The 71,659-nt window shown below is 47.9% G+C and overlaps 3 protein-coding genes across 3 annotated transcripts; 1 reads left to right on the forward strand and 2 right to left on the reverse strand.

Annotated features, from left to right (window-relative positions):
- Positions 1-1,924: 1,924 nt before the first annotated feature.
- LOC141073781 (peptidoglycan-recognition protein SC2-like) lies at positions 1,925-11,698 on the reverse strand. The gene is made up of 5 exons (XM_073561192.1): positions 11,641-11,698; positions 2,873-2,931; positions 2,534-2,735; positions 2,344-2,462; positions 1,925-2,265 (listed from the first exon to the last, which is right to left on the reverse strand). Exons 2-5 carry the CDS (start codon positions 2,916-2,918, stop codon positions 2,087-2,089), a joined length of 546 nt encoding a protein of 181 aa, XP_073417293.1. The 5' UTR covers positions 2,919-2,931; positions 11,641-11,698; the 3' UTR covers positions 1,925-2,086.
- A 3,496-nt stretch (positions 11,699-15,194) lies between these two features.
- On the forward strand, positions 15,195-37,756 carry LOC141073782 (peptidoglycan-recognition protein SC2-like). The gene is made up of 5 exons (XM_073561195.1): positions 15,195-15,456; positions 15,528-15,588; positions 36,786-36,987; positions 37,164-37,282; positions 37,513-37,756. Exons 2-5 carry the CDS (start codon positions 15,540-15,542, stop codon positions 37,689-37,691), a joined length of 549 nt encoding a protein of 182 aa, XP_073417296.1. The 5' UTR covers positions 15,195-15,456; positions 15,528-15,539; the 3' UTR covers positions 37,692-37,756.
- Positions 37,757-61,406: 23,650 nt separating this feature from the next.
- QPCTL (glutaminyl-peptide cyclotransferase like) lies at positions 61,407-69,020 on the reverse strand. Its single transcript, XM_073561196.1, has 7 exons — positions 68,696-69,020; positions 67,469-67,609; positions 67,104-67,391; positions 63,012-63,167; positions 62,146-62,245; positions 61,954-62,070; positions 61,407-61,884 (listed from the first exon to the last, which is right to left on the reverse strand). The coding sequence occupies exons 1-7, from the start codon at positions 68,996-68,998 to the stop codon at positions 61,739-61,741; spliced, it is 1,251 nt and encodes a 416-aa protein (XP_073417297.1). The 5' UTR covers positions 68,999-69,020; the 3' UTR covers positions 61,407-61,738.
- Between the last annotated feature and the right edge of the window lie 2,639 nt (positions 69,021-71,659).

Raw genomic sequence — 71,659 nt, forward strand, 5'->3', positions numbered from 1 at the left:
AAATATCATTTTTGTGGAAAAAAAATAAGATTTTTTTATTTTTATGGGTCTACGTCAGGGGTGGGGAACCTCAGGCCCCAGGGCCATTTACGGCCCTTAATGACCTTTTATCTGGCCCCCGGGCAGATTCTCAGGGACTGCAGTTCTTTGGCAGGGAGTTGTATTTTGACTGCCACCAGCTCCTTAATTTCTTGCTCTGTGAGCATACACACGCAGTGTTCACTACTGAACACTGAAGGGTATGCAATGAAAGATTACATCCTGGCACCAGTGCCATAGTCAGGATGTACTGTGTGGGCGGAGTTTGTACGGCCCCCGAAGGATGGGATAAATATCCAAACGACCCTTGGCAGAAAAAAGATTCCTCACCCCTGGTCTACGTTATAAACTTCTGTGAAGCACTTGGGGGTTCAAAGTGCTCACCACACATCTAGATAAGTTTCTTGGGGGGTCTAGTTTACAAAATGGGGTCACTTGAGGGGGATTTCAACAGTTTAGGCATATCAGAGACTCTCCAAAGGCAACATGACACTCACAGACCATTCCATCAAAGTCTGCATTCCAAAACGTCACTACTTCCCTTCCGAGCCCCGACGTGTGCCCATACAGTAGTTTTCTCCAACATATGAGATATCAGCGTACTCAGGACAAATTGGACAACAACTTTTGGGGTTAAATTTCTCCTCTGACCCTTGAGAAAATAAAAAAAATTGGGGACTAAAAGATCATGTTTGTGGAAAAAATATGATTTTTTTTATTTTCACGCCCAAGCGTTATAAACTTCTGTGAAGCCAATGGGGGTTTAAAGTGCTCACCACACATCTAGATAAGTTCCTTGGGGGGTCTAGTTTCCAAAATGGGGTCACTTGTGGGGGGTTTCCACTGTTTAGGTACATCAGGGGCTCTCCAAACGTGACATGGCGTCCGATCTGAATTCTAGCCAATTTTGCAGTGAAAAGGTCAAACAGCGCTCCTTCCTTTCTGAGCTCTGTCATGCGCCGAAACAGTGGTTTCCCCCGACATGTCAGGTATCAACGTGCTCAGGACAAATTGCACAATAACTTTTGCAGTCCAATTTCTCCTGTTCCCCTTGGTAAAATAAAAAAAATTGGACCTGAAGTAATTTTTTGTGAAAAAAAGTTAAATGTTCATTTTTTTTTTTAAACATTCCAAAAATTCCTGTGAAGCACCTGAAGGGTTAATAAACTTCTTGAATGTGGTTTTGAGCACCTTGAGGGGTGCAGTTTTTAGAATGGTGTCACTTTTGGGTATTTTCTATCATATAGACCCCTCAAAGTGGCTTCAAATGTGATGTGCCCTGTAAAAATAAAATGGTGTTGCAAAAATTAGAAATCGCTGGTCAACTTTTAACCCTTAACTTCCTAACAGAAAAAAAAAATTTGGTTCCCAAATTGTGCTGATGAAAAGTAAATGTTATTTATTAAGTTTTTTGTGTGCCATATCTCTGATATCTCTGTGATTTAAGGGCATAAAAATTCAAAGTTGAAAAATTGCAAAATTTTCCAAAAAAAATTGCAAAATTTCCGTTTTTTTTTCACAAATAAACGCAAGTTATATCACTTAAATTTTACCACTAACATGAAATACAATATGTCATGAGAAAATAATGTCAGAATGACTGGGATCCATGGAAGCGTTCCAGAGTTATGACCTCATAAAGGGACAGTGGTCAGAATTGTAAAAATTGGTACGGTCATGAACGTGCAAACCACCCTTGGTAAAGGGGTTAATGATCTGTAAGTGAATATAATAATCATTGTTCTCATCGGCACAACACGCTGTGTACAGCATATGTACTCCTGAGTGCAATGTCTGCGCACGCTGTTATGGCTGCGGGCACCCTTCTGCCCAGTCCCAGTCCTACGCTTGTACATTCACTCTCACAGCAGCTCGGAGACAAAGGTTTTATTTCACAGGTGCTTTATTTGTTGCTGTACAGTAACCGTCTCCAACCATTGCACACCCTCCTCTATACTACAGACGTTACTGGTCCATATCACAGATCTCCAGCAATTCCGGGTCCATCCTCACACCGGGCCACAGGACCAAAATCCAGGAATCGGTCTTAGGCCTGGAAGCGGGGCCAAGTCTTTACAGTGTTGTAGAAGGTGTTTCCGGGGCACTCGGTGGCGGTGACGTTGCGATGTCCCTTCAGGATGTAGGCGGACTTGATATATCCCTTGGTGACGCCGCAGCTGATCAGGTTCTTGGCAGCGTTCTGTGCGGCGGTTGTGGGGTTACTACCTGGAATAACACAGTAGAGATTATAATGGTGTCAGTGGGGTTAGATCCATGAGGCCCCCAAGGATCTCCTGGACTTACTGGTGAAGGTTCCGACCAAGCTGATACCAATGGAGTTAGAGTTGTAGTTTGGAGCGTGAGCACCAACAGATGTCCAGCCACGGCCTTCAAATATGGAGCCATCTCCTCCAACCAGGAAACTGCAAAGCCAAAGGCCCAGTAAGAACCAGCGAGATGCGTCTGAATTTATGGGTGTTACGGGGCCACTTACCTGTATCCGATGTCGCACCAGCCATTGGTGTTGATGTGCATGTTCTGGATGTTCTTGGCCTGAGTGATGCAGGCGGATTGGCTGGAGCAGGCAGCGCCAGCGGTATGGTGGATAATTACATAGGTGACTGGAGTGGACATTGCTGTCCTGCAGGTTGGAGCCTTTCCTCCCCACTGGGATTTAGTGAGGATGGTGGGACAACCTGTAGGGTGAAGACAGAAGCTTCGAATGCTGCAGTATTCACCCTCCATCCTACAGACCTCGACACACAAGAGCCCCTCATTGCCCTCGCTTCCATCTACAAACATTGGTAAGTTTTCATAGGGTTTTTGTACTTACATTGTGCAAGAGCACACAAGGCAAGGAAAGAAAAGAAACGCAGCATGATTCACGGGTTCCTGGGTGAGAGAGAAAAGGCAACAAATACAATTAGTGTGATATTCTGATTAAGAGGAGCCTGCAGGATAGAGACACAAGTTTAAGGTACCTGTATATATACATCAGGTGTAGTGTGGGGTATATGGCAGGTATGTGTATAGATCGGGTGCAGTGTGGTGTGTATGGGGGGTATGTGTAAAGATCGGGTGTAGTGTGGGGTATAGATCGGGTGCAGTGTGGGGTATATGGTGGAGTGTGTATAGATCGTGTGTAGTGTGGGGTATATGGAGGGTATGTGTAAAGATCGGGTGTAGTGTGGGGCTTATGGTGTGTATAGATTGGGTGTAGTGGGTATATGGTGGTGTGTATAGATTGGGTGCATTGTGGGGTATATGGAGGTGTGTATAGATTGGGTGCATTGTGGGGTATATGGAGGTGTGTATAGATTGGGTGCATTGTGGGGTATATGGTGGTGTGTATAGATCGGTTGCAGTGTGGGGTATATGGTGGTGTGTATAGATCGGTTGCAGTGTGGGGTATATGGCGGGTGTGTGAATAGATCGGGTGCAGTGTGGGGTATATGGCGGGTGTGAATAGATCGGGTGCAGTGTGGGGTATATGGCGGTGTGTGTAGAGAACGGGTGTTGTGTGGGGTATATGGCGGTGTGTGTATAGATTTGGTGCAGTGTGGGGTATATGGCAGTGTGTATAGATCAGGTGTGTGGAGTATATGGCGGTGTGTGTATAGAACGGGTGTTGTGTGGGGTATATGGCGGTGTGTGTATAGAACGGGTGTTGTGTGGGGTATATGATGGTGTGTGTATAGATTTGGTGCAGTGTGGGGTATATGGCAGTGTGTATAGATCAGGTGTAGTGTGGAGTATATGGCGGTGTATGTATAGATCGGGTGTAGTGTGGGGTATATGGACGGTATGTGTCAAGATCGGGTGTAGTGTTCCGATATAGACTCAGTGCCCACAGTCTGGCCATCGAATCTGGCCGACACAGGCAGAGCTACAAGCCCAGGGAGAAAAGACTGTGCCAACACTGTGACCAGGAGGCCCTGGAGGACGAAACCCACTTCCTGCTACACTGCTCCAAATACTCAGCAGTGAGGGACACTCACTCCAGGAGACTCTCACATCTCTTCCCGGATTTCATCACCATGAAGGAGGAAGAGAAAACATATATCCTGCTGGGGGAAGAAGAGAGAGCAGTGGAGATAGCAGCGCGGTATGTGAGCGAATGTCATAGACTGCGAGAAAGAGAACTATGATATGCCATGGACTGCTATGGCTCCCCACCCTGGATCTGCCCCCATCCACCTTCCCTATGCCATGGACTTCTATAGCCCCATCCTGGATCTGCCCCATCCCCCCATCCACCTTCCCTATGCCATGGACTTCTATGGCTCCATCCTGGATCTGCCCCCATCCACCTTTCCTACAGCCCCTACCCAACATCCCTACAGTCCCTATCCCTATTCCCTTTTGTGCACTTGCTTTGGCAAAACTAATGTGTCTTTAGTACTGCCAATAAAGCTTCTTTGAATTTGTGTGGGGTATATGGTGGTGTGTATAGATTGGGTGTAGTGTGTGGTATATGGAGGGTATGTGTAAAGATTAGGTGCAGTGAGGTATATGGTGGTGTGTGTATAGATCGGGTGTAGTGTGGGGTATATGGAGGTGTGTATAGATCGGTTGCAGTGTGGGGTATATGGCGGTGTGTATAAATTGGGTGCAGTGTGGGGTATATGGCGGTGTGTATAAATTGGGTGCAGTGGGGTATATGGCGGTGTGTGTATAGATCGGGTGCAGTGTGGGATGTATGGCGAGTGTGTGTATAGATCGGGTGCAGTGTGGGGTATATGGAGGTGTGTATAGATCGGGTGTAGTGTGGGGTATATGGTGATGTGTGTATAGATCGGGTGTAGTGTGGGGTACTGTATATGGCGATATGTGTATAGATCGAGTGCAGTGTAGGGTATATGGTGATCTGTGTATAGATCAGGTACAGTGTGGGGTATATGGCGGTATGTGTGTAGATCGGGTGCGGTGTGAGGTATATGGCGGAGTGTTTAAAGATCGGGTGTAGTGTGGGGTATATGGCAGGTATGTGTATAGATCGGGTGCAGTGTGAGGTATATGGCGGGTGTGTGTATAGATTGGGTTTAGTGTGAGGTGTATGACGGTGTGTGTATAGATTGGGTGCAATATGGCATATATGGTGGTCTGCGTATAGATCGGGTGCATTGTGGGGTATATGGCGGTGTGTGTATAGATCAAGTGCAGTGTAGGGTATATGGTGGTCTGTGTATAGATCGGGTGCAGTGTGGGGTATATTGCGGTGTGTGTATAGATTGGGTGTAGTGTGGGGTATATGGCGGATGTGTGTATAGATCGGGTGCAGTGTGGGGTATATGGAGGTGTGTATAGATCGGGTGTAGTGTGGGGTATATGGTGATGTGTGTATAGATCAGGTGCAGTGTGGGGTATATGGAGGTGTGTATAGATCGGTTGTAGTGTGGGGTACTGTATATGGCGATATGTGTATAGATCAAGTGCAGTGTAGGGTATATGGTGATCTGTGTATAGATCGGGTGCAGTGTTAGGAATATGGTGGTGTGTGTATAGATCAGGTGCAGTGTGGGGTATATGGAGGTGTGTATAGATCGGGTGCAGTGTGGGGTATATGGCGGTGTGTGTATAGATCGGGTGCAATGTGGGGAATATGGTGGGTGTGTGTATAGATCGGGTGCAGTGTGGGGTATATGGTGGTGTGTGTATAGATCGGGTGTTTGGGGTATATGGCGGTGTGTATAGATCGGGTGTAGTGTGGGGTATATGGCGGTGTGTGTATAGATCAGGTACAGTGGGGTATATGGCGGTATGTGTGTATAGATCGGATGCAGTGTGGAGTGTATGGTGGTCTGTGTATAGATTGGGTGCAGTGTGAGGTATAAGGCGGTGTGTGTAAAGATCGGGTGCAGTGTAGGGTATATGGTGGTCTGTGTATACATCGGGTGCAGCGTAGGGAATATGGCGAGTGTGGGGTATATGGCGGTGTGTGTATAAATCGGGTACAATGTGGGGAATATGGCAGGTGTGTGTATAGATCGGGTGCAGTGTGGGGTATATGGATGTGCATGTATAGAGCAGGTGCAGTGTGGGGTATATGGCGGGTGTGTGTATAGTTCGGGTGCAGTGTGAGGTGTATGGCGGTTTGTGTTTAGAGTGAGTGCAGTGTGGGTTGTATGGCGGTGTATAGATCTTTTGCAGTGTGGGGTTTATGGCGGGTGTGTGTATAGAGCGGGTGCAGTGTGGGGTTTATGGCGGGTGTGTGCATAGATCGGTTGCAGTGTGGGGTATATTGCGGTGTGTGTATAGATCGGGTGTAGTGTGGGGTATATGGTGGTGTGTGTATAGATCGGGTGTATTGTGGGGTATATGGAGGTGTGTATAGATCGGTTGCAGTGTGGGGTATATGGAGGTGTGTATAGATCAGGTGTAGTGTGGGGTATATGGTGATGTGTGTATAGATCAGGTGCAGTGTGGGGTATATGGTGGTTTGTGTATAGATCGGGTGTAGTGTGAGGTATATGGAGGTGTGTATAGATCAGTTGCAGTGTGGGGTATATTGCGGTGTGTGTATAGATCGGGTGTAGTGTGGGGTATATGGCGATGTGTGTATAAATCGAGTGCAGGTGTAGGGTATATGGTGATCTGTATAGATCGGGTGCAGTGTGGGGTATATGGAGGTGTGTATAGATCGGGTGTAGTGTGGGGTACATGGTGGTGTGTGTATAGATCAGGTGCAGTGTGGGGTATATGGAGGTGTGTATAGATCGGGTGTAGTGTGGGGTACATGGTGGTGTGTGTATAAATTGGGTGTAGTGTGGGGTATATGGAGGTGTGTATAGATCGGGTGCAGTGTGGGGTATATGGCGGTGTGTGTATAGATCGGGTGCAATGTGGGGAATATGGCGGGTGTGTGTATAAATCGGGTGGTGTGGGGTATATGGTGGTGTGTGTATAGATCGGGTGTTGTTTGGGGTATATGGCGGTGTGTATAGATTGGGTGCAGTGTGGGGTATATGGCGGTGTGTATAGATCGGGTGTAGTGGGGTATATGGCGGTGTGCGTATAGATCACGTACAATGGGGTATATGGCGGTATGTGTGTATAGATCAGATGCAGTGTGGAGTGTATGGTGGTCTGTGTATAGACGGGGGCAGTGTGAGGTATAAGGCTGTGTGTTTACAGATCGGGTGTAGTGTGGGGTATATGGCAGGCATGTGTATAGACCGGGTGTAGAGTAGGGTATATGGTGGTCTGTGTATACATCGGGTGCAGTGTAGGGAATATGGCGAGTGTGGGGTATATGGTGGGTGTGTGTAGAAATCGGGTACAATGTGGAGAATATGGCAGGTGTGTGTATAGATCAGGTGCAGTGTGGGGTATATGGCGGGTGTGTGTATAGATCGGGTGCAGTGTGAGGTGTATAGCGGTGTGTGTTTAGAGTGGGTGCAGTGTGGGTTGTATGGCGGTGTATAGATCTTTTGTAGTGTGGGGTGTATGGCGGTGTGTGTATAGAGCGGGTGCAGTGTGGGGTTTATGGCGGGTGTGTGTATAGAGCGGGTGCTGTGTGGGGTTTATGGTGGGTGTGTGTATAGATCGGGTGCAGTGTGGGGTATATGGAGGTGTGTATAGATTGGGTGTAGTGTAGGGTATATGGTAATGTGTGTTTAGATCAGGAGCAGTGTGGGGAATATGGTTGTGTGTATAGATCGGGTGCAGTGTGAGGTGTATGGCGGTGTGTATAGATCTTTTGTAGTGTGGGGTGTATGGCGGTGTGTGTATAGAGCGGGTGAAGTGTGGGGTTTATGGCGGGTGTGTATAGAGTGGGTGCTGTGTGGGGTTTATGGTGGGTGTGTGTATAGATCAGGTGCAGTGTGGGGTATATGGAGGTGTGTATAGATCGGGTGTAGTGTTGGGTATATGGTGGTGTGTGTATAGATCGGGTGTAGTGTAAGGTATATGGTGTGTATAGATCAGTTGCAGTGTGGGGTAAATTGTGGTGTGTGTATAGATAGGGTGCAGTGTGGGGAATATGGCTGTGTGTATAGATCGGGTACAATGTCAGGAATATGGCGAGTGTGGGGTATATGGAGGTGTGTATAGATCGGGTGTAGTGTGGGGTACATGGTGGTGTGTGTATAGATCAGGTGCAGTGTGGGGTATATGGCGGTGTGTGTATAGATCGGGTGCAATGTGGGGAATATGGCGGGTGTGTGTATAGATCGGGTGTTGTTTGGGGTATATGGCGGTGTGTATAGATTGGGTGCAGTGTGGGGTATATGGCGGTGTGTATAGATCGGGTGTAGTGTGGGGTATATGGCGGTGTGTTTAAAGATCGGGTGTAGTGTGGGGTATATGGCAGGCATGTGTATAGACCGGGTGTAGAGTGGCGTATATGGCGGTGTGTGTAAAGATCGGGTGCAGTGTTGGGTATATGGTGGTCTGTGTATACATCGGGTGCAGTGTAGGGAATATGGCGAGTGTGTGTATAAATCGGGTACAATGTGGGGAATATGGCAGGTGTGTGTATAGATTGGGTGCAGTGTGGGGTATATGGATGTGTGTGTATAGATCGGGTGCAGTGTGGGGTGTATGGCGGTGTATGTATAGAGCGGTTGCAGTGGGGTTTATGGCGGGTGTGTGTATAGAGCGGGTGCAGTGTGGGGTTTATGGCGGGTGTGTGTATAGATCGGTTGCAGTGTGGGGTGTATGGCGGTGTGTGTATAGAGCGGTTGCAGTGTGGGGTTTATGGCGGGTGTGTGTATAGAGCGGGTGCAGTGTGGGGTTTATGGCGGGTATGTGTGTAGATCGGATGCAGTGTGGAGTGTATGGTGGTCTGTGTATAGATCGGGTGCAGTGTGAGGTATAAGGCGGTGTGTTTAAAGATCGGGTGTAGTGTGGGGTATATGGCAGGCATGTGTATAGACCGGGTGTAGAGTGGCGTATATGGCGGTGTGTGTAAAGATCGGGTGCAGTGTTGGGTATATGGTGGTCTGTGTATACATCGGGTGTAGTGTAGGGAATATGGCGAGTGTGGGGTATATGGCGGGTGTGTGTATAAATCGGGTACAATGTGGGGAATATGGCAGGTGTGTGTATAGATCGGGTGCAGTGTGGGGTATATGGATGTGTGTGTATAGATCGGGTGCAGTGTGGGGTGTATGGCGGTGTGTGTATAGAGCGGTTGCAGTGTGGGGTTTATGGCGGGTGTGTGTATAGAGCGGGTGCAGTGTGGGGGTTTATGGCAGGTGTGTGTATAGATCGGTTGCAGTGTGGGGTGTATGGCGGTGTGTGTATAGAGCGGTTGCAGTGTGGGGTTTATGGCGGGTGTGTGTATAGAGCGGGTGCAGTGTGGGGTTTATGGCGGGTGTGTGTATAGATCGGTTGCAGTGTGGGGTGTATGGCGGTGTGTATAGAGCGGTTGTAGTGGGTTTATGGCGGGTGTGTGTATAGAGCGGGTGCAGTGTGGGGTTTATGGCGGGTGTGTGTATAGAGCGGGTGCAGTGTGGGGTTTATGGCGGGTGTGTGTATAGAGCGGGTGCAGTGTGGGGTTTATGTATAGATCGGGTGCAGTGTGGGGTTTATGGCAGGTGTGTGTATAGAGCGGGTGCAGTGTGGGGTTTATGGCGGGTGTGTGTATAGATCGGGTGCAGTGTGGGGTTTATGGCGGGTGTGTGTATAAAGCGGGTGCAGTGTGGGGTTTATGGCGGGTGTGTATAGATCGGTTGCAGTGTGGGGTGTATGGCGGTGTGTGTATAGAGCGGGTGCAGTGTGGGGTATATGGCAGGCATGTGTATAGACCGGGTGTAGAGTGGCGTATATGGCGGTGTGTGTAAAGATCGGGTGCAGTGTTGGGTATATGGTGGTCTGTGTATACATCGGGTGCAGTGTAGGGAATATGGCGAGTGTGGGGTATATGGCGGGTGTGTGTATAAATCGGGTACAATGTGGGGAATATGGCAGGTGTGTGTATAGATTGGGTGCAGTGTGGGGTATATGGATGTGTGTGTATAGATCGGGTGCAGTGTGGGGTGTATGGCGGTGTGTGTATAGAGCGGTTGCAGTGGGGTTTATGGCGGGTGTGTGTATAGAGCGGGTGCAGTGTGGGGTTTATGGCGGGTGTGTGTATAGATCGGTTGCAGTGTGGGGTGTATGGCGGTGTGTGTATAGAGCGGTTGCAGTGTGGAGTTTATGGCGGGTGTGTGTATAGAGCGGGTGCAGTGTGGGGTTTATGGCGGGTATGTGTGTAGATCGGATGCAGTGTGGAGTGTATGGTGGTCTGTGTATAGATCTGGTGCAGTGTGAGGTATAAGGCGGTGTGTTTAAAGATCGGGTGTAGTGTGGGGTATATGGCAGGCATGTGTATAGACCGGGTGTAGAGTGGCGTATATGGCGGTGTGTGTAAAGATCGGGTGCAGTGTTGGGTATATGGTGGTCTGTGTATACATTGGGTGTAGTGTAGGGAATATGGCGAGTGTGGGGTATATGGCGGGTGTGTGTATAAATCGGGTACAATGTGGGGAATATGGCAGGTGTGTGTATAGATCGGGTGCAGTGTGGGGTATATGGATGTGTGTGTATAGATCGGGTGCAGTGTGGGGTGTATGGCGGTGTGTGTATAGAGCGGTTGCAGTGTGGGGTTTATGGCGGGTGTGTGTATAGAGCGGGTGCAGTGTGGGGGTTTATGGCAGGTATGTGTATAGATCGGTTGCAGTGTGGGGTGTATGGCGGTGTGTGTATAGAGCGGTTGCAGTGTGGGGTTTATGGCGGGTGTGTGTATAGAGCGGGTGCAGTGTGGGGTTTATGGCGGGTGTGTGTATAGATCGGTTGCAGTGTGGGGTGTATGGCGGTGTGTATAGAGCGGTTGTAGTGGGTTTATGGCGGGTGTGTGTATAGAGCGGGTGCAGTGTGGGGTTTATGGCGGGTGTGTGTATAGAGCGGGTGCAGTGTGGGGTTTATGGCGGGTGTGTGTATAGAGCGGGTGCAGTGTGGGGTTTATGTATAGATCGGGTGCAGTGTGGGGTTTATGGCGGGTGTGTGTATAGAGCGGGTGCAGTGTGGGGTTTATGGCGGGTGTGTGTATAGATCGGGTGCAGTGTGGGGTTTATGGCGGGTGTGTGTATAAAGCGGGTGCAGTGTGGGGTTTATGGCGGGTGTATGTATAGATCGGTTGCAGTGTGGGGTGTATGGCGGTGTGTGTATAGAGCGGGTGCAGTGTGGGGTTTATGGCGGGTGTGTGTATAAAGCGGGTGCAGTGTGGGGTTTATGGCGGGTGTGTGTATAGATCGGGTGCAGTGTGGGGTTTATGGCGGGTGTGTGTATAAAGCGGGTGCAGTGTGGGGTTTATGGCGGGTGTATGTATAGATCGGTTGCAGTGTGGGGTGTATGGCGGGTGTGTGTATAGAGCGTGTGCAGTGGGGTATATGGCGGTCTGTATATAGATTGGGTACAGTGTGGGGTGTATGGCGGTGTGTTTATAGATCAGGTGCAGTGTAGGGTGTATGTATGTTGTGTGGGGTATATGGCGGCTGTGTGTATAGATCAGGTGTAGTGTGGGGTATATGGCAGCTTTGTATAAACCTGGGGCAGTGCTGTATATAGCAGTGGAGCAATTGCAGTGTTTTTGCTGTGGGCGCGATGTGTAGTCCTCACCTGTTTCGGGCGCACCTGGCGTCTGCTCGCTGCTCTCGGTATTTATTCCCTCTCTGATGCTGGTGTTGATCATGGTGACCTTGTACTGAAGGATGGAGGGCGTATATACAAGCCTGGAGTTTCTGTGTAATGATGGGGGGGGGGGGTCATGCTGCATGCTATCACCCCTCTGTGATAATGGAGCTCACACATCAGGTGCACCAGACTTGTTTTCAGACTGGACTGTGTTCCTGGGTCTCCCTATTTCCCGGTCCCCATAGGAGAATGTGATCCTCTATATTAGGTTTTATGCTGAATGTTTGGGTCTGTTTGATCCAGAGACTAAAGCTGGAGCTGCAGACATCTCCTGTCCACATGCTGCATGGTTATGGTGCCTAACACAATGTTCAGTGTTCTAGCAACGTTCACTGGCTCCGTTGAGGTTTATGTCTGAACCTCTGCAAAATGAAATTCAGGCATATGGCCTGCAGACTTCTGGTATCACTTTCACTGGGAACCATAAATATTAATGAGCTGGAGATCTTGTCCCTTCAGGAGGACACCTAAGATAAAAAATGACCGCCACTCCACTATACGGTGCAAAAATGCCCAATCAGAGGGCCCCTCCAGTCATCTCCTGCCTTACACACTACAGATGAATTTGGCAACCTGGTCTCCTGCAAAAATAAAACGTTCTCAACTTGGTGAAAAAAAAAATTAAAAACTAAAAAATCTACCTGTATCTGACTTAATGCTGGAGACGTTACTGGATGCAGCATCAGCAGAGTGAGTGCCGCTCTGTAGAGTGAAGAATCATCCTTCGCTCTCTTATCTCCCATTCCTGTCACCAGAGGAAGAACAAGACAACATCCTCCACAGATTCTGAGCCAGCCAAGCTCTCAAGGAAACCAACTGCCCTGAACTACTGTATGTAACTTGGTGCCATCTGCCCCCTGCCACATTCAGAACTTCGCCTCAGCCTCCTCGTCAGATAAAGATGTTATGGACGGCTTGTAACCTGTTGAGAACGGTGAATCATCGGAGAAGAGGTTCAACCTTCCTTATATCCCAGAGCTAAGGGTAGAAGATCTTTTATCTCTCCTTTTCACATTCTGCTCCTATAGCTCCTAACGTCCTTATCCATACTTTCATAAGGAGAATTTGGCCTTGTCCTCCTTCATTCTCCTGACCCCCTCATTCAAGTACGGCTCCCCCAGGGATTCAGTACAAGCAGTCATCTTTGGAACAGGGCCAAAGTCGACCCAAATTGGTTCCTACTACTCCTTCCATAGTTCTCAGGATGTACTGACTTCGAGTGTGTCTTGTTTTTCCACTTCTTCCTCGGCCGCTCCACTCCTTGTCCATATCCATTGGAAATAACCTGCTGGTCCAGCAACTGAACGGGTGTCCAGGCACTTACACAAGTGACCAAACCCCTCCATGTTACACACACTCCTGCACACAACAGCACTAAATGAGTGGGATCACCACTCTTATGGCAATGTTTCTATTGATCTTGTCCCTTCCCAAAAATGCTGATGAGGGGCTGTGGCAGACAAACCTATCAGAATCTTTTAACATCAAAATGAAGTGCCAGGCCCCCAACCTGATACCTTATCCTGGTTATTTTTTTGGGACCTCCGCTACTTCTCTAGGCCATTTCAAGGCCATTCCTGCATCTTCAACCTCAAAGAGGTTTCCCATGAATCAAAAAGCCAAAGATGATGATTAATTCCCTGAGGCCCCATTTACCCTAGAGTTTCCTTCCATGACCTCTCTGCTTTGCAATCTCAGGAGTGCCATCCATTTCTCCGGATTCTCACATGAAGGCCTTCATGTCTCTCCATAGTGAGCACAGGCGGAGCTGAAGCCAAATTGATGCAACTCCAGCCAAATCTTCACACTCCTGGGCCAGATGGTGCACTCATGGCTAGTTCTTGGCTTCCCCTTCTCCTCTCTGGCCCAGACTGGAGTTCAGGACCCAGGTACTCCATCCTGGTGGAAGCCCAAGACTCCCCTCCCTCTTGAGAAGAAAGGTCTGGGTCAGACAGTTCTCGTTTCTTTAGTCTTGTCTGAAGGAGGAACTGCAGACACCCCTGCTCCAGCGTGTCACAGCCATGATACAAAGGTGTCCAAATAGTCACCACATTGCAGCTTGAACATGAAGTCATTGAACAGTCAGAAAGTCCTTGTGATCCCTGTCAACCTTTGAGTGTCTACAAGGGCATGTGAGCATCAGAGCTGGACCATGGAGTCATGGAAGAAAGTGACCTGATGAGCCTCATTTTCATCATGTAGATGGCCGGGCGCCTGTGCATGAATTATCTGGGGAAGAGATGGCACCTGGATGCAGTGTGGGAAGGAGACAAGGGAGCAGGGGCGGCGTAATATGCAATATTTTGCAATGTGATGGAGCAATCATCCTTCTGCTGGCATCACGTGGCAGTGACGTCGCCCCCTAATCATTGTACAGTCGCCAATTCATGGCAGAGGGGTTCAGAAAGGAGGAACGTGACGAAAGGTCAAAGTAATGAGTTGTCCCCAAATTCCCAGATCTCATTCTGATCAATCATCTGTGGATGTTCTGGAAAAACAAGTGAATGAGGTTGGAGAGAGAGGGACACGGCAGACAAAGATTCTGCTGCATGGACAACAAAATTAGCAAAAGGTCTGCACCCCAGTACGCGTGGTGGCCGCTACGCCTGCACCCTGGGATGATTTATACAGTTTTCTAGATTAAATTCTGTCCTATAATCATTTCTGCCTCCATTTTGGTTTATGAGCAAAATACACCAGTGATTTACCTCCCGACACATAAATGCTGGAGACACAGAGGGAGGATGAGGCCACGTGTCTGCGGGGACTGATGTCCACTCTGCTATTTCTTCCCTGAACCTTCCTTCTCTCTTCACCTTCCTACTTCCGACGTCCCGTTCAGCCATCCTGCCTCTCTCCACGCTCCGGTCCCAGTGATCCTTTGCACGAATGACCGCGAGATGTCACGGTCTCGAGGGATAACAAAGTCTCGCGGTCATTCGTGCAAAGGATCACTGGGACCGGAGCGTGGAGAGAGGCCGGATGGCTGAACGGGACATCGGAAGGTGAGAATTACTATATTTTTTATTTTTTTTTATTATTTTTTTACACCTGATCGCTGGTCTCCCGCCTGTCACACGCAGCGATGCCAAAGAAATGTCCAGAGGTTTCTTGCAGTGATCAGCGATACCGGCAGGGGGGCCGCTCGCTGATCGCTGTCACACACAGCGATCTCGCTGGTGAGATCGCTGTTACGTCATAAAAGTTGTGACTCAGCAGCGATCTCGCTACCGAGATCGCTTAGTGAGACGGGGCCTTTAGTCTTGACTTGGAACCATCCACACCTGGATCACAACCTCCCCCCCATTGTGGGGTGACTGACCGATTCTTACATCAAAGCTTCTGATTTCACTCCTCGTTGCGAACAACTAAACCAAAAATAAAGAGGCGACTATTTCTGCTGCTGCTTATCAGAGATTCAAGGTCACAGGGCCGGGTGCAGATCCAGTGCGGAGTGCAGAGCACAGAGGAATATTCCGTTCTCCATCCTACCCGAGTATGTGATGTGTCAACAGCGCTTGACAGTAATCGCGGGGTGCATATATTGTGGGGTCACTGCGATGGTCGGACCTCCGTAGTGTTATCTGATTGGCCAGATTAGCTGATAATAAAAAAATAACCCCTTTATATACCATCAGCCACATCAGATATCGGCCGTTATCACCTCCCCAGGGACACTCCTCTCCTGAATAAATAGAGGTGGGATGTGGAGCTCCAGGACTCAGATACAACCAAGCAACGGTAAGTGACACGACATCTGCGGCCCCGGCCAGGAGGCCCCTCACCCTAACCCCTCCACTTCTCTCTGCCAGGTCTAAGCAGCCATGTTGCATCTTGTCGGTCTTCTCGTCGCCCTCTGCGCAGTCACTCATGGTGAGTAGAAGACATATGACCTTCTAATAGGGTGAACTGTAGAGGATGCAGTCACACACAGACATTTCTCCCTACAACTAATGGCGCAGGCGCAATATCTGACACATCCACACATAATCTACCACAGACATCCCATCATTGGTGAGCTCCAGCAGTGTAAGGCCTCTTTCACACTTCAGTCTTTTGACGTCAGTCGAAATCCGCCCTTTTTTTAAAAAAACGGATCCGTCGGGTTTTTTTGGCGGAATTCGTTTTTTTCTCAAACTTGCATTAGCGGTGGATTGCGGCCATTGCATGTTTTTTGACGGATCAGTCTGAATTTTGGCATCCGCCGTCTGGAGTAGACGGACTTTGTAACGTTTTTTGCCTGCGTTGAAAAGACGGATTGCGACGGATCCGTCGCAGTCTGCCGTTGTCTAGAATGGAAGCCTATGGACGGCGGATCTGTTGCAATCCGTCAAATGACGAAATCCGGCAACGGATTCCGCTTTTTTAAACTGAGCATACCCGGAAGAATTTCCATTCATTTAATTTAACCCCAAAAGCCGTTCTGGCACAGAAAATATTCTCTCTCTCGCTGCCCCTAGTGGTGACTGCAGACAGGATCTTATGTATCTTTGTATACAGGGAGCTCCCCCTAGTGGTGACTGCAGACTGATTCTTATCATGCATCTCTATACAGGGAGCTCCCCCTAGTGGTGGCTGAAGACAGAATCTTATCATGCATCTCTATACAGGGAGCTCCCCCTAGTGGTGGCTGAAGACAGAATCTTATCATGTATCTCTGTATACAGGGAGCTTCCCCTAGTGGTGACTGCAGACATAATCTTATCATGTATCTCTGTATATAGGGAGCTCCCCATAGTGGTGACTGCAGACAGAATCTTATCATGCATCTTTGTATACAGTGAGCTCCCCCTAGTGGTGTCTGAAGACAGAATCTTATCATGTATCTCTGTATACAGGGAGCTTCCCCTAGTTGTGGCTGAAGACACAATCTTATCATGTATCTCTGTATACAGGGAGCTTCCCCTAGTGGTGACTGCAGACAGAATCTTATCATGTATCTCTGTATATAGGGAGCTCCCCATAGTGGTGACTGCAGACAGAATCTTATCATGCATCTTTGTATACAGTGAGCTCCCCCTAGTGGTGTCTGAAGACAGAATCTTATCATGTATCTCTGTATACAGGGAGCTTCCCCTAGTTGTGGCTGAAGACAGAATCTTATCCTTTATCTCTGTATACAGGGAGCTCCCCCTAGTGGTGACTGCAGACAGAATCTTATCATGTATCTCTGTATACAGGAATCTCCCCCTAGTGGTGGCTGAAGACAGAATCTTATCATGTATCTCTGTATACAGGGAGCTTCCCCTAGTGGTGACTGCAGACAGAATCTTATCATGTATCTCTGTATATAGGGAGCTCCCCCTAGTGGTGTCTGCAGACAGTATCTTATCATGTATCTCTGTATACAGGGAGCTTCCCCTAGTGGTGACTGCAGACAGAATCTTATCATGTATCTCTGTATATAGGGAGCTCCCCATAGTGGTGACTGCAGACAGAATCTTATCATGCATCTTTGTATACAGTGAGCTCCCCCTAGTGGTGTCTGAAGACAGAATCTTATCATGTATCTCTGTATATAGGGAGCTTCCCCTAGTTGTGGCTGAAGACAGAATCTTATCATTTATCTCTGTATACAGGGAGCTCCCTCTAGTGGTGCCTACAGGCTGAATCTTATCACGTATCTCTATACAGGGAGCTCCCAATAGGGGTGGCTACAGACAGATGTTATCATGTATCTCTTTTTTTTTTTGAACCAAAGATTTTTTATTATATTCAAATGCCGTTTACATTACATGCAGGCAAAAGCCTATGCAAAATCCAGAACATATACAAAAAAAAATATACGACATTCGAGTTACCCCCCTCATAAGAAAGCCCCCCTCCTCCCTCGCCCCCCCCAGCATAATTGCCATAAGACATTCTCAATAAGGTTGACTCTACTGCAACCACTTAGACCAAAGTTTTTCAAAATGCACCTCTTTGTGTCGTCGTCTATAAACTCTTTCTTCTAACCGAACTACATTGTTCACTCGTACAATAAATTCCCCAACCGTCGGGGGCTCGGCATCGATCCATTTTTGTGCGATCAGTTTACAGGCAACATATAAAAGTTTTGCTATAATTGGCTTATATGCATTTCCCACAGACACTTCCTCCACATACCCCAACACACACGTTATGGGGTCCCTTCCCACTCCACATTGGTATATCTTCTCAATTTGTTCAATAACCTCCCCCCAATATGAGGAGAGTCTTGGGCAGGACCAGAGCATGTGTAACATTCCCGCGGGCTCAACTCTACATCTTGGACATTCCGCATTGTCCCTCAGGCCCATTTTTTCCATAAGTTCCGGGGTTTTATACGTTCTATGTATGATGTACAGCTGCGATATCCTACCCGGTTCACTCAATGAAAGTTTGGGTATATATTCTAATATAGTGTCCCATATTTCATCTTCTATCTGTCCCACTTCCCTCTCCCATTTAGCTTTTGCCTTTAGGGGAAACCTAATCATGTGGGAGTACAATAGGTCCCGGTAAATGGTGGAAATAACTCCCCTCGTACCCCCAGACGCGCACACATAATCCAACACAACATCTTTTTGTACCGTCATATGTGTCATATGTTTCTGTGCCTGGAATGCATGCCTGAGACCGAGGTATCGAAACTCCCCGCTGCTCGAGAGCCCAAACTCCTCTTTTAATACAGAAAATGGCATGATTTCCGTCCCCTCCAGTAACTGCCACATATATTGCAATCCTTTCCTCTCCCAATCACCAAAATCCTTCAATTTACACAGTTCTGATAGGCTTGCATTATCCCAAATAGGCGTGTATGTCGTCAATTCCCCAATTCCTCTGAGACTCTTAATATTTTGCCATATTTTATGCATTAACCTAAAAGTAGGTAGTCCTTTTCCATGACTCACAAAGCATCCCGCCTCCAGACTCTGTATTAATATTTTTTTATTGGTCAGTTGGGCCAAAATTTTTCCCATAACATTTAAATTTCCCTCCTCTTGCCAACCTCTGAAGTGCTGCCCTTGCGTTGCTATAAAGTATATCCATGGGTTTGGTGCCGCCAGCCCTCCTTCCTCCTTCCCCCTTTGGAGCACTTCCAGTTTAAGTTTTGCTTGTTTTTTCCCCCAAATTAGTTCCCTAAAAATAGTATTAATTTTATAAAATCTTCTCTTTGGGATCCACACTGGGGTATTATGGAGAATATACACCAACTGAGGCATCATTATCATTTTAAGTAGGTTCGTCCTCCCTACTATTGACAATACTAGTTTACACCATGCTGTCATCTTGGCTTTAAGTTTAACTAATAAAGGATCCAGGTTTAATTCGAGAAATCTAGATATAGGCATTGATACCCATATTCCGAGGTATTTAAATTCATTAACTACTTTCAGCTGTCCATCCACCCCACCTATATGTGGACATCCCAATTCCCGGTCAATCCCCATGATACATGATTTGTCCCAATTAATTCTCAATCCGGAAAAGGATCCAAATCTTTCTATAAGGGCCATAACCTTAGTCAACGAATCTCCCCCATCTTGCAGAAAAAGGAGTATGTCATCTGCATATAGGGCAATCTTTTCCTCCAGATTCCCATATCTGAAGCCCTGTATTTCTGTGGAGTTACGAATTTTAATCGCTAATGGCTCCATCGCCACCGCAAATAGCAACGGCGATAAGGGGCATCCCTGACGAGTTCCTCTGAACAACCCAAACGACTCCGAGGTCTCCCCGTTATTCCTAATGTACCCCTTTGGATCCGCGTATAATAATTTAATCCAGGAAATAAATCTATGTCCGAATCCCATTAACTTCAATACTGCCCATAGATAATTCCACTCTACCCTATCAAATGCCTTTCGTGCATCCAGCGAGGCCACCACCCTTTCCCCTACATTATCTGCCGGGAGTTGTATATTAAGAAAGAGTCTACGTAGGTTAATGGCGGTAGATCTATTTTGTAAAAAACCCGATTGGTCTGGATGTATCAATTTTTGAACAACCCCACACATTCTTATCGCCAACATTTTAGCTAATATTTTAATGTCTGACGTCAATAACGAGATGGGTCTATAGGATTCAACGGATGAGGCATCTTTCCCCTCCTTAGGAATAACCACAATTACGGCCTCCCTCATAGACCTCGGCAAATCCCCTCTCTCCGCTGCATCTTCAAATACCTCCTTAAGTTTAGGTGCTACGACCTCTATTAGTTCCTTATATGCTTCTCCCGGGATACCGTCAGAGCCAGGTGACCTATTATTTGCCAATGACAGAATAGCCTTCTCCACTTCCTCTACAGTAAATAATTCTTCCAGATTCTGTTTATCAGTATCATCTAACTTAGGTATCTCTATCTCTTGTAAATATTTATCCATTTCTTGTTCTCTAACCCCCAATTCTGAGGTATATAATTTTACATAGTATTCCCGAAAACATTCCAATATCCCAGAGGTGGCTTTATGAGTTACCCCATCCTCCTTGACAATTTTATATATCTGTGTGGACCCTTTCTGCGCCGCAGATATCACTGACAGTAAGTGTCCCACCTTTTCCCCTTCGTCATAGAACAGTGCTCTCTGGAATGCCCTTTTCTTGTCTATCCCTTGTAAATATAACTTATTTACTTCTTCTTGTGCTTCTTTTAATTCCTTTTTAGTGGCGATACTGGGCCTACGTATCATTTCCTCCTCTGCCCTGCTCAATCTGTCTGTAGTCTCTTGGTTTACCTGTCTCGTTTGTGTCTTACGTCTCGAAATATCTCGTATGAATAGTCCCCTTAAATATGCTTTCATGGTATCCCACACTATAAGTGAGTCAGCAGAACCTTCATTTAATTGGAAGAATTCAATAAGATCTTTTTTAATAATTTCCATATTAAGACATTTGAGCCATTCCGGATGTATTGTCCCCCCTACTCTCCTCCTTTTTCCATCATGTATCTCTTAATACAGCTCCCCCTAGTGGTGACTGCAGACAGGATCTTATTATGTATCTCTGTACACAGGGAGCTCCCCCTAGTGGTGGCAGCAGACAGGATCTTATGTATCTCTGTATTATACAGGGAGCTCCCCCTAGTAGTGGCAGCAGACAGGATCTTATCATGTATCTCTGTATACAGGGAGCTCCCCCCTAGTGGTGACTGCAGACAGAACCTTACTAGGTATCTCTTTATTCAGGGAGCTCCCTCTAGTGGTGGCTGCATGCAGATTCTTATCATGTATCTCTGTATACAGGGAGCTCCTCCTAGTGGTGGCTGCAGACAGGATCTTATCATGTATCTCTATATACAGGGAGCTGCACCTAGTGGTGGCAGCAGACATGATCTTATCATGTATCTATATACAGGGAGCTGCCCCTAGTGGTGGCAGCAGACACGATCTTATTATGTATCTCTGTATACAGGGAGCTCCTCCTAGTGGTGGCTGCAGACAGGATCTTATTTATCGCTGTATACAAGGAGCTCCCCCTAGTGGTGGCTGCAAAAAGGATCTTATCATACATCTCTTTATACAGGGAGCTCCCGCTAGTGGTGGCTGCAGACAGAATCTTATCATGTATCTCTGTGTACAGGGAGCGCCCCCTAGTAGTGGCTGAAGACAGAATCTTATCATGTATCTGTATACAGGGAGCTCCCCCTAGTGGTGGCCAAAGACAGAATCTTATCATGTATCTCTGTGTACAGGGAGCGCCCCCTAGTAGTGGCTGAAGACAGAATCTTATCATGTATCTGTATACAGGGAGCTCTTCCTAGTGGTGGCTGCAGACAGTATCTTATCATGTATCTGTATGCAGGGAGCTCCCCCTAGTGGTGGCTACAGACAGAATCTTATCTTGAATCGCTGCATACAGGGAGCTCCCCCTTGTGGTGGTTGCAGACAATCTTATTTATCTCTGTATAAAGGGAGCTCCCTCTAGTGGTGACTGCAGACAGATATGTATTTCTATATACAAGGAGTTCCTCCATCTTCACAGAAAAAAAGAGGCAGATATCAGCTGTAAAATGAATAGTCTACATCTTGGGAAAATATTGAGAAATATTGACAATATAGACCAATATAGAAAATGGGGATCAGTAGGACCCTCATTAAGAAATTCTTCCACAGACTTTGCAGCTTATATGAGCACTACGTTGCTTAATCTAGAGGTTCAGTGTTCACACTGGTCGTTTGAGTGATACGCACTCCTGCGGTATATACACAAATAAGCCTTTCTGGACAGGATGAAGTTAATGTTTGGTAGTAATAATGTTCTCTTGGAAAATACATTGAGCTGTAGGTTGGATTGCTGCTAAAGGGGAAAAAAACTCTTCTTCCTTAGCGTGTGTGAACGGAGCGTAAGTGCGAACGGAAGTAAGTGTGTGAATTGTGATTCGGTGACTTCGGTTTAAGGGAGTTGACAAGGGAGGAAATTCTGAATTGCTGTTTGTTTTTATTAATACTCTATACTTCTTTTTACTTATCTTTTCTGTCTGGTGCAATCCCCATTAGGATGTGCTCCACTATTGCCAATGCCATCCAGTGCACGTCTTGCCGCATGTATGAAATCCTTGAACAGCCGGTCGAGGGTGCATACTGCTGTGCGAGATGTGAGCACGTTGTGCATTTGGAAGCCCAGATACTGGATCTAAATGTGCAGCTGGCAACACTGAGATCCATAGACAATATGGAAAGGAGTCTTCTGCTCATTGAGCAGACGCTCAATGGGATAGATGAGGGGGGATGCTATGTTGGAGCTGTAGGACAATGAAGCAGCTAGCTGGGTGACAGAAGATGGGGTAGAGGGAAGAGCACCAGGGAGGCTAGTCCTGATCTGGTACACCCCAATAAGTTGATGAGGGGAATGCCAGCGCAGGGGTAGCACTGCTGCAGCAAGGCATGTCCTCTGAAAGCCGGAGGAGTGTGTGCTCCAGTAAGGGGGGAAATAGGAGAGCAGGGCAGGCCAGACAGGTTCTGGTAGTGGGAGACGCAATTATTAGGGGAACAGATAGGGCAATCTGTCACAAAAACAGGGATCGTCGAACGGTGTGCTGCCTACCTGGCGCTCGAGTCCGACACATCACTGATCGGGTTGACAGATTACTGGGAGGGGCTGGTGAGGATCCAGCAGTCATGGTGCACATTGGCACAAATGACAAATTTAGAGGTAGGTAGAAGGTCCTTAAAGATTATTTCAGGGAATTAGGCTGTAAGCTTAAAGCAAGGACCTCCAAAGTGGTATTTTTGGAAATACTTCCTGTACCACGTGCCACGCCAGAGAGGCAACGGGAGATTAGGGGGGTTAATAAGTGGCTCAAGAATTGGTGTAGGAAGGAGGGGTTTGAGTTCATGGAGAACTGTGACGACCTCTCAGTTGGTTACAGGTTCTACGCTAGGTACGGGCTGCACCTCAGTGGGGAGGGTGCAGCTGTGCTGGGGGAGAAAATGGCTAGAAGGATGTAGGAGTGTTTAAACTAGGGATAGGGGGGAGGGTATTCATTTTATCATACCTCCAAACTTTTGAAGAAAGAGAGACAAAGGCTGCTGTGCGCGCAGCGCGCCGTGGCAAATTTTAGGCCACGTCCCCGACCACACCCATTTCACAACTAGTCACACCCAAGTCCATGCTCAACCACACCCATTTAGCACTGCTGATCACACTAACTGGTACTGAGGGCACTGTGGCTGGCATTATGGGCACAGTGGCTGGTACTGTGGGCACACGGACTGGTACTGAGGAAAAGAAAGAACAAAGAAAGAGAAAAATAAAAGGAGAGAGAAAGAACAGAGAGAAAGAGAAAGGAAGAACAGAGTGAAAGAAATGGGAAAGAAAGAACAGAAAGAAAGGGATAGAACAGAGAGAAAGAAAGAACAGAAAAAGGGGACAGAAAAAAAGAACAGAGAGAGAAAGAGAACAGAGAAAGAAGAACAGAGAGAGAAAGAGGGGAAAGAAAGAACAGAGAGAGATAACAGAAAGAGCATAGAGATAGAAAGACCGAGAGAAAGAAAGAAGAGAGAGAAAGAAAGGGGAAAGAACAGAGTGACAGAAAGAGGAGAAAGAAGGAACAGAGAAAAAGAAAGGACAGAGAGAAAAAGAAGGGACAGAAAAAAGAACAGAGAGAGAAAGAGGGGAAAGAAAGAACAGAGTGACAGAAAGAAATGGGAAAGAAAGAACAGAGAGAGAACAGAAAGAAAGAAAGAACAGAGAGAGAAAGAGAAAGGAAGAACAGATAGAGAAAGAAAGGGGAAAGATAGAAAGAACAGAGAGCGAGATAGTGGAAACAAAGAACAGAACAAAAGAGAAAGAACAGAGCGAAAGAAAGGGGACCGAAAAAAGAACAGAGAGCAAAAGAATAGAGGGAAAAGAAAGAAAACAGAGAAAGAAAGGGGAAAGAAAGAACAGAGAGAGAAAGAGAAAGGAAGAACAGAGAAAGAAAGAAAGAACAGAGAGAGAGAAAGGGGATAAAAAAAGAAAGAACAGAAAGAAAGAGAGGAAGAAAGTACAGAGAAAAAGAAAGAGGGGACAGAAAAAAAGAACAGAGAGCGAAAGAAAGAAAGGGGAAAGAGAACAGAGAGAGAGAAAAAAGGAAGAAGGGAAAAAAGAACAGAGAGAAAAAAGGAAAGAAAGAGAGAACAGAGAAAGAGAACAGAGAAAGAAAGAACAGAGAAAGAAAAAAGATTAGAAAGAAGAAAAGAAAGAAACAGCGAGAAAAAGAAAGAACAGAGAGATTCTATAAAAATAATATAGCAGCCAGGCTCCCATTGTAATGCCCACCTGAGCCTCCCGGTGCAGGACATGTCATGATCCACTCACATGGCCGGCTTCCCCGATTCCAAGGCGATCCCGCTGTCCGCCTTGTTGGAGGAGAACATGGTGATGGATCTGAAGCATTCCCTGAAGTGCCTCCATTATTCCATCACAATCTCCTTCCGAAATTACCTAATTTCCGGTCAGCTTCCAGCACATCACTTCCGGTGGACCCTCATGTGCGAGTTTTAAAGTGCTCCTCGGGGCTCTGCCGTGTACTCCTGTGTCCACGGGAAAAGTAAGCTTCCGGCCGGGACAGCGGGGCAGAATCTCAAAATCGGGACTGTCCCGCTGGATCCAGGATGGTTGGGAGGTATGAATGCTCCCCACCATACACCTTGTACACGCACGGCTCCGCACACCTCATACACACATGGTTCCGCTATGTATGCCTCATACACACATGGCTCTGCTCCGTACACTTTGCACACACGGCTCCACTCAGTACACACATGACTCCACTCCGTAAACCTCGTACACACACGGCTCCACTGCATACACCTTACACACACACGGCTCCACTCAGTACACACACGGCTCCACTCAGTACACACATGGCTCCACTCCGTATACCTCGTATACACATGGCTCTGCTCCGCTCCGTACACACACAGCTCAGCTCCATACACTTCGTACACACAGGGCTACATTTTGTACACCCCGTACACACGCGGCTTTGCTCCGTACACCAAGTACACACGGCTCGGCTCCGCACACCCCATACACACGGCTCTGCTCCGTACACCTTGTACACACACAGTTCCACTCCGCACACCCCATACACACGGCTCTGCTCCGCTCCGTACACTTCATACACACAGGGCTCCATTTTGTACACCCTATACACACACGACTTTGCTCCGTACACCAAGTACACACACGGCTCGGCTACGCACACCCCATACACACATGGCTCTGCTCCGCACACCCCATACACACGTTTCCACTCCGCACACCCCATACACACGCGGCTCCGCTCCGCACACCCCATACACACACGGCTCTGCTCCGCTCCGTACACACAGGGCTCCATTTTGTATACCCCGTATACACACGGCTTTGCTCCATACACCAAGCACACACACGGCTCCGCTCCTCACACCCCATACACACATGGCTCCGCTCCTCACACCCCATATACACACGGCTCCGCTCCGCACACTCCGTACACACACGGCTCCGCTCTGTACACCTCGTACACACACGGCTCCGCTCTGTACACCTCGTACACACACGGCTCCTCTTCGTACACCTTGTACACACGGCTCCGCTCCGCACACCCCATACACACATGGCTCCGCTCCGTACATCTTGTACACATACGGCTCCGCACACCCCATACACACATGGCTCCGCTCTGTACACCTTGTACACATACGGCTCCGCTCCACACACCTTGTACAGACAGATCCGCTCTGTACACCTCATACACGCATATCTCTGCTCCGTACACCTCGTACACACATGGCTCTACTCCGTACACGTCGCACACACACGGCTCCACTCAGTACACACATGGCTTCACTCCGTAAACCTTGTACACATATGGCTCCGCTCCGTACACCTCGTACACACACGGCTCCACTCAGTACACACATGGCTCCACTCAGTACACACATGGCTCCACTCCATAAACCTCATATATGGTTCTGCTCCGCTCCGTACACACACAGCTCAGCTCCGTACACACAGGGCTCCATTTTGTACACGCCGTACACACGGCTTCGCTCCGTACATCAAGTACACACATGGTTCCGCTCCATACTCCTTGTACACACATGGCTCCACTCAGTACACACATAATAATAATTTTTATTTATATAGCGCCAACATTTTTCCGCAGCACTTTACAATTAAGCAGGGACTGTTGTGAGTTCATTTTCCCCTTCACTACTGAGGCCCGAGGAACTCCCTCTTCTGGTGAAGAAAGGTAGTGAGCCTGATTGTCAAACACCTGGGGCTGATGATGATGACTGGCTGAGTGGAGTTAATGACTGGATATAAGGCTGCCGACGCCCTTCTGGCCTGCGGGTGATTTCTCTGTGGACTTCTAGGATACCAGTCTGATTCCTGCTCATCTAAAGCTAAGATTTCTGCTTTGCCTTTTTGCATTAGTGTTTTGTTTTCCTTGCTTTTCTGGATTCTGCCATTCCCTGCTGGGGTGAGCTGAATCTCCTTTTGCCTGTTGCTCTGTCTTCAGAATATTCCTGAGTACTGACATAGCTTTTTTGAAGCCTAGCGTCTTCAGGGCCTTTTTTACTGTCAGTTTGTTGGCTCTTATTTTCATAGGGTTTTTCACGGATTGCAGACAGCAGCCTTCCTGTCCTTTCCTATCTAAGCTAGCGTGGGCCCCATCTTTGCTCAGTCTATCTTTCTGTCTGTGTTTTGTTCTTTCTTCTTGCTTCACCGTCATTATATGTGGGGGGCTGCCTTTTGCTTTGGGGTCTGCTCTGGGGCAGTTTAGATTTCCCTTTCTGTCTTTAGGCTATGTAGTCCTCCGGCTGTGATCGAGGGGCCTAGGGCTTCGTAGGAGCCCCCCACGGCTACTGCTAGTTGTGTTGATAGGTTCAGGGGTCTGCAATCCAATAGCTGCCAACTTCTCTGGTTTTCTGGACTTAGCTAGCATTTCTATTTTTGCCTCCTACGGTGACTCAATCATAACAGGGGACATGTACAGACAATAAATTCAATACAAGTTAAGACAATTCAAACAGTGACATTAGGAGTGAGGTCCCTGCTCGCAAGCTTTCAATCTACAAGGAAATGGGGGGAGGGGGGCTCCATACATCGCTCCGTACATCAAGTACGCACATGGTTCCGCTCCGTACACCTTTTACACACACAGCTCCGCTCCGTATACCTTGTATACACACGGCTCCACTCCGCACACCCCATGCACACGCGGCTCCGCTCCGCCCACCCCGTACATACGCAGCTCCGCTCCATACACCTCGTACACACACGGCTCAGCTCCGTACACCAAGCACACACGGCTCTGCTCCGTGAATCTTGTACACACACTTGGCTCCGCTCACCCCATACACACACGGCTCCGTACACCTTGTACAAACACGGCTCCGCTCCGCACACACCATACACACGGCTCCGCTCCACACACCTTGTACACATACGGCTCCACTCTGTACACCTCGTACACACACAGCTCTGTTACATCCACCCTGTAAACCCCTCCTGGCCCTACACATAAACTTATAAACTTCACCTCATCCAGCACCATGACAACCAGCACAGCAGCGTCCTGCATAAACTGAGGCCCCTGATCATGTGACCCCTGACTCCTCTCCTCCTGTGACCTCATCACACACATTGTACACACACGGCTCCGCTCCGTACACATCGTACATACATGGCTCCGCTCCGTACACATTGTACACACGGCTCCGCTCCGTACACCTCGTACACACACGGCTCCGCTCCGTACACCACATACACGCGTGGCTCCGCTCCGTACACCCCAACATGTGGCTCCGCTCTGTACACCTTGTACACACATGGCTCCGCTCCATACACCTTGTACACATACAGCTGTTACATCCACCCTGTAAACCCCTCCTGACCATACATATAAACGTGTAAACTTCACCTCATCCAGCACCATGACAACCAGCACAGCAGCGTCCTGCATACACTGAGGCCCCTGATCATGTGACCCCTGACTCCTCCCCTCCTGTGACATCACAGGTCCTGTGTGCACAGAGCAGCCCAGCGACGTCATTGCTGGCTGTGAGGGGCTGCGGTGGGTCTCTCCGGGAGGGCGAGGATGGGGTCGGTGCATGGGGGGGCTTGGCGGCTCAGTGCAGTGTGGTAAAAATAGACTCCTGGGCGAAACAGCGGGTGGTAAAAATCGGGACGGACCTTCGAGAATCGGGACGGTTGGGAGGTATGATTTTCTAGGAGGGGAAGATAGTGCAGATAATGACCTGGGCACAAATAAAGAAATTGGGGGTGGGGTTAGAACAGTTAAGATTTTAGGGAAGAATAGAGGTAATAAGAGAGACATAAAGTGCATGTATACTAATGCCAAAAGCCTCACCAACAAAATGGAGGAATTGGAGTTAATGTTGTTGGAACATAATTATGACATGGTGGGGATATCTGAGACCTGGCTGGACGAGAGCCATGACTGGGCTGTTAATTTACAGGGCTATAGTCTGTTCAGAAATGACCGAACAAATAAGCGAGGGGGAGGCGTGTGTTTATATGTAAAATCATCCTTAAAACCCATCCTTCGTGCTAATATATATGAATCTAATGAAAATGTAGAGTCCCTGTGGGTAGAGATAAGGGGAGGGGGGAAAAATAATAAATTACTGATAGGGGTTTGTTATAAGTCTCCAAAAATAATGGAAGCAACTGAGAATATCCTCGTAAAGCAAATAGATGAAGCTGTGACTCAAGGAGAAGTCATTATTATGGGGGACTTCAACTACCCTGAAATACATTGGGGAACCGAAACCTGCAGTTCCAGCAAAGGTAATAGGTTTTTGACAACTATGAGAGACAATTACCTTTCACAACTGGCTCAGGACCCAACAAGAGGGGGGGCACTGCTAGACCTAATACTAACCAACAGGCCAGACCGCATATCAAATGTAAGGGTTGAGGGTCACTTGGGTAATAGTGATCACAAAATAATAAGTTTTCATGTATCCTTTAATAAGATGTGTAGTAGAGGGGTTACAAGGACGCTAAACTTCAGGAAGGCAAATTTCCAACGGATGAGAGATGATCTTGGTGCAGTTAACTGGGACGATCTCCTGAGACATAAAAATACACAAAGAAAATGGGAGACGTTTATTAGCATCCTGAATAGGACCTGTGCACAATATATACCGTATGGGAATAAACATGCGAGAAATAGGAGGAAACCACTATGGCTAAATAGAGCTGTAAGGGGAGCAATAACAGATAAAAATAAAGCATTTAGAGAATTAAAGCAAGTAGGTAGTGATGAGGCATTAACCCCTTAACCCCCAAGGGTGGTTTGCATGTTAATGCCCGGGATAATTTTTACAATTCTGACCACTGTCCCTTTATGAGGTAATAACTCTGAAACGCTTCCATGGATCCCGGTGATTCTGACATTGTTTTCTCGTGACATATTGTACTTTATGCTAGTGGTAAAATTTCATTTATATAAGTTGCGTTTATTTGTGAAAATAACGGAAATTTGGTGAAAATTTCGCAATTTTCCAACTTTGAATTTTTATGCTCTTAAATCACAGAGATACGGCACACAAAAAACTTAATAACTAACATTTCCCACATGTTTACTTTACATTAGCACAATTTTGGAACCAAAATTTTTTTTGTTAGGAAGTTATAAGGGTTAAAAGTTGACCAGCGATTTCTCATTTTTACACCATTTTATTTTTAGGACCACATCACATTTGAAGCCACTTTGAGGGGTCTATATGATAGAAAATACCCAAAAGTGACACCATTCTAAAAACTGCACCCCATAAGGTGCTCAAAACCACATTCAAGAAGTTTAATAACCCTTCAGGTGCCTCACAGGAATTTTTTGAGTATTTAAAAAAAAATGAACATTTAACTTTTTTTTCACAAAAAATACTTCAGGTTCAATTTTTTTTATTTTACCAAGGGTAACAGGAGAAATTGGATTGCAAAAGTTATTGTGCAGTTTGTCCTGAGTATGCTGATACCTAATATGTGGGGGGGGAAACCACTGTTTCGGCGCATGGCAGAGCTCAGAAGGGAAGGAGCGCCGTTTGACTTTTTCAATGCAAAATCGCCTGGAATTCAGATCGGACGCCATGTCACGTTTGGAGAGCCCCTGATGCACCTAAACAGTGGAAACCTCCCACAAGTGACCCCATTTTGGAAACTAGACCCCCCCAAGGAACTTATCTAGATATGTGGTGAGAACTTTGAACCCACAAGGGCTTCACAGAAGTTTATAACGTACAGCAGTACAATTAAAAAATCATATTTTTTCCACAAAAATGATCTTTTCACCCCCAATTCTTATTTTTCCAAGGGTAACAGGACCCTAAAAGTTATTGTGCAGTTTGTCCTGAGTACGCTGATACCCCATATGTGGGTGTAAACGACTAATTGGGCATATGGCAGAGCTCGGAAGGGAAGCAGCGCCATTTGACATTTTTGGCTGGAATTGAGATCGGACACCATGTCGCGTTTGGAAAGCCCCTGATATACCAAAACAGTGAAAACCCCCCACAAATGACACCATTTTGGAAACTAGACCCCCCAAGGAACTTATCTAGATGTGTGGTGAGCACTTTGAACCCCCCCCAGTGCTTCACAGAAGTTTATAACGCCCGGGCGTGAAAATAAAAAAATCGTATTTTTTCCACAAACATGATCTTTTAGTCACCAATTTTTTTATTTTCCTAAGGGTAACAGGAGAAATTGGACCCCAAAAGTTGTTGTCCAATTTTTCCTGAGTATGCTGATACCCCATATGTGGGAGAAAACTACTGTATGGGCACACGTCGAGGCTCGGAAGGGAAATAGTGACGTTTTGGAATGCAGACTTTGATGGAATGGTCTGCGGGTGTCATGTGCGTTTGGAGAGCCCCTGATGTACCTAAACTATTGAAACTCCCCACAAGTGACCCCATTTTGGAAACTAGACCCCCCACGGAACTTATCTAGATGTGTGGTGAGCACTTTGAACCCCCAAGTGCTTCACAGAAGTTTAGAACGCCCGGGCGTGAAAATAAAAAAATCATTTTTTTCCACAAAAATGATATTTTTGCCCCCAATTTTTTATTTTCCTAAGGGTAACAGGAGAAATTGGACCCCAAAAGTTGTTTTGCAATTTGTCCTGAGTAGGCTGATACCCTATATGTGGGGGTAAAACACTGTTTGGACGCATGGCAGAGCTTGGAAGGGAAGGAGCACCATTTGACTTTTTTTCAACGCAGAATTGGCTGGAATTGAGATCAGACGCCATGTTGCATTTGGAGAGCACCTGATGTGCCCAAACAGTGGAAACCCCCCAATTATAACTCCAACCCTAACCTCAGCCCTAACCCTAGCCCTAACCCTAATGGTAAAATGGAAATAAATACATTTTCTTTTAATTTTATTATTTTTCCCTAAGTGGGTGATAACGGGGGGTTTGATTTACTATTTATGGCGGGTTTTTATTTTTGGCAGCTGTTGCACGCTAAAAGACGCTTTTTATTGTAAAAATAGTTTTTGCATCACCACATACTGAGAGCTATAATTTTTCCGTATTTTGACCCACCGAGTCATGTGAGGTCTTATTCTTTGCGGGACGAGTTGACGTTTTTATTGATACCATTTTCGGGCACGTGACATCTTTTGATCGCTTTTTATTCCGATTTTTGGGACGCAGAATGAACAAAAACCAGCGTTTCATGAATTTCTTTTGGGGGGGTGCGTTTACACCGATCCGCCTGCGGTAAAATTGATAAAGCGCTTTTATTCCTCGGGTCAGTACGGTTACAGCGGTACCTCATTTAGGTCGTTTTTTTATGTTTTGGCGCTTTTATGCAATGAAAACAATTGTATATAAAAATAATTATTTTTGCATCGCTTTATTCTGCGAGCTATAACTTTATTTTTTGCTGATGATGCTGTGTGGCGGCTATTTTTTTGCGGGACAAAATGAAGTTTTCAGCGATATTTATATGCGTCTTTTTGATCGCGCGTTATTGCACTTTTTGTTCGGCGGTATGATAATAAATCATTATTTTTTGCTTCGTTTTTTATTTTTATTTTTTAAGGGGTTCACTAAAGGGGTTAACTAATGGGACAGTTTTATAGGGCAGGTCGTTACGGACACGGCGATACCAAATATGTGTACTTTTATTGTTTGGGGGTTTTTTTATTTCCAAAAAATGAATTAGGGAATTTTTTTTTTTTTTTTTATTTATTTAGCGATTTTTTTTTAAATTATTTTTACACTCTTTTTTTTTTTAACTTTATTACATTGTCCCAGGGGGGACATAGCTGTCATGTGACAGATCGCTGATCTGTCACATCACAGATCACTGTGACAGATCAGCAATCTGTCACAGGCACTGCTTTGCAGGCATGAAGAAGCCAGTGTTAACGTGTCGGGGCGGTCCGTGACCGCCCCTTCCACATTGTGCCGGGTGTCGGCTGTGATAATCAGCTGACACCCAGCCGCGATCAGCGGCGCTCACCACGTGGGCGCCGCTAATCGCTGTGACATACTATCCCGTCCCTGGGAATTAAGTCCCAGGGCACATGGACGGGATAGTACGTCACATGACAGAAAGGGGTTAAATAAATACAGAAGATTAAATAATTTCTGTAAAAAGCAAATCAAGGCAGCAAATATTGAGACAGAGAGAATCATTGCCAGAGAAAGTAAAAATAATCCCAAAATATTCTTTAACTACATAAATAGTAAGAAGCTAACAAATGATAGTGCTGGCCCCCTTAAAAATAGTCTGGGTGAAATGGTGGATGAGGATGAGCAAAAAGCCAATATGCTAAATGACTTTTTCCCACACAGTATTTACACAAGAAAATTCCATGACGGATAACATGATCAGGGATAAAAAATTCTCCACTAAAGGGAATCTGTCACCCATATTTCGTGATATCATGTAAAGATATCACCCAATTGCGCGTCCCATAATAGCACAGATAACGTTGGTTCCCGCGCTTGCGTACTGTAAAGGCCACTGTGGGCGAAGCATATAATCGCTACTGCGAAAATGCCAGTATTTTCCAGCGCGGTCTATGCCCCGGAAGTCTTCACAGACTGTGCTATTCACAGATGAAGATTACATGAAGCAAGCCAAGGAGGGGGGGAAAGAAGGCGACAAAGCCACGCCCATCAGACCGGACTGCGGCGATTTGCATACATCCCCAACAAGATCAAAAAGGTATTTATGCCTCAAAGGTGCGGGGTCGGGGGAGTCAAAAGCCCTAATAGAATCCTTATGGGACGCACAATTGGGTGATATCTTTACATGATATCATGAAATATGGGTGACAGATTCCCTTTAAATGTCACCTGCTTAACCCCTTAACGACCAGGGGTATTTTTGGTTTTGCATTTTCATTTTTCCCTCCCCTTCTTTCCAGAGCCATAACTTTTTTTATTTTTCCGTTTATATGGCCATGTGAGGGCTTATTTTTTGCGGGACGAGTTGTACTTTTAAATGACACCATTGGTTTTAGCATGTCGTATACTCGAAAACGGGAAAAAAATTCCAAGTGCGGTGAAATTGCCAAAAAAGTGCAATCCCACACTTGTTTTTTGCTTGGCTTTTTTGTTAGGTTCACTAGATGCTAAATCTGACCTGCCATTATGATTCTCCAGGTCATTACGAGTTCATAGACACCAAACATGTCTATGTCCTCTTTTATCTAAGTGGTGAAAAAAAAATCCAAAGTTTGCTAAAAAAAAAAAAAAAAAAAAATAATAATAATTTGCGCAATTTTCCGAGACCCGTAGCGTCTCCATTTTTCGTGATCTGGGGTTGGGTGAGGGCTTATTTTTTCCGTGCCGGACTGATGTTTTTAATGATACCACTTTTGTGCAGATATGTTCTTTTGATCGCCCGTTATTGCATTTTAATGCAATGTCTTGGTGACCAAAAAAAACGTAATTCTGGCGTTTTGAATTTTTTTCTCGCTACGCCGTTTAGCGATTGGGTTAATGCTTCTTTTTATTGATAGATCGGGCGATTCTGAACGCGGCGATACCTAATATGTGTATGTGGGATTTTTTTTTTACTGTTTTATTTTGATTGGGGCGAAAGGGGGGTGATTTGAACTTTTATGTTTTTTTTATTTTTTTATTTTTAAAATTTTTTTTTTTTTTCTTTTGGCATGCTTCAATAGCCTCCATAGGAGGCTAGAAGCTTGCGCAACCCGATCGGCTCTGCTACATATGGGCGATGAGCAGATCGCCCATATGTAGCAGATTTACTGCTGTGCTTTCAGCGCCGACCACCGGGTGGCGCTGAAAGCCTTATGCCTGGAACAACCATAGAGGTCTCATAGAGACCTCTGGTTGTCCAGGCAACGTGACGCCGACCCCCGATCACGTGACGGGGGTCGGCGATGACGTCATTTCCGGCCGGAAATGCTATTGAAATGCCCGCTGTCAGCTTTGACAGCGGCATTTAACTAGTTAATAGGCGCGGGCGGATGGCGATTCCGCTCGCGCCTATTGCAGGCACATGTCAGTTGTTCATAACAGCTGACATGTCCCGGCTTTGATGCGGGCTCAGCGCCGGAGCCCTCATCAAAGCAGGGGAGATGTCTGATAACGGACTGTGTCCGTCATTGGACATTAAGGGGTTAACCCAGCAGGAAGTACGGCAGCATCTGAAAATCACTAAAATTGACAAATCCCTGGGCTCGGATGGGATACATCCCCGAGTACTGCAGGAATTAAGCACAGTCATAGATAGACCATTATTTTTAATCTTTAAAGATTCCATAATAACAGGGTCTGTACCACAGGGCTGGCGTATAGCAAATGTGGTGCCAATATTCAAAAAGGGGACAAAAACTGAACTTGGAAATTATAGGCCAGTAAGTTTAACCTCAACTGTGGGTAAAATCCTGGAGGGTTTTCTAAGAGATACTCTACTGGAGTATCTGGAGAAGAATAACCTCATGACCCAATATCAACATATCAACATGGGTTTACAAGGGACCGTTCCTGTCAGATTAATCTGATAAGCTTTTATGAAGAGGTAAGTTCAGGACTGGACCAAGGGAATGCAGTGGACGTGGTGTACATGGACTTTTCAAAAGCTTTTGATACGGTGCCACACAAAAGGTTGATACATTAAATTAAAACAATTGGGATAGGGGAAAATATGTGTAGTTGGGTTAAGAGCTGGCTCAGGGATAGGAAACAAAGGGTGGTTATTAATAAAACACTCGGACTGGGTCAAGGTTAGCAGTGGGGTACGACAGGGATCGATGATGAGCCCGCTTCTATTTAACATATTAATGACCTTGTAGGGGGCATAGAGAGTACAATTTCAATATTTGCAGATGACACTAAACTCTGCAGGGTAATCAATAAAGAGGAGGACAATTTTATATTACAGGAGGATTTATGTAAACTAGAAGCTTGGGCTGATAAATGGCAAATGAGCTTTAATGGGGATAAATGTAAGGTCATGCACTTGGGTAGAAGAAATAAGATGTATAATTATGTGCTTGATTGTAAAACACTAGGCGAAACTGTCACTGAAAAAGACCTGGGTGTATGGGTGGACGGCAAACTCACATTTTAGTGGCCAGTGTAAGGCAGCTGCTACAAAGGCAAATAAAAAATGGGATGCATTAAAAGAGGCATAGATGCTCATGAGAACAAAATTTTACCTCTATATAAGTCACTAGTACGACCACACTTAGGCCTGGATCACACTTCCGTTTTTTCAAATCCGTCACAATCCGTCGTTTTCCGTTAAAAAATGGTTCCGTCATTTTTTTGGAGGATCCGTTTTTTTGTCCCATAGACTTCCATTAGCGGCTACCGCGGATTCGTTTGCGGCAAAACGGAAACGGATCCGTTTTTTCACACTTTGGCGGATGCAAAAAACGGATGTATGAAACAGGCCTTAGAATACTGCATACAGTTCTGGTCTCCGGTGTATAAGAAAGACATAGCTGAACTGGAATACTACGTACAGTTCTGGTCTCCGGTGTATAAGAAAGACATAGCTGAACTGGAGCGGGTGCAGAGAAGAGCGACCAAGGTTATTAGGGAACTGGGGGGTCTGCAATACCAAGATAGGTTATTACACTTGGGGTTATTTAGTTTGGAAAACGAAGCCTTAGGGGTGATCTTATTACAATGTGTAAATATATGCGGGGGCAGTACAAAGACCTTTCTAAAGATCTTTTTACTCTTAGACCTGTGACGGGGACAAGGGGGCATCCTCTACGTCTGGAGGAAACAAGGTTTAAGCATACTCACAGACGCGGATTCTTTACTGTAAGAGCAGTGAGACTATGGAACTCTCTGCCATATGATGTTGTAATGAGTGATTCACTACTAAAATTTAAGAAGGGACTGGATGCCTTTCTTGAAAAATATAATATTGCAGGTTATATACACTAGATTCCTTGATAGGGCGCTGATCCAGGGAACTATTGTGATTGCCGTATATGGAGTCAGGAAGGAATTTTTTTCCTCAATGTGGAGCTTGGTGTTTGCTGCATGGGTTTTTTTTTGCCTTCCTCTGGATCAAAGTATTAGGCTATGCATTGAACTAGATGGACTTAAAGTCTTCTTTCAACCTTAAAAACTATGTGACTATGTTACTCCATGCCAGGCTGCCCCACCATCCTCAGCAAGTCTCAATGGGGAGGCAAATCTCCCACCTGCAGGACAGCCATGACCACGCCGGTCACATATGTGGTTGTGCATCATACTGAGGGCACCGCATGTTCCAGCCAGTCTGCCTGCATCACCCAAGCCAAGAACATCCAGAACTATCACATGAGCAGCAACGGCTGGTGCGACATCGGATACAAGTAAGAAGCTTGGGGGTATCCAGGGGGCCGGGGGGATGTTTATCACTTGGTGTCATCCTGGGATAGACACATGTACGGCACGGGTCTGTCTCATCCACTCTCACCGGATACAAAACTCATTCTACCATTCTCTGGTATCAGCCAGCATTGTGATCCTCCTTTTATTTCACCTTCAGTTTCCTTGTGGGTGAAGATGGTCAGGCATACGAGGGCCGTGGATGGACATCAGTCGGAGCTCATGCTCCAAATTACAACTCCAACTCTATTGGCATCAGTGTCTTTGGCTCCTTCACCAGTAAGTATGGCAGCTTTTTAGTGAGCTTGACAGGATGATGAGTGTTGTAATATCTTTCCTCAGTCCAGTCAAAGTCGTCCTGCTGAGTCACATACTATTCTAGACATTGGAGACCATGAATCCCCTGAGATCAATAATGTAACTGCGCCCCGCTGGGCCTTGTACCTCCAGAGATGGGGCCGATCTGTAATGTTACAGTACCATCTGTCTCATGGCTCTTTTATTTTCAGGCAAGAACCCAAACTCGGCGGCCCTGAATGCTGTCCAGAGTCTCATCAGCTGCGGCGTCTCCAAAGGATACATCAAGTCTGCCTACATCCTGAAGGGACATCGCAACGTCACCGCCACCGACTGCCCCGGAAACACCTTCTATAACACTGTGACGACCTGGCCCCGCTTCCAGGCATGAGGGGTTAATGTGTCAGGCGGTTCCTGTATGTAACCAAAATAAAAGCAGCATCGACTTGTAGCGGACGAATGTGTAAATGGATAAATGTGCAGCAGGTGGGGGACACACTAAAAGCTCCTGGGACCCCATTATCATGTGTCATTTATAGCGGTGTAGCCCCAATAATCGTCAGAGATCCTGGAGTCCCAGAAGCAGCAGAACCCCCCCCCCCCCCTTCCCTGGTATTCACCTTTCCGCAATAGTCACAAGGTATAAAAGAGGATTTAGGGTGTGGAGTTATTACCAAGCACATCTATACTACTCCCACGTTATATCCTGTATTATACTCCAGGGCTGCACTCACTGTTCTGGTGCAGTCACTGTGTACATACATTACTTTACTGATACTGTACTGATCCTCAGTTACATCCTGTATTATACCCCAGAGCTGCACTCACTATTCTGCTGGTGCAGTCACTGTGTACATACATTACTGATACTGAGTTACATCCTGTATTATACTCCAGAGCTGCACTCACTGTTCTGCTGGTGCAGTCACTGTGTACATACATTACATGACTGATCCTGAGTTACATCCTGTATTATACCCCAGAGCTGCACTCACTATTCTGCTGGTGCAGTCACTGTGTACATACATTACATTAATGATCCTGAGTTACATCTTGTATTATACCCCAGAGCTGCACTCACTATTCTGCTGGTGCAGTCACTGTGTACATACATTACATTACTGATCCTGAGTTACATCCTGTATTACACTCCAGAGCTGCACTCACTGTTCTGCTGGTGCAGTCACTGTGTACATACATTACATGACTGATCCTGAGTTACATCCTGTATTATACTCCAGAGCTGCACTCACTATTCTGCTGGTGCAGTCACTGTGTACATACATTACATTACTGATCCTGAGTTACATCCTGTATTATACTCCAGAGCTGCACTCACTATTCCGCTGGTGCAGTCACTGTGTACATACATTACATTACTGATCCTGAGTTACATCCTGTATTATACTCCAGAGCTGCACTCACTATTCTGCTGGTGCATTCACTGTGTACATACATTACTGATCCTGAGTTACATCCTGTATTATACTCCAGAGCTGCACTCACTATTCTGCTGGTGCATTCACTGTGTACATACATTACTGATCCTGAGTTACATCCTGTATTATACTCCAGAGCTGCACTCACTATTCTGCTGGTGCATTCACTGTGTACATATATTACATTACAGAAACAAACACTACAATAACCACAAAATCACAAAGCCCAAGTTCAGCGCTGCAGCCCTACATTACTGTATAACGATCAAAACAAAAATCTACAGTGTCAGCAGTAGCCCACCACCAGGAAAGGAGATGACCAGACTAGGGCATACTAAAAGAAAAGCCCCTCCAGAGGAGAGTGGCACGTGTGCCCAGTCTCTCATACTCCAGAGAGCGCACCTTCACCAGGTCACCGAGTATGGTCCTAAACCAGTGGCGGATTAAGTGGACTATGGGCCCGGGGCTGTTCATAAAACCTGGGCCCCTGTACCCCCCTTCCCACCTGAGCGCTGTGGTCCCCGTGAGGGAATTGACAGCCGTACGGACCGCAGCACTTGATTTGCTGCGGGTCCATACGGAAAACCCGCCACCATTCCACCACGTGTGGACATGGCCTAAAAAGACGTTGCACATAAGCTGTAGGCCTACGACCAATACGCACAAAATCGCCCAACGTGATCCTGGCCATAGGGGATCCACTTTAATGTCCCCACTTTAATTTGAAGTCCCCTTACTTCATCCATTGCAGTCCCCTATCACCCACTCACTTCATCTGCAGTGCCGCTTCATCATTTGCAGCCCCTTATCCCCCCTTCCATTTCATCATGTGCAGTCCCCTTCCCCCCCAACTTCATGTGCAGCCCCACTCCCCCATCATCATGTGCAGTTAATTTTACCCCCACATCATGTGCAGTCCCCCTTACCCCCACTTCATGTGCAGTGCCCCTTACCCCCAATTCATCATGTGCAGTCCCCCTTACCCCCAATTCATCATGTGCAGTCCCCCTTACCCCCAATTCATCATGTGCAGTCCCTCTTACCCCCAATTCGTAATCTGCAGTCCCTCTTACCCCCAATTCATCATGTGCAGTCCCCCTTACCAATTCATCATGTGCAGTCCCCCTTACCCCCACTTCATGTGCAGTGCCCCTTACCCCCAATTCATCATGTGCAGTCCCCCTTACCCCCAATTCATCATGTTCAGTCCCTCTTACCCCCAATTCATCATGTGCAGTCCCTCTTACCCCCAATTCATAATGTGCAGTCCCACTTACCCCCAATTCATCATGTGCAGTCCCACTTACCCCTTAATTCATCATGTGCAGTCCCACTTACCCCTTAATTCATCATGTGCAGTCCCACTTACCCCTTAATTCATCATGTGCAGTCTCACTTACCCCTTAATTCATCATGTGCAGTCCCCCTTATCCCCCACTTCATCATGTGCAGCCCCACTTATCCCCCACATCATCATGTGCAGCCCCACTTATCCCCCACTTCATCATGTGCAGCCCCACTCACCCCCCACTTCATCATGTGCAGCCCCACTCACCCCCCTTCATCATATGCAGCCCCACTCACTCCCCTTCATGTGAAGCCCCCACTCATCCCCCCTTCATCCTGTGAAGCCCCCACTCACCCCCTTCATCCTGTACAACCCCAGTCACCCCCCTTCATCATATACAGCCCCCAGTCACCCCCCGTCATCATATACAGCCCCGTCACCCCCCCGTCATCATATACAGCCCCCAGTCACCCCCCTTCATCATATACAGGCCCCAGTCACCCCCTCGTCATCATATACAGCCCCCAGTCACCCCCCCGTCATCATATACAGCCCCCAGTCACCCCCCGTCATCATATACAGCCCCCAGTCACCCCCCCGTCATCATATACAGGCCCCAGTCACCCCCCCTTCATCATATACAGCCCCCAGTCACCCCCCTTCATCATATACAGCCCCCAGTCACCCCCCCTTCATCATATACAGCCCCCAGTCACCCCCCCTTCATCATATACAGCCCCCAGTCACCCCCCTTCATCATATACAGCCCCCAGTCACCCCCCTTCATCATATACAGCCCCCAGTCACCCCCCTTCATCATATACAGCCCCCAGTCACCCCCCCGTCATCATATACAGGCCCCAGTCACCCCCCCTTCATCATATACAGCCCCCAGTCACCCCCCCTTCATCATATACAGCCCCCAGTCACCCCCCCTTCATCATATACAGCCCCCAGTCACCCCCCCTTCATCATATACAGCCCCCACTCACCCCCCTTCATCATATACAGCCCCCAGTCACCCCCCTTCATCATATACAGCCCCCAGTCACCCCCCCCTTCATCATATACAGCCCCCAGTCACCCCCCTTCATCATATACAGCCCCCAGTCACCCCCCTTCATCATATACAGCCCCCAGTCACCCCCCCTTCATCATATACAGCCCCCAGTCACCCCCCCTTCATCATATACAGCCCCCAGTCACCCCCCTTCATCATATACAGCCCCCACTCACCCCCCTTCATCATATACAGCCCCCAGTCACCCCCCCGTCATCATATACAGGCCCCAGTCACCCCCCCCCTTCATTGTGTACAGCCCCCACTCACCCCCTCCCCCATTTAATTCATTTTATAAATTAAAAAAAGTTCCCCATACTTACCTCACAGCCGGCTCGCTCCCCAGCAGCGCCTCTGCTTTCAGCATCCTCCGGGACATGTCGGCGCGTGCACGATGACGTCATCGCGCACGCCCAACATCTGACCCGGAAGTACAGCCGGAGGGAGCCGGAGCTGAGCAGCCGTCAAGGTGACGGCCGTGCACAGCTCCCGGCCCCTCATAGAATGTGACGCGGGCGGCTGTCTGCTGCCGGCGGCGTCACAGCACAGGGCACGGCCGGCCCTGTACAGGTGCTGGGGGAGCGGTCCGGGTGGCATTTGCCTCTCTGCCACCCGGCCCAGCCCACCCCTGCCCCTGCCCCTGGGCCCCCAAAAACCTTGGGCCCGGGGCAACCGCCCCATCCGCCCCTATTAAGATCCGCCATTGTCCTAAACACATTGTCCACTGGAAGGATTTTCCGTTGCGTCAATACTACAGTAAGCACCGTGTCCTGATCTCCCACATTCCCAGACCCCACCAGCGAATTACATTCAGAACCAAGGTAACATAGGCCGGAAGATGTCCATGTTATGTGCGAAGATCCTTCACTTGCCCTCATGTCTCACATTCCTTGAAGAAAGGATGAAACCATCTCCTACAGAATACCCACGGAGAAGCCCTCTCTTTCCAGCAGTTTGCAATGTTGATCTTAATGAAGTTATCCACAAGGAATACCACAGGGTCGACCATACTCAACCCTCCTAGTCTCCTCATAAGGTAAGTAACCTCCCTCTTGACCAGGTTCAGTCTATTCCCTCATAACAGTTGGAGGAACAAACTGTAGACCAGAGTCCAGAGAGTCTTTGGCAAGATGCACACACTGCCCCGATAAATCAGTAAAGGGAGCAGGTAAGTTTTTATCAGGTTTACCCTTTCCCTTAGGGTCAAAGACCAACCCTTCCATTGGTTCACTTTCTGAGTGTCGATCTCTAGCAGGCTGTCCCAATTTTGTTTGGGATAATCCCCCTGGCCAAATTCGATGCCAAGGACTTTTGCAGAGCCTTTGGGTCCTGGAAGGGTGTCCGCCAGTGTCAGGATTGGGTGGGCCTCCTGGGACCCTTTTAGTATATTGGAAGGTGCCAGATCAGATATGCTTCAATCGGAGCAGAATGAGTCCCCCATCCAGAGACTCTCACACTTATCCCGGTTGATCTTGGACCCGGATGCCTCTGAGTAGCGATCTACCTCTGACATCAGCCTCCCGATCCTGGCCAAAGGTCCACGATCCTAAGAAGTGGGTCAATCTTAAAAACGTATGACAGCGGGCTCAAGGGACAACCCTGATGAATACCAAACTCAAAAAGAGCTGCCAATCCAACTGTTCACAAGCGGGAACTCTGCCCCACTATACAAGGTCGTAAGCCAATCAAAAAAACCCCGGTAGGCCATATCTTGGAAGGACTGACCAGAGGTACTCGTGATTAACCCGATCAAATGCTTTTGTCTGGTCCAGTGACAGCATGTACCCCTTCCAGGGACCAGCCCTACTCTGCTCCACTGCCTCTCGGACACAGAGCACAGCACTAAATGGAGTCGGGATGCAAATGTCACAAGCTGATCAAACAGCACCTTTGCCAGAACCTTCCTGTCTGCACTGAGAAGCGCTATGGAACGCCAATTCTCAATGTAAGATGGGTCCTTACCCTTTTACAAGATGATCAGTGCAGACCTCCTCTTTGACTTCGGCACAGAGTGCCTGAGGAAAGACATTCATTGAATACCTCAGTCAAGAGGGGAACCAAAGTGTCCTTAAAGGTCTTTTAGAATTCAGATATTAAGCCATCTGGAGCAGGCGATAACTTAACTTCCTCTTCCCTGATCATCACTGTCAAAACTTCAAGAGAGGGGTCTATCCCTGGTTTCAACCAGGAAAGCCGACATCTCATCCCAATCAAGATCCCTCTTCCTCAAGAGGTGCGAGTAAAAGGATTTGACAACCTCCAGGATCCCTGATCTAGATCACCTCAGGGACCCCGTAGTGGCAACCAGTCCTGTAACTACTTTACTATTCACTGACATCTTACAGTTTCTGTAAAGGTCGGGCGAGCGGTTCCTCCCGTAATCCCTCTCAAAAACCAAAGATGCATGTCTATCGTACTGACAGCTCATAAACAAATATTTCATTCTAGTGATCTCCTCGCAGCTACCTCCAGTTGAGACGATGCTCGAGTTTCCTCCTCAGACCCGGATACAGATGGTACCTGCTTACACTCCTGAGACTCAAGAGCTGGCAGAAGAATCTCACCACCATTTTGTTGAACATCTCCCACCACTCTTACTATTACAAAGATCCAGTAAGGGTACCTGGCTCTGAAGAAAATCCTCAAAAGACTGTCTTATCTCCACTTCTTCCAAGAGGGACGAATTGAGCCTCCAAAAGCCTCTTCCCATCCAGAGCGTCTCTGTAACATTCAGAGAAAACAAAACTAAACTGGTCAGAGAACTCCACCTTAACAGATACTGCTGAAGAGACAACTTCCTCCTTTAAATAAAACCTGTCTATTCTGGACCTACAGTTACCTCTATGATAGGTGAACCCCTCGTGGCCTTGGGTGTGCCGAATGTGGACATCCACCAGGCGAGCCTCACTAGCTATACTATTAAGGGCGATGCTATCATAAGTCAGCTTGTCTCTGGAACCTCCTCTTTCTCGGGGCCTCATGACAGTATTGAAGTCCCCTCCAAAGACAACCTGCCGACTTGTAAAAAGGTAGGGCTTGATCCTCATAAAGAGACACTTCCGGCCCCATATACATTGGGGACCATAGATGTTAATGAGCAGGAGCTCTTGTCCCTTCATGAGGACATGTAAGATCAAACACCTCCCCATTTCTAACTCAATAACCCATCGGCATTCCATCGGTGTGGTAAAAAGCACCACCACTCCACTATACGGCTCGGTCGCAAGAGACCAATAGGAGTGCCCGAGTCTTAGCCTTAAACACATCTGCCATGTTTGGCAGCCTGGTCTCTTGCAAAAAGAAATTGTCAGCTTCAACCCGGTTGAGAAAATCAAAGGCAGCAAATATGGCTGTATTTGACTTCATGCTGGCACAGTAATGGACGTCAGCGTCAACAGAGTGCGTACCGCCATTAATGATGCTTGAGTTAGATCGCTTTCTTCCCAGTCCCTTTATCCTCTGCCTCAGAGGAGGAATCCTTCCCCCTCTTTAATGACACAGAGGTGTCCATTCCCACGATTTTCTTTTTATTGTCCTCGTCTCCGGACTCTGGGCCAGTCCCTCCCTCCAAGGACCTTACATTCCCAGGAGACTCGGCACCCCCTGTAAGCCCCGCCAAGGCCGAAACCTCACCCTCAGCTTCCTCCTCCTCAGAAGAGATGTTCTCCAGGGCTTGGAACCAGTTAGAAAGACCAACCAGAGGGGAGTCAGTTTTTCCTTCCTTAGGTACCTTGGTCAGAGTGGGAGATATTTTATCTCCCAGCTTTCTCTTCTTTTTGGTGCCGAGCTTATGCATGTCCTCTAGCCACTGCCTATTATCCTCATCCATACTTTCATAATGGGTGGATTCGGAGGAAGTGGCGCTTTCCTCCCTGTGGATCCTCCTGACCTCATCCAACTCATCATCCCTCGAGGCCTCAGACTATCGTCCAGGACAGGAGCTGTAGTCTGGGGCTCACCAGCTTCCTCTCCTGTCTGCACTTGTCTAGACGCCTCAGCTGGGCAAGCATCTTTTTATTGCTTTTCCTCCTTGACCACTCAGCTCCCTCAACCCTGCTAGTCCCTTCCCCAGCAGAATCAGCCTCATGGCTTTCTCCCACCGGGGTTAGGACTGCATTAGCGAAGGAGCAAGGACTAACTCACCACACAGGTGGCACCTAATCTCCTCACAAGATGCAGAAGCAGCAAAATGGCCAATATTCCCACACAACGCATATTTCTGCAAATTGCAATTTGCACTGGGGTGTGGGGTTGCCGCACCTGTGACAGAGCTTTGGTCTCCCCTGGTAGAAGATCCCTACACAGGAAGGCAGATGATGGAATGTGGGCAACCGTACAACCTGAACGCTTAAGTTTTACCATAAACGTCCAGGCCCCTGACCAGATACCAAACTTGTCACGGTTTTTCTTTGGCATCTCCACCACCTCTCCATATCTGCTAACCCACGTCATGATGTCATAAGAAAAAAGCGACTTGTTACTAGCCGCCACGATCAGTTTCTTGACTTGGTTTTGGCGAGACACCACCTGAATGGCAAAGTTTCACCAACCAGGTTCATTTTTTGCCAACTCATAATTCGACCAAAAGAGCTTAAGCCCCTCTGGCCGAACAAAGCTGACATCAAACTCAGGCACGGAATAGGGATGTATCAAGGTGTAGATCAATCGCCTTGAAGTCCAGCTTCACAGGAGCTCCACAACCTTAGACCTTGGAGGACATGCATCACTGCCCCTCCACCGAAGACGTACCACATTCCTACGCACACTACCCAGCCCGGCTGTTGGGAAGGACCACACTGTATCCCCCCCCCTTTTTGTTCTAGGAAGCCCCCGAGGCCATGCCTCTATCCAGAGGGATAGATCAACCTCTCGACCCTCTACCACTAGTGATCTCTCCCTTCTTTAGAGCCTCCAGGAGACGTCGCTGCAACATGCCGTCCCCAGAGCCCCGAGACGAGGAGGACGCCCTATTTCCCCTGGAGATGACAGTGACATAAATCCTGACGGGTTCTGCCACCATCAGGGGAGCAACCAGACCAGTTACCACATGAACACCAAACGTATCACTATTACCCACCTCCATAACCCCCTCACGCTCTACCAAACCATCAACCACACCACTTGACAAAAAATTTCCCACATCCATATCCACTGCCACATTCACTCCTGCTGGACAAGTGACAACAGGGAGTGACATTTTGACCTCCACATCATCAGGCACAAGAGGCTCAGTCTCCTCCACAGAACTGGAGGCGACCTCACCCCTGGTCTTAAGTGTGCCCTCCGCATCATCAGTTGATAACTTCTGTTGCTACTAGGCACCGTTGATCCTTTATATCAGTATCTTGCTGATCAGCGGCGCCAACACAAAATAGAACTTTGGAAGGACCGGAACTCCCAGCCCCGGCAACCCCCTTACACTGCCGCCGCTTCTCAACTAAGTGATCAGCGACAACAGCATTCAGGGGCGCCGAGGCTACCGGAGCTGCCCCGACACTCGACCGCTCTCCCCTCCCACTGAGGAGCGCACCACAGTATCGTGGCCTTGCCATACGCTCACCATCGAGCCGCCTTCACTGTCCTGTCTCTTGGCTGATGCACCTCCTGCTATTTCCTCGCTACTACAAGCAGAGACAGAGCTCTGCACCTCACTACCATGCTCTGTACTCTCCTCGTGCCTTTGCACCGGATCCACAGCAGAACCCGGGCTGAGCTGGGTAATGGGTTTTATACAGGGAACTGACCCTGCAGCAGACTCAGGGGTACAGGGAGGGTGGCATACACATAATTACCGCTTCCTGCAGCTTTGGCTTGGTGGCCTTTGCCTTTTTCTTCTGGCCCTCAGGTGCCTCCTCCGGTAAATCATCACCATGGAAGTTTTGAAGGCACATGGTGGACTACAGGAGCTTGATTTCCACCATTAGCGCCCCTCCCTGGCCGCTGTTGTCACTGTCCTCCACAGACCCAGCAGAACTGTGCCCAGATGTCAATGTCGCCTGTCCTGCAGGGAGCTCGCTGCACGTGGCCTGCGGGTGACTTTGCAGCCCGCCAAGTGGGGCTTTCTGCTGGTCATCATCATCCACCTGGCTCCCAGGCTGCAGCCCCATCAGCCTTTGCTTTCTGTTATCAGTCATTTCTCTAAATCTGTCATTAGTTTTTCCTTGAAGGGACCACTCTTCTCACTTATGAAGGCTTTCCTTACCGCCACCTCATTACGTTCATGTGTAAGTCTCTTTACTAGTGATGGGCGAGCACTAAAATGCTCGGGTGCTCATTGCTCAGGTCAAGCAAATTGGAATGCTCTAGTGCTTGACAAAAGCAACAAGCCCAATGTAATTCTCTGGGAAACTCAAGCATTTTTAGAGCGGCCGCTCCGGCGGGCTGCAGAGGGGCTAGAGATTGCAGAAATCAATGGAAACAGTGCTCAAATGACATTGGAACAGCATGGAGAAGACCCCTGGAAGCATTTCTGACTCCCAGGTCACTGCTGTGAACAATCCTTTCCAGGGTTATGATTTGTATATAAGGCATAATATATAACTAAAAACAAAAATGCTCCTCCACACCTTGGGCTATATTCACATGTAGCGTTTTTGGTGCGCTTTTGAACTTTAGCATTGCTTAAGACAAATGCATACACTGGGAAATGTCATTTTAACATTTTACAACCTTATCTGGCCATGTGGTAAGTGACACATCATCAGACATATCCTGTTTCATTTATGAAGGAGGGACTCTGAAAGTCACAAAGCCTATTTTTATAGGGCCATCAGGCTGTCTTTACTATTCTTAAAGGGCCAACAGTCGGACCTCACTATTCTTAGGCCTCTTTCACACATCAGGTTTTCTGCTTCAGGCGCGATCCGGCGCTTTTGACTAAAACCGGATCCGTCGAAATGCAATGCCGGATCCAGTTTCCCCCCCATTGACTTGCATTAGAGCCGGATCGAGCCGGATGGCCATGCGTTTCATTCGATTTTCGCCGGATCCGGCAATGTGACGCGATCCGGCGTCTGGAAAAAACGGTGACTGTAACGTTTTTTGTATCCGTCGAAAAAGGCGGACACGCCGGATCCGGCGTGTCCGGCTTTTTCATACAATGAAAGCCTATGAGCGCCGCAATGCGCCGGATCCGGCGGCCGGATCCGGTTTCTTTGGTCTGAGCATGCTCAGTAGCTCTGCCCACAGGACATATATAAAAGCAAGACAATGGGACCCTCAGCCACACCCAACATGCCACCCAAGCCAAGAACCAGGAGCAGGAGAAGGCAGCAGACATCTGCAGCAGCAGCACCATCAGCACCACCCCAAATGGAGCAGCATGCTGAACAACGGGAGGGGAGTCCAGCAGCAGATGAGAGACGGTAATTATCAAATCCCCCATTCCTCCAAACTAGGGCTATGGAATATCAAGATATTCATTGGCCCTTTGTTTCTCTTTATTCAACAGCCGCCCAATAGATGCAGCAGCAGCAGCAGCAGCAGCAGCAATGGCAGCAGCAGAAACACCACCCACAGCCATGGAGTCTGGCCATGAGGAAGACAGCACATCTTCAGGGAGCCCTCCCTCGCATCGTCAGCGTTTGACGGTAAGTTTTTATTTCCAAAATCCATCATCTCTGTAATATATGTGTATTCATTGCCTTTTATTTCAAAACAGGAATCACAAGATGAAGAGGAGCTCCCAGAAGAAGAAGGAAGGAGTGGACAGACACTTGGAGTGGGCTCACAATTGGTAAGTTTTTTGCATCAAACGCAGAAACACAACAGCACACTACACACAACACATAGAAAACAATGTTCTGCAGACCACACACAGCAAACAAATGCCTACATCCAAAGACATAACATTTTTTGTTTTCTTCTCTAGTCTTCCCAATCTGGTGCTCGGCTAAGAGGTCCTCGCAGTGCCTCCCAGGGTCGTCGGCGACAGCAACGCGGCGGTCACCAGCGTGTAAGTATAAATATTTTTGCTTTGTTTTTTTTGCACTTTTTATTTCATTTCTTTTGTGGAGGCTAATTATGTTATTTTTGTCTTTTTCTTTAACAGCCTTCACAGCGTGCTCCCGACTCTGACGGTGAGGATGGAGGGATTGATGTGGACCGCCTCATCGATCTCGTCAGAGAAAGGGAGCCGCTCTGGAATATGGCTGACCGACGCCACGCTGACCTGATCGTTACCCGACGACTCTGGGAGGAAATCTGTTCGCTCCTTGTGGACCGCTGGGAGGACCTCGAAGCTCGGGCCCAGATTAAAGAGCGTAAGTATATACAGTACCGGTTGCTTGATTTAAACCAGTGTTTCCCGAACTCCAGTCCTCGTGGTCCCCACGGATCATGTGTTCAGGATTTCTATTTACTTTGGAAATCCTGAAAACATGACCCCTGGGGACCATGAGGACTGGAGTTTGGGAAACACTGATGTTGTATACTAACCACTTTGTCCTTTCTCGTTTCAGGGGAGAGAATTGTGAAGCGGTGGCGGTCTGTGAGGGATCGTTTCAAGAAGGAGTTCAATAAAGAGATGCGGGCCCCGAGTGGATCTGGAGGACGCAGGAGCAAGTACAAGTACGCACGAGCCCTGTCGTTCCTCCGGGAGACAATGCTCACTAGAAGGTAAATATTACACACCACATGTGACAAAAAAATGTTTAGATGTAACTTTTTTTTTTCAGCCAGGGCCATACCATGTCACTATTTTAATTGTTTTTTTTTCTCTTTATTCCACAGCACGGTGAGCAGCACTCGGGAGCCTGCACGATTGGACCCTTCTGAGGCGATCCCTGAGGAGACCGGCACCGAGGGACACTTCGACCGCCCCGGTACATCTGCACCTTCCCACACATTCGACCCATCTGTCCCATCCACCAGCACAGGAGCATCGTGGCCGCCTACATTACATGAAGCTGCTGGTGAGGAGATCGCTTTCCCTTTACCCCACCCTTCTGCCCCTGCCACCTCTAGTACACCTGCGGGTACTGGGCGGCAGCGGCAGAGGGGTCAGGAAAAGACTTATGCGCCAGAGTTCTTGCATCTGAATGCATCTTTCCAGAACTGTCTAAAAGTCTTGTCAAAGCAAATCTCCGCAGGCTATCAGCAGATCAACTCCAGCATTCTGGAGGTGAAGACACTTCTGCAAACCATGCATTCAGAAGCAAGATCTTCGCCAAACCACACCTTTTTCAGGTCTGTTGTGGAGCGCATGGAAACGCTCTCTCCTGCCCAGCAGATGCATGTAATGCATTCATGCCACGCTGCTCTCCAGCAAGTTACCTCCCAACCTCCTCCTCCCACCACAGTAGTTCCTCCACCTGCACCCCCTCCAGCCACTTTCCATCCTCCCCCTCCTATTACATCTACACCCCCTCCAGCCACTTTCCATCCTCCCCCTCCTATTACATCTACACCCCCTCCAGCCACTTTCCATCCTCCCCCTCCTATTACATACCATCCACCTCCCCAGCACCATCCACCTCCCCAGCACCATCCACCTCCCCAGTACCAGCAACCTCCCCAGTACCAGCAACCTCCCCAGTACCAGCAACCTCAACATTACCAGCAACCTCCCCAGTACCAGCAACCTCCCCAGTACCAGCAACCTCCCCAGTACCAGCAACCTCCCCAGTACCAGACATCTCCCCACTTCCAGCAACCTGCCCCGTACCAGACATCTCCCCACTTCCAGCAACCTGCCCCGTACCAGACATCTCCCCACTTCCAGCAACCTGCCCCGTACCAGACATCTCCCCACTTCCAGCAACCTGCCCCGTACCAAACTCCTTCCCCATACAACTTGCCATCAACATCATCTGCTCCTACAGTCCCTGCCCAACCCTCCACTCCACCACCCACCACCTCTTCTGCTTCCCACATGTCCACCCATTCTGTAGTTTTTTCCACACCTTCACCTCTAACTGTTCCTTCCCCACCACGATCCCAGTCCTCTCTCCACACTCCCAGTGTAGAAGTGTCCCGCAGCCCCTCCAGCAGTATTTCCACCACACACTACACAGATTTAAAATGTGTGTATTTAAATAAAAATGACCAGTTTTATGGTTTCAAAGCTTTATTAAACAAGTTTATTAAAATTTTAAAAAAGTTTACTAAAAAAACATTTTTCAATAAAAGTTAAATTATTTTACACTGGTTGTCTGTCATTTCTTTCTGCGGCGAAAAAGGTTAAATACAGGGTATTTAAAAGGTGAAATGGTATTCAAAACTAGGTATATAACTGTGGGTAAATTTTAGCTTTTTGCCACAGTTGTGTTCCTGGTTGTGTTTGAAGCAAAGTATTTCACCTAAAAAGTTGTGTTTATTGTTGGTGATTTCATAACAATGTACACAACTTTTGTTAAAAGGTGAAATACTTTGCATAAAACACAACCAGGTACACACCTGTGGCCTAAAGCTAAAAATAGAGACCATGACAAGATAGCCAACTTTGGTTGGCAAAGGTATATACTGTTGGTACAGAAGGTACACAAGTTTGGTTAGGGCACAAATCTTTCACACTCTGTCATCCTGCCAGTGTACTCTGCCTTGAGGTGACATAAAGTATAGTGCAAAATTGTCCCTCATTACTGAAACCGTCACAGAACTTCTAGTGGTAATGTCCTGGTAATCTTGCAAGGTGGTTTCTTCAGAGGTGTCCTCAATGGAAATGGGTTCCTTGCAGATAACAAAATTGTGGAGTACCACGCACGCTTTGATCACCTCGTCCACAGTTTCTGTCTTGAGGTTGATCGCAGTCAATAGGACCCGCCATTTGGCTGTCAGAATACCAAAGGTACATTCAACCATTCTTCTTGCTCTTGTGAGGCGGTAATTAAAAATGCGTTTTGGTCTTGTCAATCCTCTGCTAGAGTACGGTTTCAAAAGGTGTTCTGACAGCTGGAAGGCTTCATCCCCTACACAGACAAATGGCATAGGTGGACCAGATGTTTGCGGCAGCGGTCTAGGTGGTGGGAACTGGAAGGTGTTTCCATACAGTTTATGCCCCATGGCAGACAGTTTGAAAACTTGAGAGTCATTGGAGCGGCCATAGGCCCCAATATCAACCGCAATAAATTTGTATTCCGCGTCAGCGATGGCCATGAGGACAATTGAAAAATATTTCTTGTAATTGAAATATTCCGATCCCGATCCAGCTGGCTTTACAATGCGGATATGTTTCCCGTCCACAGCGCCCAAGCAGTTGGGAAACTGACATATCTGTTGAAACTTGTCAGCAATTTCAATCCACCTCTCTGTTGTGGGCTCTGGTAAAAACTCTTCAGCTAAGGAGTCCCACAGTGCACGGCATGTGTACTTCACTATTCCAGATATGGTGGAAATCCCGAGTCTGTACTGGAAATGCAGTGACGAAAGGGATTCTCCAGTTGCAAGAAATCTGTGGGGAATTAAAAAACAATAAATTAGTTTTAAATCACAGCATTACATACCAAAACTGAGCTATAACACTTGGAGATACAAACTACCACCAACAAGATTGCAGTGAAAGTGTGCTCTGATGCGATCACATCCAATAAATGTGGCTTACCTTAAAGTCACCATCAGACGCTCTGCGGGTGAAACAGAGAAGCGGCAATAGGTGTCCGCTTTTCTTATGAGGTGTGCAATGCGCTCCACCAAGTAATCAAAATTCTCCATTTTCATCCTAACATATCCAAAAAATTTATCCGGGTTTCGTCGAAGGTCCATGCAGAGTGTAGAATAGGCCCCACGCGTCATTCTCTTGGCTGTGATGGGGTGGATCCACAAACGTCGTCTACGATGCCTGATGCGCTGCTGTCTCGCTCTCTCCTTCTCCAGAACAAATCACCCTCAAACGATTTGCCTCCGCTATAAAATCCGCCAAATTCTTCAAAATATTTCCAATGACAACATCCATCTTCGCCAGTAACTTGCTCTTCTCTCCAACCTGCACTTTCTCCTCTACAACCTGTCAAAGAAGGGCTGTAGGAACATGCTATATATAGTTTTCCAGTAGCCAATCCCGTTCGGAAGGCCACAAGGGTCAATTTTAAAAACCGGATCCGGCGTAATCCGTCGAAAAACGGATAGAAAAACGGATGAACCGGATGAGACGGATCCGGTTTTGTCTGTCAAGAAAAAGACGGATCCGGCAGAAAACCGGATCCGTCACATCCGGTTTTACTAAACATTTGCCGGATCCGGCGTTCCGGCACGACGCCGGATCGCGCCTGACGCCGAAAACCTGAAGTGTGAAAGTAGCCTTAGAGAGCCATCAGCCGACTATGCTTTGTTGTTTCCATTATTAAACAGTGGGATTTCTACACTGTTATTGCATATGCAGTGAGAGGCAGGGCTGCCCAAAATTTGGATGCACCCCAATACCCCTTTGACGAGATGTACAGGAGGTTCTCATGAAAAAATGTTCCCATTATTAGGAAGTGGGTCTCCCATAGTGTTTGCCTATGTAGTGAATGCAGGGGCTGGCAAAAATTTGGACGCACTCCAATGTCCCTTGGCAGAGACGTGGAGGAGGGCCTCATAAAAAAATGTTCCCATTAGAAAGGAGCAGGTCTCCTATACTTGTAATGCCTATGCACTAAGTGTATAGGCTGACAAACATTTACCCCTGGGGTGTATATATGAACATACTTGTATAAGGATAGTTTCACATTTGCGTCTTTGTGCGCAAGTAGAAACGCATGCAAAAACGCACATGCGTTTTTGCATGCGTTTGTGTTTTTTATGTGCATGCGTTTTCTAGGTGTCACATTTCACAGGAGGAAAATCCTTCAAAAATCCTTGAAACAGACTCCACCAATGGGACACCACTGGGCATGTGCCATGGGAAGGGAGTGGTTTAAACCAGTGTCTAGACATGTTTACTCTTAAAATGCATGCGTACGCATGTCCATGCGCATGCCTGCGTTCCCACAGACTGTAATGCGTTGTTTTGACGCTTTCCATGCGCAAGCGTACGCATGCGTTTTTACGCCTTTGGGGGGACCAAAAATGCAACATGTTGCGTCCGGCGCATGTAGACGCACACCTGGAAAAACGCATGCGCATGAAAATGCAGACGAATGCATGCAAACGCAAGACCATGCGTCCGCCATGTTAAACATAGGTACGCATGACGCATGGATGCGCACGATGCGCTGCACACAAAAACGCTAATGTGAAACAATCCTAACCATTTTTTTTGGTACCAGCATCATAAACACCCTATAAAAACATTATCTGGGTGTTGCATCACAGACCACGGTCACCTTAGTGATATGGTGGTAGAGGATGAGGAGAAGGTGGAGGACAACAGCAAAATGCCCAAATCAGTTGTGGGTGTGAAGAGGTGCATGGGAATATACCTCCCAAAAATGACACTGGATCTGAGGTTATGTTTTGCTGTTATCATTCAGTGGTGTAGAGAAGTCTGGCCCAATCCAGCCCTTGTTCATTTTTACAAGTGTCAGCCTGTCAGCATTTTCAGTTGACAGGCGGATGCGCTTACTAGTTATAATTTCACCAGCGACACTAAAAGCCCGCTCTCACAAAACGCTACTAGCAGGGCAGGCCAGGACCTCCAAGGCGTAGAGAGCCAGTTCATGCCACGTGTCCAGCTTGGATACCCAATAATAATAAGGCACAAAGGAATCACAGAGGATGTTGGTAAGGTCAGTATCTTTCAAAACTTTGCACTCCTTGTGAGAGTACCCCACGCCTTAGGGCCTGTGTGATGGGAGGGTCTGAGAAAATGCTCCCAGAACTTTGCCAGTGTTCCCCTGCCTCTGCCGGATTGGAGTTGTGTCTCTCTCGCCTGTACTCCTTGGTTGTCCAAGCATGGGTCTAGAAGTGTCACCAACCATGAGTCACCCAAAATTTTGAGAATGCGAGGGTCATAAATTCAGCTATGCGTGCCAGACAGCTAACAGTGAAGACTTCCGTGTCCTCACCAAGAGGACAACTGACCAAGTTCTCCTCCTCCCTGTCCTCAGGCCATCCATGATGAAGACGGTATGACAGTTGTGCTGGTAGTACCGTCTATAGCACATGAAATTGGCTCCTGTTCTTCCTCCTCCTCATTGTCACCCAATCCACGTTAGGATGAGATGAGGCTGGGTTGTGTGTAATCACCCTGTATGGTTCCTTGCTCCATCTCATCGTGCTCCACCTGCAATGCATCCTCTTTGTGAGCAGAGAACGTTTCAGAACAAAGAGAAGTGGGATGGGGATGCTAATTATGGCGCCATCGTCGCTCACCATCTTGGTGGAGTCCTCAAAGTCTTGGAGTACGGTACATATGTCTGACATCCATGTCCACTCCTGAAGTCTTATGTGTGGAGTCTGAACTGAATACCGATGGCCTTGCTGATGCTGGTAGTCAACTGCCCTCTTCTGCTCACAAATCCTTTCCAACATCTACAGTGTAGTTTCAACACGTTGGGACACCAAACACCAGTTGGTGAGCCAGAAGCGGCAAACGCTGCTAAAGTACGACAAGGGCGGCGGAAGCTGTAGCTGACTTTCTAAAATGGGCATATAGGCGGCATACTTTGACAAGCAGATCCGGGTAGGTTTTGAGAAACCACTGAAGCACAAGTATAAGCACATGGGCCAGACATGGTACATGTGTGAGCTAGCCGCGCTTCAGAGCCGCCACCAGGTTCCGGCCATTGTCACACACGACCATGCCTGGCTGTAGGTTCAGCGGTGTCAGCCACATTTCTGCCTCCTCTTTCAGAGCTGTCAACAATTCTTCAGCATTGTGCGGTTTGTCACCTAAGCATATTAGCTTCAGCACAGCCTGTTGCTGCTTGGCTGAGGCAGTGCTGCAGTGCTTCCAGCTTGTGACTAATGTGGTCATTTTGGAGGAGGCGGCAGAGGATGAGATGCAGGAGCTATAGACTGTGGGGGCAACCCTGATAGGGCCTGCAATCCTCAGCATCGGGAGGACGTGTTCTATCCCAAGGTCCAACTGGGTCCCGGCTTCCACTATGTTAACCAAGTGTGCTGTCAGCGAGATGTACCGTCCCTGCCCACAAGCACTTGTCCACATGTCTGTGGTTAGGTAGACTTTTCCAGTAACTGCAATATTGAGGGCACGGCTAATGTGGGACACGTGCTTGTGTAATGCAACGATGGCACATTGTGAGAAATAGTAGCAGCTGGGGACCGAGTGCCGAGGGACAGCCGCCATCAGGATGCGGAAAGCATCCATCTCCACGAGCCTAAAAGGCAACATTTTGAGCACAAGCAGTCACGAAATATGGGGAATTTAGTAGTGTGGCCTGGGGGGTGTTGGCTGCGTATTTGCGCTTGTGTTTCAAGGACTGGGGTATGGACACTTGAACGCTGAGCTGGGACAAGGACGTGCTTGATGATGGTGCCACTTGAGTGTGTGCAACGGCAGGTGCAGGGCAGGAGGCATCTTCGCATGCACCATGGACACGGGATTGGCTTGCACGCACAACAGTGGAAGAAGCAGTGGTGTCACCCGCAGACACTATTCCTGGACCCTAGGGATCGGAGCACAAAGTTGGTGCTTTGCTGCCATGTACCTGATCATGCTGGTGGTGGTAAGGCTGGTAGTTTGGCTACCCCTGCTTATGCTGGCCTGGCAGGTGGTGCAAATGGCCTTTTTGGGGTTATCGGTTAAAAAACAACCAGACTCTGGAAGACCTAACAGTTGGACTGGCAACTTCTGTCGTGTTGGTGTTATGGAGAACGGTTGCCCGCCTTCTGTCTGCAGCCACCACACTGCTTCTTCCTGTCTGTGGGGATGCTACGCCTCGCTCCTCCAGTGTGCTGCTGTTCTCGCTCTGCATGTCCTCCTGCCAGGTTGAGTCAGTTACTACACTGCTCAAAAAAATAAAGGGAACACTAAAATACCACATCCTAGATATCTCTGAATGAAATATTCCAGTTGCAAATTTTTATTCATTGCATAGTGGAATGTGTTCAGAACAATAAAACATAACAATTATCAATGTAAATCAAAATGAATATCCCATAGAGGTCTGGATTTAGAATGATATTCAAAATCAAAGTGAAAAATCAAATTACAGGCTGATCCAACTTCAGTGGAAATGCCACATGACAAGGAAAAGATGCTCAGTATTGTGTGTGGCCTCCACGTGCCTGTATGACCTCCCCACTTTACAATGCCTGGGCATGCTCCTGATGAGGCGGCGGATCGTCTCCTGAGGGATCTCCTCCCAGACCTGGACTAAAGCATCCATCCACTCCTGGACAGTCTGTGGTGCAACGTGACGTTGGTGGATGGAGTGAGACACAATGTCCCAGATGTGCTCAATTGGTTTCAGGTCAGGGGAACGGGCAGGCCAGTCCATAGCTTCAATGCCTTCATCTTGCAGGAACTGCTGACAAACTCCAGCCACATGAGGTCTGGCATTCTCCTGCATTAGGAGGAACCCAGGGCCAACCGCACCAGCATGATTTCACAAGGGGTCTGAGGCTCTCATCTCGGTACCTAATGGCAGTCAGGCTACCTCTGGCAAGCACATGGAGGGCTGTGCGGCCCTCCAAAGAAATGCCACCCCACACCATTACTGACCCACTGTCAAATCGCTCATGCTGAAGGATGTTGCAGGCAGATCGCTCTCCACAGCATCTCCAGACTCACATGTGCTCAGTGTGAGCCTGCTTTCATCTATGAAGAGCACAGGGCGCCAGTGGCAAATTTGCCAATCCTGGTATTCTGTGGCAAATGCCAAGCATCCTGCACGGTGTTGGGCTGTGAGCACAACCCTCATCTGTGGACGTCGGGCACTCAGACAATCCTCATGGAGTCAGTTTCTAACCGTTTGTGCAGACACATGCACATTTGTGGCCTGCTGGAGGTCATTTTGCAGGGCTCTGGCAGTGCTTCTCCTTTTCCTCCTTGCACAAAGACGGAGGTAGCGGTCCTGCTGCTGGGTTGTTGCCCTCCTACGGCCCCCTCCATGTCTCCTGGTGTACTGGCCTGTCTTCTGGTAACGCCTCCAGCCTCTGGACACTACGCTGACAGACACAGGAAACCTTCTTGCCACAGGTCGCATTGATGTGCCATCCTGGATGAGCTGCACTACCTGAGCCACTTGTGTTGGTTATAGAGTCCGTCTCATGCTACCACGAGTGTGAAAGCACAACTAACATTCAAAAGTGACCAAAATATCAGCCAGAAAGCATTGGTACTGAGATGTGGTCTGTGGTCCCCACCTGCAGAACCAATCCTTTACTGAGGGTGTCTTGATAATTGCCAATAATTTCCATCTGTTGTCTATTCCATTTGCACAACAGCATGTGAAATTGTCAATCAGTGTTGCTTCCTAAGTGGACAGTTTGATTTCACAGAAGTTTGATTTACTTGAGTTATATTCTGTTGTTTAAGTTTTCCATTTATTTTTTTGAGCAGTGTATATCATCTACCACCTCATCTTCCACTTCCACCCCTGGTCCTCCTTCCGGCTTTCAGGCAATTCTCACCATCATCCACCTCTTGTGACACTTTCCCATCGTCGCCTTCGTGTGATCGTGGCTGCTCAAATATTTGGGCATTGCTACATGCAATCTCCTCTTGCCCCACTTCAAGAGGACTTGGAGAGAGCCCGAAATCTATAAATGGAAAAGTGAACAGTTCTTCGGAGTGTCCAAGTGTGAGAACAGTATTCTCCGGCAACTCTGCATGGTGGGAGGAAGGAGGACCAGGGTGAGTAATATGCGGTCCAGACTCACAGCTACTGTGACTTGACCGTGTGGAAGAAAGGGTGGTGGTGACAAAGTGACTGGAAGCATTATCCACTGTCCAACCAACAACCTTTTGACACTGCTCTGGGTTCAATAGTGGTGTGCTGCAGTCCCATAATAATTGGGACAGGATGGTCAGGCGAGATATGGGTCTTTGTTGTGGCACAATTTCAGCTTGCCCACGGCAAGGGCCTCTGCATGCAATATCATATCCAGTTCCTCGTGCCTTGCCCATTTTAAATGGAGGACTAAATTTTCCACATTCACTACAAATGGCTGAATTTGGAGCGAATTTATATGTGGCCTGGCCTGTAGGTAATTATTTTGACCAGCAAACTGGTGTCAATAACTTCGCTAACACACTGCAACAAAATTTAAAGGGAGGCCAGAAATGGCAGAATTTTTAGCGCACTTATTATCTCTGATCCGTGTGACGGACAAACCACTATTGTAAATAGCTGACCTGTAAAAAAAAAAATATTCTTTGCCCCTAATATCTGTGGCTACGTCTAGAAATATCTTTAATAGCAGACAGAACTGGAATGGATCCTCTTGCTATATATGCAGTGCAGTCTGAAACATACACTGCCTGCCTGGCAAGCACTAATATCTATGTAGCTTTAATAGTCCTCAGAAGAACTGTTTATTGAGATGGATATGTGTATAATATATTATGGTATACCCACATTCAGTAAGAACCAAGCAAATCTCTCCTTAGCTCAGAAGCAACTTTCCCTACACTACATGATTCCGGAGCCGACTGGGATGAGCATGGCAGCGCCAGGTCTGATACAACCTGATGACGCTGTGCGGCCAGCCAATCACTGTAATGCCACAACCAACATGGCTGCAGCATTACAGTGTGTGGCAGACAACCCCTGCATTTTCACTGGCTCTCTAAAGAGCGCCAAACATGCAGGGCGGGGACCCGAGCTCCCGCCGAGAAACCCTGGAAATACTCGGCGAGCTCCGAGCAGTGAGATGCTCGAGCGAGCACAGAGTAGAGGAGAGCCTGCTCACTCATCACTACTCTTTACCTCCGCCTGGAGTTGCGTCTTACTCGTCTTGGAGGCACCTGCAGCTTTGGCTCTTGTGCAGCGCAGCTCCTCCTGGAGCCTTCTGAAGGTCTTACTCGCTTCTTCATACTCACAGAGGTGGCTCATGACCCTCGAGCCATAGGTGGACACAACCCCCTCTGTAACCCCAACCTTCTTCAGTGAGATCGGCCTCACCTCCGTGAGCACGCAGCTCTCCTCCGGAAGGACTGCCATCACGCACGCTTGCAGGCTTCTCTTCCATGTCGGAAGCCTTGCGGCTTCTCTGTGTCTCTGCAGACCCGGCGGGGAGTAGAAGCCACATTGCTGCGACTCCTGGTGGAGTTTGTCACCCCCGAGTCCTCTGATGTGCAGGCCGATTGCTGGATTCTCCTCCCCGCCGGCCTGGAACGGGGAACAAAAGCCTGGGACTTGGCTCCATTGCTCATCCCGGGAAACCCACTCCCTCCCTGGGTAGGTGAGAGAGCAGGTCCCCAGGTGGAGAGGTGTTGGTTCTCTGGATCTCAGGAGCACACAGCAGGATCAGTAACAACCACACCCACAATTACCAGAGCGAGCAACAGCTGAGAACTGCAATCACTATTCTGCTGGTGTAGTCATTGTCTACATACATTACATTACTAATCCTGAGTTACATCCTGCATTATACTCCAGAGCTGCACTCACTAATCTGCTGGTGGAGTCACTGTGTACATACTAATTACATTACTGATCCTGGCTTACATCCTATATGATACCCCAGAGCTGCACTCACTATTCTGCAGGTGCAGTCACTGTGTACATACATTACTGATCCTGAGTTACAGCCTTGCATTATGCTCCAGAGCAGCACTCACTATTCTGCTGGTGCAGTCACTGTGTACACACATTACATTACTGATCCTGGTTAACATCCTGTATTATACTCCAGAGCTGCACTCACTATTCTGCTGGTGCAGTCACTGTGTACATACATTACTGATCATGGTTAACATCCTGTATTATATACTCCAGAGCTGCACTCACTATTCTGCTGGTGCAGTCACTGTGTACATACATTACATTACTGATCATGGTTAACATCCTGTATTATACTCCAGAGCTGCACTCACTATTCTGCTGGTGCAGTCACTGTGTACATACATTACATTACTGATCCTGAGTTACATCCTGTATTATACCCCAGAGCTGCACTCACTATTCTGCTGGTGCAGTCACTGTGTACATACATTACATTACTGATCCTGGTTAACATCCTGTATTCTACTCCAGAGCTGCACTCACTATTCTGCTGGTGCAGTCACTGTGTACATACATTACATTACTGATCTTGAGTTACATCCTGTATTATACCCCAGAGCTGAACTCACTTTTCTGCTGGTGAACTCATTATAATGACTTCCTGTATTATACCAGTGTTATCGCCTGACAATATTACACCTGATGTCAGTCATGTCGTGATGGGTGACTGTAGACATCACCCTCTTGCAGCGTGCAGGCAGGTGCCGGTGGGTCAACCACTCTCAGAGAGGAGTCAGTAATTTCTCAGTAAGTACACCAGAGGGCGCTGTATGTTGTGCACATTTTTCACCTTTCCATATATTACACTTTTCCTCTCCCTGTTATAACATCCTGCAATCTCCGTGTAACATGAAGCATATAACACCTGGCTCCAGTGTCCGCAGGCGAAGCGTCACTTTGTGACTGCAGTCATTTCTCTCAATTTACAGCTGACGCTCACCGAACACAGCAGTTATAATTGCAGCACCAAGGAAAAAGAGACTACAACTCCCAGAATGCAACGTGTGTGTAACCTACGAACCAGCAGGGCATGCAGGGAGCTTTCAGTTTTGACGTGTGATGGCGGCAAGTTCATAAGAAATGCAGCCATTCCTCAACCAGTCACAAAGCGAGAGTCTCTGCCAAGAAGGTGACAAAAATCCGGCAAAAGTTGGTGATGGTTGGCGGATGTAGATTCTCCTCGGTGTCGTCATGAGTGTGCCACACAGCAGGGAACGGCGTGGAGATGATATGGAGAACGGGGACACCTGAGCGATAGAGAGGACATGACATGAGTGAGTGAAGGGAGTGATCAGGAGAGAGGAAGAAGTACAGACCTCGCTTCAGGAACGGAACGTGATCGTCCTCCACTGCCCCAAAATACAGGTCAGGTCTGAAGTACGGACTGTCCACACGATGAGCGTCCAGGAGGCCGAGGCCATGAAGCCGCTTTTCTAAGGGCACAAAAAAGGGGAAGCCATCAGACAGAACAAAGGTGAACCACAAATCCAAGCACTCCCAGGACTAACCAATGGTAACGAGCCTCATGAAGTGGCTGCGAGTCTCCGAGAAGTGGCTGAGGACCAGCGGGCCCGGGGCCCCGAGCAGATCCAGCAGAACAAAGAGATCCTGGGAGGACAGGCACAATGTTATCATATAGAGCTCAGCAAGCACGAGCCTGGGTCTGCCCACAAGCACGAGCCTGGTTCTGCCCGCAAGCACGAGCCTGGGTCTTCCTGCAAGAACACTGTTTCCCAAAGGTTTAATGTGCAAATGCTTTAAAATAATAACGGTACATGCTGAACAGATTAAATATGGATGAGAAAATAATGTGCAGTGAAGCATCATAAGCCGAGCCCTCCACCCCCTGAAGATAAGCGCCACAAGCGAGACCCCACCACCCCCAATAACAATCACCACAAGCAGGGCCCCCCCTCACCCCCCGATGACAAGTGTCACAAGCAGGGCCCCACTCCAGAGTACAAGCACCACAAAAGCAGGGCCTCTTACCCCACCCCCACTGAGGACGAGCGCCACAACCAGGGCCCCCTACTCCCGAGAATTAATGCTACAAGCAGGACCCCTCACTCCTGAGGACGAGCGCCAAGGGAGTGCAGTGAGCATGCTCTGTGACATGCGCAGAGGTCAATTTACTGGGATGGAGTTTCTACCTCAGACCTCAATCTCACATGTAAAGGGCTGGCCATTAGCTTGGTTATTTTTGGACTATCCCCCCAATCAGAAGTGAATTATGGGATCCTGCTTTTCGCAGAGGTTGGGACCCTCGCTTTGGGTCTCCTCCCTGGTGGTCAGTCCCCCCTGTGACACTCGTGCTCGGTGTACTCAGGTAATGGAGCATTCTGTACATCACCGGCCACATTTAGCACAGCCTTACGATTGCATCGAGTTTGCTGCCGGCTCCTCCTGGACCGGGCTCATTCTGCAGACGCTGCGCCAAGTGCCGGGCCCCGTACAAGGAATCTGACTCTGTCCAGTCACCAAACGCCTCCTCTCCGTCCAGGAAAAAAAGCTGTAGCGTGATGGGGGATCCCTGCCGAGAGAACAACGCGCTGAGTATATACCACACAACATATAGGACCCCAGTATACAGGAGCTGTATATACAGCATACAGGACCCAATATACAGAGCACAGGACCCAGCATACAGGATCCAGTATACAGCACACAGGACCCAGCATACAGTAGATGTTTAGTGACGATTTTACTGAAGCTTGGAATATTATTTTATCCAACTGCTCGTTGCAATTAATGCAATTAATTGTGAAATATGAGAGCCAGGAGTTGATTGAAATACAAGCAGATCTGAATAAAAATCTCTTATCCTTGAAATCCACTATGTCTGTTGATACATATGAAAATTTTCAGAAGGATTTAAAGGCAAAAATGCTTTCTTTGGAAGATTCTATAGTGGAATTCAAAAAGAAAAAAATTAATAGAGATTTGACTATTCAAATAACCAAGTTTATGAATGGGGACGGTGGGAGAGACCTTTACAGTCTCCTAAATTCATCTTAAAGAAACGCACTTGCACTTTCTCAAATGCCTCTCGTCAGAATCAAGTCACGTTTTCCTCTTCTGATTTGGAGTCATCAGACACATCTGTGGATCCACCATTTGATCTCTCAAGTGATAATCGCACCAAAGTGAATAAGTCTCAGTCCAATTATTATAGGAAACCTCGTAGGCTTAATGCCGTCTCAAAAAATGGACAAGAAGGGGGGGCAGGAAACACAACAGACACTCCCGCCTTTCTAAAGAATCAATTGAGTTCTCAGAAAATGAATCACTAGATGTTGTCAATCTCTAATCATTCTCTTTGTCTCCACCTGAAGTGAAATTGTTATCCAGAGGTCTGAATTTCGTTCCAACTAATTTAAATCTGGATGTCTTCTCAACTTTAAAAGACATTAATAAATTTATGAGAGATCTCACTATTAAAAGACACTTTTTTTCGGACAGTGACTCTCAGGATGTACATGCGATTCCTTTGGACAATCAATTTTTGGGAAATAATTTTTTGGAGCAAACTTGCTTGTTGAGTCTATCTGATATGGAGACTCCTAGCACGTCTGTTGATGCATTAACCTCTTATTTTCCTTTTAGGTTAAAAAACCCACAGTTTTATCCCATCCAGGCTAGAACCAATGAGATGGAAAAATTTCAGGAATGTGTTGAAAACGATATTAAAAAGTTGTCAAATAATTCTAACAATGATTTACATGGATTTAATCTTACATCTGCTGAGAGAAAAGCTTTGAAGGATTTGAAATCTAACCCTGATATCATGATCAAAATGTCTGATAAAGGGGCTCGGTTGTGATTATGAATTCAGGTGATTATCTTACAGCAGTGAACGAGATGATCTCTAAAGGTACTGTCACACTTAGCGATGCGCCAGCGATCCCGACCAGCGATATGACGCGGTCAGGATCGCTGGTGCATCGCTAAGTGGTTGCTAGTGAGCTGCCACACAGGCAGATCTCACCAGAGACATTGCTGGGGACGGGGGTCGCTACTTACCTGTCACACTAGGCGATCCTGACGTCCTCCCGCCCGGCTCCACGCTCGTCTCTCCACAGGAAGCGCAGCAGGAAGCTGACGATGAGAAACGTTCCAGGACGTTCTCGCGCGATCAGCGATAACCAGCGGGGGAGCCGGTCGGAGGTAAGTATCAGACACAGCGATGTCGCTAGCAATATCGCTATAACGTCACAAGTTCCTTTTCTCAGCAGATGTAAATCAATCATTGATGACGGGGTTAAACAAGGTTTTTTTTTACTAAAAAACAATCAGAATATCTTTTGATTGACAATCCTGTCATTCCAATTTTACATGCACTACCGAAAACTCATAAGAATGAATTCCCCCACCATGCGCCCAATAGTGGCAGGCATAGGTTCAATGAATGAACGTCTGGGTCAGTGGCTGGATTCGGTTCTCCAGTCTCTAGTGCATCGTATTCCAGGGTTTGTAAAAGATACAAAAGACGTCTTAGGTATTTTTCACAATGTTTTATGGCACACCAATTGGACATGGCTTACATGTGACGTAGTTTCCCTATACACATACATTCCCCATAACATTGCAATTTCAGCAGTACGTTATCATCTATGCAAATATAGTTCATATTGCATGGAATTACAGAACTACATTGTTGCGGTGTTACAATTTTTGTTGTCCCACAATTATTTTCTATTCATTGAGAAATTCTATTTACAGAATAGTGGTGTGTCGATGGGGGCTAAATTTTCCCCTTCGGTCGCTAACTTGGTGATGGCATGGTGGGAGGAGCTGTTTATCTTTGACGTAAATAATCCTTTTTTGGAAAATATTGAATGGTATATAAGATACATAGATGACCTGCTCATCATATGGAAGGGTGACATCTGCCTCATTCCTCTTTTCATTGATTACATTAATGTTAATCAATTTAATTTGAAATTCACACATAGTTTTGATACGTCTACAATTTGTTTTTTAGATCTTTGTCTAACTGGAATACCGCAACGATGCATTTCTTCCTCTACACATCGCAAAAAGGTTGCTGGCAATACAATCTTGCATGCACATTCTTTTCACCCCGCTCATACAATCAAAGCGATTCCTGTGGGTGAATTAATTAGAGTGAAGAGAAATTGTAGTGAAACTTCGTCCTACAACAGGGAGTTCATCTCTATAAAAAAAATCGTTTAAATAAACGTGGTTATCCAAACTGGACAATAAATAGAGCAGCTAATATTCGTAAATAACAAAACAAGGGAAATATTACTAAAACCGAATTGTCATAATAAAAACAGAACTCAACAAAATGATAGTCCCACACTGGTTCTTACCTATAGTCCATATTTTAAAGAAATTCGTAAAATAATCAATAATAATTTACATTTGCTTCACAATGATAATATTATTGACCAGTTACTAAAAAAATGGGATTAGGATCGTCTCCAGCTTATATAGTACAAACAAAAGTAAAAATAAAAATTGGTTATCAGTGATGGGTTATCACAGATGCGGTCAGTCTCCCTGCAAAACGTGCACCCTTTCATTTAAAACCTTATCCTTTTTCGATTCCTCAAATAACAAAGAATATAAGATAATTTTCTGAACTGTAATTCAAACTTTGTTGTTTATATTGTGGAATGTACACATTGTGATTTAAAATATGTGGGTTCGACCATTCGCAGATTAAAGGATAGGATTCGGGAGCACCTATGTGACATTGTTCAGCCCACAACCCGCAATATATCCAATGTATCTAAGCACTTTGTGTCCATTCATAATAGGGATCTTTCATTTATTAAAATGTATGCTATTGAACAGATTAAAAGAAGAATTAGAGGTGGAAATAGAGAAAAACTATTAAGGGACAGAGAGGCATTTTGGATTTACCTCCTTGATACACAAACACCTATGGGTATGAATTTGAGGAAAGAGTTTATGCTTTATTATTAATCATATTCATACAGAGATTTTTTTTGTTGTGGATGTGATATATCATTTTAATGTCATGTATATTTCACTCACATTTGTTTTTGTTTTTTTCCTTTTTGTTTGTTGTTTGATTGTGTCTATTTTAAATAATTATGTGCACCTTCTTGATATCCTGCTGCAATAGCTCTTTGGGGTTATTCTGAGACTAAGAGTGCACAGCGCTCGAAACGCGTACAGAACCTCCTGGGCACTCTCTGTGCGGCTATCCCATATCAGGGAAAAAACCCGCAATGATGACCATAGCAGCCATGCTTGTATTTTAATGTGACAAATAAAGAAAACTTTGGATTTTACTCCTTGAGCTGGACTTCTCCTTCTCTGTGATACAGCATACAGTACCCAGCATACAGGACCCAGCATAAGGCGCACAGGACCCAGCATACAGTACCCAGCATACAGGACTCAGCATACAGCAAACAGGACCCAGTATACAGTGCTCTGATTCAGGAGATGATGGTGCAGTTGCTGCTCTCACCTTTTCCTTCAGGTCTCTCAGCCGCGTGTCCAGTGCAGTCACCGCCTCCAGTATTAGAGAACAGGGCACAGCTGAGTCAGTGGCGCCAACAAATGGCCGCCCCCTCCTGTCCACAGGAAACCATTTGGAGTCCAGGTGACAGGCAAACACCAGGCGGCGTTGAGCTCCAGGATCCAGGGTTGCGACAATGCTTCCAAAAGGCAGAGACCCCCGGGGGGTCAGAGCATTAAAGAGATCCAATTCTACCGTCCACTGAGCAGTCAGCGAGTGCAGGTGACCGGAGATGAGCTGTGACCAAAAGAAAGAGTCAATGATCACAAGAGTCACCAATGGTGGCAGCATACGGCGGCCGGTCGGGCTCTTACCTCCCTCACTAGCCGGTTCCCGGGGCTCCCAGGAGATCGCTCAATCAGCATTGGCCTTAGGAATGACGACCACAAGCGCTGGATACTGACCGCAGCCACCAGCTCCTGCAGCTGCGCGGAGGTCGGAGACTTAGGGCGAATCTGAAGAAGAGACATCCCACATCATCAACCGTGCTGTTTCTCTGTGCCGGCCCACACGAGGACCCGTCGCTCCCCTTCCCCCTCGGGACGCCCCGCGAGGAACCTTCACTCCCCTTCCCCCTCGGGATGCCCAGCGAGGACCCGCCGCTCCCCTTCCCCCTCGGGACGCCCCGCGAGGAACCTTCGCTCTCCTTCCCCCTCAGGACGCCCAGCGAGGAACCTTCGCTCTCCTTCCCCCTCAGGACGCCCAGCGAGGACCCGTCGCTCCCCTTCCCCCTCGGGACGCCCCGCGAGGAACCTTCGCTCTCCTTCCCCCTCGGGATGCCCAGCGAGGACCCGCCGCTCCCCTTCCCCCTCGGGATGCCCCGCGAGGAACCTTCGCTCCCCTTCCCCCTCGGGACGCCCCGCGAGGAACCTTCGCTCCCCTTCCCCCTCGGGACGCCCCGCGAGGAACCTTCGCTCCCCTTCCCCCTCGGGACGCCCAGCAAGGACCCGTCGCTCCCCTTCCCCCTCGGGACGCCCAGCGAGGACCCGTCGCTCCCCTTCCCCCTCAGGACGGCCCACACGAGGACCCGTCGCTCCCCTTCCCCCTCAGGACGGCCCACACGAGGACCCGTCGCTCCCCTTCCCCCTCGGGACGCCCAGCGAGGACCCGTCGCTCCCCTTCCCCCTCAGGACGGCCCACACGAGGACCCGTCGCTCCCCTTCCCCCTCGGGACGCCCAGCGAGGACCCGTCGCTCCCCTTCCCCCTCAGGACGGCCCACACGAGGACCCGTCGCTCCCCTTCCCCCTCAGGACGGCCCACACGAGGACCCGTCGCTCCCCTTCCCCCTCGAGACGCCCCGCGAGGACCCATCGCTCCCCTTCCCCCCCCTTAGGACACCCCGCGAGGACCCGTCGCTCCCCTCCCCCCCCCTTAGGACACCCCGCGAGGACCCGTCGCTCCCCTCCCCCCCTCCCCGTCAGGACGCCCCACGAGATCCCGTCGCTCCTCTTCCCCCTCAGGACGCCCCACGTGGACCCATCCTCCCCCTCTGGTCTCAGGAGTTAATATGCGCATCCCTCGCTGTGGCCCTTGCCGTCACCTGTTGCCCTCTTCGGGCTTCTCCCTCCTTTTCATGTTTCCCGCTCCCGGCTTCCCACAGTAGTATGCCGGCACCAATAAGCACCCCCAGCCCGAGCACCAACAGGGCGCGCAGCTTCGGGCTCCAGGCACCGCTGGAGGGGCCCCCGGGGCTCTTGTAGATACGAGCAGCGCGGCGTGAACACATCGATGAAAAGCATGACTGGCGACACCGCAACCAATGAGAGCGCAGAGGGTCCAAGCACAGCCAATCAACAGCAGGGGGAGGAGTCAGCAGGCAGGAGCCGCAGACACCTGGCCACATTCCGCCAAGCAACGCACAAGGGTGGAGCCTGGCAGTGCTAGTGTGGGGGCGGGGGTAATTATTACTGCGGCAGGGACCAATCAGAAGTGAGGGGCGGGATCTGTACTGACAGCTCATGCGCTCTCATTGGTGTTCAGGCGCTTGTTGTCGCTAAGTAACAGCAGTCGCCATATCTGCCGAGGGGTCTCCGTTACCGGACGAGGTGAAAGTTATAAAGTCACCGGATTATAAAGCCTCGAATAACGCAGGCTGTGACAGCGGGGGAGGGGTTGACGTTGGCCACGCCCTGTCAACGAGGCGGGGCTAAGCTCTATATAACGACACTTGTTTTTCCCATTTCTGTCTCTGCTACACAACAAGCAGTTAATCGCTGCCCAGCTCATGACTGGGAGCCTCTTGGGGAGAGCCGCCGGAGGGTGCAGCATGGTGGACATCCACTGGACCAGGTGCACATCCTGGGATTTCTGCCAAAAGTCCCAATACTTTTCTTATGGACAGCTCTTACAGTCAAAATCTCCAGAACCGTAAAAGCCATACAACTGGACGCTGTTGGTCGGGGTCCGAAATGTTCAGATCAGGTGTTGCGTCAGAGCCGCCATTATGGCAGCAAGAAGAATGGGGGAACCGCACACTGTGACGAACCCTCCTCTGTGCGAGCAGGACCGGTCAGGGGAGGATGTCAGCCTGTGAATGCAATCAATATTCACATTCACTGACACCGGGCAGAAATCTATAGTGGGGTCTTATGCAGTGACCCCTGACCCTGCGGATCCACTCTGGATCGTCCTGATCAGCAGACGCATAATAGCAAGCACCAGCTACATACTACGAGGCTGTCATTATGTATCAGGACAATCCTCAGCGCTGAACGCCACTCGCTATCATGTACGATCCCCCTCCCCTATGAACAGAATTATCCCATTCACTTCCAAGAAGCCGAGATCTTGGAACAGAGCGTTACTGATTTCAGACCAGCCCCATAGTGCGAATGTCACTCACCAGTGCCCGCGTGCAGGAGTCGGACATGTGGCTTACCCCGTTCCACCCCCCCCACCCGAGCAGCGGGGGCCAGTCTTATGATACTCTTCCCCTCAGCCTCCAATCATGCCTCAATCACACCTATCCTCAAAAAGCCCTCTCTTGACCCATCCTCTGTATCTAGCTATCGCCCTATATCACTTCTCCCCTATGCCTCAAAATTACTGGAACAACATGTCCATCTTGAACTGTCCTCCCACCTCTCCTCCTGCTCCCTCTTCGACCGCATCACTCCACTGAAACTGCCCTAACTAAAGTCATTAACGACCTACTAACTGCCAAGAGCAAGCGACACTGCTCTGTCCTCCTCCTCCTGGACCTGTCCTCTGTCTTTGACACAGTGGACCATTCCTTCTTGTTACAGACCCTCTCATCTCTGGGCATCACAGATTTGGCCCTATCCTGGATCTCGTCATATCTAACAGACCAGACATTCAGTGTCTCCCTCTCCCACACCGCCTCCTCACCTCGCCCCGTCTGTCGGTGTTCTCCAAGGTTCAGTTCTAGGTCCCCTGCGCTTCTCCATCCACACCTTCGGCCTCGGACAGCTCATAGAATCCCACGGTTTGCAGTATCACCTTTACGCCGATGACACCAGATCTACCTATCTGGACCTGACCTCGCCTCCTTACTGACTGAATTCCCACAATGTCTGTCTGCTATTTCAGCCTTCTTTTCTTCTCGCTTTCTAAAACTGAACATGGACAAAACAGAATTCATCATATTTCCCCCATCTCACTCTACCCCTCCACCAGACCTATTCATCAATGTCAATGGCTGGTGGCTTTCCCAAGTCCCGCACGCTCGGTGCCTTGGGGTGATCCTCGACTCTACCCGATCTTTCAAGCCACATATCCAAGCCCTCGCCTCCTCCAACTCAAAAATATTTCCCGGATCCATACATTCCTTGACCAAGAAACCGCAAAAACACTAGTCCATGCCCTCATCTCCCGCCTCGACTACTGCAACCTACTACTTTCTGGCCTCCCCTCTAGCACCACTCCAATCTATTCTAAACTCTGCTGCCCGACTAATCCACCTGTCTCCCCGTTATTCCCCGACCTCTCCTCTCTGCCAAGCTTTTCACTGGCTTCCTATTGTCCAGAGGCTCCAGTTCAAAGACCTATTACATACAAGGTCTCCTGGTACTTACCTATACGCAACCTTCTATCTTCTCAAGATCTCCTTCTCTACTCCTCTCATTTCTTCTTCCCACAACCGCATACAAGACTTCTCCCGTACTTCCCCCATACCCTGGAACTCTCTACCCCAACACATCAGACTTTCACCTACCACGGAAACCTTCAAAAAGGAACCTGAAGACCCACCTCTTCCGGAAAGCCTACAACCTGCAGTGATCCTCAGTCTACTGAACCGCCGCACGACCAGCTCTACCCTCTCCTACTGTATCCTCACCCATCCGCTGTAGATTGAGCCCTCGCGGGCAGGGTCCTCTCTCCTTCTGTACTTGTGTGTGCCTTGTATTGCTCATGTTTATTGTGCAAGTCTTGTATACCCCTTTTTTTACATGTATATGGTGCTATAAAAATGAATAATAATACACAAGCTCCCTTGCACAGATCGGCCTCTCGATGAGGTCACTGCCACTTCACACTCCAAAAC

Source organism: Dendrobates tinctorius, unplaced genomic scaffold, assembly GCF_039654945.1.
Source record: "Dendrobates tinctorius isolate UK_male_01 unplaced genomic scaffold, ASM3965494v1 ptg000315l, whole genome shotgun sequence".
NCBI lineage: Eukaryota > Metazoa > Chordata > Amphibia > Anura > Dendrobatidae > Dendrobates > Dendrobates tinctorius.

Coding starts and splice junctions, on each gene's coding strand:
- LOC141073781 (XM_073561192.1), bottom strand. CDS start 2,918: ATGCTGCGTTTCTTTTCTTTCCTTGCCTTGTGTGCTCTTGCACAAT. Junction 2,463..2,533: donor TGGTGCGACATCGGATACAG/GTAAGTGGCCCC, acceptor TTGGCTTTGCAG/TTTCCTGGTTGGAGGAGATG. Junction 2,266..2,343: donor CTTGGTCGGAACCTTCACCA/GTAAGTCCAGGA, acceptor GTGTTATTCCAG/GTAGTAACCCCACAACCGCC.
- LOC141073782 (XM_073561195.1), top strand. CDS start 15,540: ATGTTGCATCTTGTCGGTCTTCTCGTCGCCCTCTGCGCAGTCACTCAT. Junction 15,589..36,785: donor CCTCTGCGCAGTCACTCATG/GTGAGTAGAAGA, acceptor ACTCCATGCCAG/GCTGCCCCACCATCCTCAGC. Junction 37,283..37,512: donor TGTCTTTGGCTCCTTCACCA/GTAAGTATGGCA, acceptor TTTTATTTTCAG/GCAAGAACCCAAACTCGGCG.
- QPCTL (XM_073561196.1), bottom strand. CDS start 68,998: ATGTGGCCAGGTGTCTGCGGCTCCTGCCTGCTGACTCCTCCCCCTGCT. Junction 67,610..68,695: donor AAGCCCGAAGAGGGCAACAG/GTGACGGCAAGG, acceptor TCTCTTCTTCAG/ATTCGCCCTAAGTCTCCGAC. Junction 67,392..67,468: donor GGAACCGGCTAGTGAGGGAG/GTAAGAGCCCGA, acceptor TTTTGGTCACAG/CTCATCTCCGGTCACCTGCA.